The 71,417-nt window shown below is 46.1% G+C and overlaps 2 protein-coding genes across 14 annotated transcripts in view; both read left to right on the top strand.

Moving 5' to 3' along the window:
• Positions 1-11,776: 11,776 nt before the first annotated feature.
• Positions 11,777-48,327, top strand: Cnga3 (cyclic nucleotide gated channel subunit alpha 3). 2 transcript variants are annotated; one of them, XM_075980431.1, is made up of 7 exons: positions 11,777-11,874; positions 23,211-23,324; positions 26,480-26,653; positions 31,449-31,454; positions 34,060-34,167; positions 37,302-37,408; positions 40,095-48,327. In XM_075980431.1, the coding sequence occupies exons 1-7, from the start codon at positions 11,777-11,779 to the stop codon at positions 41,492-41,494; spliced, it is 2,007 nt and encodes a 668-aa protein (XP_075836546.1). In that variant the 3' UTR covers positions 41,495-48,327. The 2 variants fall into 2 exon arrangements, with proteins under 2 accessions (XP_075836546.1, XP_075836545.1); XM_075980430.1 differs by lacking the exon at positions 31,449-31,454.
• A 15,182-nt stretch (positions 48,328-63,509) lies between these two features.
• Positions 63,510-71,417, top strand: part of Inpp4a (inositol polyphosphate-4-phosphatase type I A) — a 102,466-nt gene continuing 94,558 nt past the window's right edge. For 6 of the 12 annotated variants that reach the window (XM_075980429.1, XM_075980428.1, XM_075980424.1 and 3 more), the window contains exon 1: positions 63,510-63,752. The gene's annotated coding sequence lies outside the window, so the exon portion shown is untranslated. The remainder of the gene's footprint in view (positions 63,753-71,417) is intronic. The other 6 variants (XM_075980426.1, XM_075980423.1, XM_075980418.1 and 3 more) reach the window with 1 other exon arrangement.

Raw genomic sequence — 71,417 nt, 5'->3', positions numbered from 1 at the left:
CTTCCCGCAGGAGTTGAAAGACAATAGCCAGATTCCAGCACCTTGCTCTGAACTACCCCCAGCGTGCTGCCCACCTGAAACCCTCACTACCCCCACCCCACAAAGCCTCGAGGTTGAGATGGGTCAGTCTTTTTCTCTATACCACTCCCCTCATTGCACACCCTGGCACTGGGGACAGAGAATGGCTTTCCCTCTGGCTTCACTTCATTGTACCCTGATGACTCCTGACTACAAAGCAAAGTTCAGTGGGAGAAACAGAATTAAATTAATTAAGCAGGCACAGTCCCTGCCCTGCGGGACTTCTTTGTACTGTGAGAGACGAGGCGTACAGCACCTGTGAGTGGCCTGTTTTCTGAACTGGAGTGGACATAATAGCATATGGACATAATAACCCTGAGGTTAAAGAGATGCTGAGGGTTCTTCCTGGCAGAAGGCCTCTCAGGAAAGGTCACCTTGAGACTAACTGCAAGTTTAAGTTGAAGAAGAGCAAAGGATTCTCTTGGGCAGAAGTGCCAGCAGGAACAAAGGTGTGTAAGTGACCAGGGCACAGCAGGCCTGGACATACAAAGCCACAGCATGGCAGTGGCTTAGCCTGCGGCTCATGCAGCACTGATGCTCTGAGGCACTGGGATCCTGCACCATGGGCTCCTAAGGGATAGAAATGATTAGAGCTATTTTACAGAAAGACTGTAGTTACTCTTAGAGATTCATTCATTCATTCATTCATTCATTCATCTTTCCCATACTCATTGAGAATCTTCCTATCTTAAGAACCAGACTCTAGTTCAGTGGTTCTCAACCTGTGGGTTGTGACCCCTTTGTCAAACCTCTATCTTCAAAAAAAATATTTACATTGTATTCATAACAGTAGCAAAATTACAGTTCTGAAGTAGCAAGGAAAATAATTTTATAGTTGGGGTCACCATAACATAATATTAAAGGGTTGCAGCATTAGGAAGGTTGAGAACCCCTGCTCTAGATGGATTTCATGAGAGAAATATTAAGAGTAGGAGGTATTCCAACAATCTCAGAGAGAGGGGCAGGAGCCTGTGCCAAGGTGGCTAAGAAGCTGCCTCTATTTGGTTCTCAACTATATGGTTGCTGCCTGGATGAGCCCTTAGAAAGTAACTGGTTCTCAGGCCATTTCTGAATTAGTGGATGGTGAAGAAGACAGAACGTATCTCTGGTTAGTCTGTGGTAACTGAATGGACTTGGGAATGCTGCATCTGAGGCTGTAAGGAAGAACAAGAATGAAGGCTCATAGCCATCGCTGAATGGCCAGCTGACTCTGAGTATCACCCAAGTAGCAACCAAAACACAGCTTGAGAGCATGCCTCAAGCCATGACAACAGAGAGTGTGCCCCCAGGAAATCTTCTTAGGTAAGCTCCACTCTTCACGGTGCCCATGCGTACCCTGGGTGGCAGTGAACTCCCACGGCCTCCTCTGCCATCTGCAGGGCTTGCATCTTTCACCTTGAACTACAATACTACCGTGGAGGGGTTAGCCAGCCACAGAAACCTCCTATAGTTGCCTGGCAAAGTCGTTGTTGGAGTTAAACCCCTCCACTGTAGTATTGTGCTTCTCACCCATGTCCTAGCTCTGCCTCAGGCTGACTTGGAACAAGTTATTTAACCATTCTGCATCTCAACTTCTGCAAATCTTAATACTTTCATTTGGCTGTTGGGGGAGGGGAGGCTGTTCTTTCCTTCTCACACGTGAGTCCTGGAAGTCAAACTCAGGACGTCAGACTTGGCAGCAATCATCTTTACCCACTGAGCCATCTCCCTGTCATGGAGTGGATGCTTTGTAACAGTTTCTGAACTCGTTAGATAGAACAATGAGTATTTCCAACCATGGTAAAGTATTGCTTTCATCATCGTGTTCCAAAGGTTAATTAGCAACAAATATCTTCTGCAGTTGCATGGTGATGTCATCGTTAGAGAAGGAGTTCCTGGCCTGGCCTCACTAGCACAGGGTACGGGGCAGGAAGGAGAGTAGTTCTCAAGAGGGCAGCAATGGGATGGCTGCAGGGATGCGGGCTTCCTGGCTCTAGTAAGGGCTGGGGACCACTTTCATCCTCTTGTAATGCCAAGCCAAACAGCTGGCTCTTATTACAAAGCCTTGTGGGTAGACTTGGACCTGAAGAATCCAGGGCCCTGGTAGCTCCACTCACCCCTGGAGAAGATCAAGGCACTTCCTAAGCATAAGACAGGCCCCTGCTAACAACTGTAATTGGCAATCATGTTCTCGGTTCAGAACATTCTCTTTCATCTCCAGTCTCTTCCTGTTCCTGGAAACAGTGTTCAGTTTTCTTCTCGGGCAGGAATTAAAGATTTGCAGCTGGTGTCTGGGAGCCTCTTGCTTGTGTTATGAAAATGTGTAGAGTTTAGAAGAGGAACAACCCCACTCACCACCTCTTCCTCGGAAAACAACTGAGCTCTCCCAATTCTGCTAATAGCACACTCCCTCCATCTTCTTTCAGGGGCATCTTGGCTCCGGATGTCTCTACACTCTACAGAGACATCCCCTCACCTTCCACTTCAGCCCCCAACATACCCCAGTACACCTCGCTACATGTTATCTAAGACCTGAGATGTTGTTGGGGACCCTGTGAGCAGGAAGAGCACGTTGTGATAGTGACTGGCCCCAGAAACTGCCCTTGGGTCTTGATAGTCTGGGATTAAACCCTGAAGTCTCACCGGCATGTTATTGCTGACTAATGAGATAGTCCTGCTGTCTGAATTCTTTGCCTCAGATCACTGATCTGCAAAGTAAATAGCACTGATACTACTTAATAGGGTTATTGGTAGGATTAAATTAGTCAATTCAAATAAAAGTTTATAGTGCCATGCCTAACATAATCCTCAAATTGGCTTGGTGGTGGTAGTGGTGGAGGTGATGGTGGAGGTGGTGGTGGAGGTGGAGGTGGTGGTGGTGGTGGAGGTGGAGGTGGAGGTGAAGGTGGTGGAGATGGAGGTGGTGGTGGTGGGGAGGAGGTGGTGGTGGTGGAGGTGGAGGTGGTGGTGGTGGTGGGGAGGAGGTGGAGGTGGTGGTGGTGGAGGTGGAGGTGGTGGTGGTGGTGGGGAGGAGGTGGAGGTGGTGGAGGTGGAAGTGGTGGTGGAGGTGGTGGAGGTGGTGGAGGTGAAGGTGGTAGAGATGGAGGTGGAAGTGGTGGAGGTGGTAGTGGTGGTGGGAGAGGTGGCAGTGGCAGCAATGGTGATGATGAATGTGTTATTTTGGCACATGTCCCTTTAATCATGTTCCTATTTTGTTTTGTATATTGTATTTATATTGTGTTCTGCCAGTTAAACCAAGCAGATATTGTGAATTCTGCATTTTAGGGTATTTTAATTTTAGGTTGAACATTCAACATTTACATACTGTTCACATCTACACAGATTACCCACTTAAAGTATTGAATTTTTAGTACATTGGCAGTTTTAGAACCATCACAATATAATTTTAGGACTTTTAAACAGTACCCCCTCCAAGACACCATATACCTATTAACATCGCTCTTCTTTCTAACCTCCCTACTCTAACCCTAGGCTGTCAATCTTCTTTCTGTCTTCACGGACTTATATGTTCTGTGAGTTTCCATGAAATCACAGTCTTCCATGACTGGCTTTTTCCACTCAGCATAATGTCTATCCATGTTAAAGCATGTACCAGAATTTTATTCTTTTTCATTGGCAGGTGAGTATGCCTACAATATTATGTGATATTGTTGGTCCAGTTGTCAGTGGATTGACATTTAGACAAATCTACAGATAAGAGATATCTTTCCATTTATTTATATCTCCTTAGCTTTTCTTTCATGTAAAGCCACTTAAATTCTCAAACGTGGTTTGTCTTGGGAAGATTTTGGGGTTTTCCTTCTATAATAGGCCTTGGATTGTTTGAATGTATATAATCTGTGGAACTGGATAGGGCAATGTCTGTCCCACAACAGGCTCACAAGTCTCAGAGTGAGTCAGGACCAGGTAACTGAGGACGTTTCTCCTACCCCAAAGTATTCAGGTAGAAAGGAAGAATAAAACGACTATTAAAAGCAAGATTTAGAGAAAGCTCCAGACAGGGGACACCATGAGAATTATTGGCTGTTTGGAGTGTGTTTGGACAAAGTGAGCCTGTCTAGTCACCTGTTTCCAAATGAGATGGAAATTTCCAGGGTGAATCACTCACAGGATTGTGTGAGGACCCAATAAATTAATATCCACTTGGAGTTATCAGAGACCAGAACCTGACAGAGAGCAAGTGTCCAGGACACGGGAGATGGTTCTGTGGTAAGTAGCACCCTTGGGGTCCCTGCCACTTCTCCACTTAGCCTATATACTTTTTATTGACTTTTATACATATGTGCAGGGGATTTGGAGCAGTGTTTAGGTAAAATGGAGGAGTTCCTTAAGGCTTTGGTTAATAGTAAAGGAAAAGTTCAAGATTATGGGCATGGTTGTGACTCATATCGATGCCTGGCCTAATCACATATCCAGGCCAACAACAAAGACAAAGATGAATTCCGTGGTATCAGATTCTCAGTCAAGTCCTTGAAGGTGCCCAACCTGATGGCTAACAGGTGGCCGGTGTTAGTGAGATTGTGTTGTTTGGAGGAACCCTACCAGGTCCTTAGGGCAGGGTTAGGGTTTTCTTCCCTATCCACAAGGCATTCCATTCTCCCCTACCCCCATTTCAACACTTCTAGCACTATGCCCTTCCCACTGTTTTACACATTTGTTCTACACACTTGCATGCACACACTCATCACTGAATTTTGTCATCTCAGAATAGAGACCTTCACCTTCATAGTCCTTAGGGATAGGTCAAGTTCCTAGTTTCTGGGACATACTAGCAAGAAGTCAATAAAAGGGTTGGAGTAGGGACCAGGAAAGAAAACAGGCCATATTTAGTCATATTATAAAGAAAATATAAGTGATCTGAAATTGTGTGTTTTTAGTACTCTGGTCAAGTTGTAGAACACACACATGCACTTGGGAGAAGGCTCACAAACCATTTCTAGGCTCCTACCTATGACTATACTTCAAGGTCACCTTCAAAGCTAGCGGGATGCATCTTTTTTTCTGTTTTGGAAAATAACATTATGTTTGCATGTTGCTAAATCCCTTATTGTGTGGATGGCAAACAAAAGAAGTCCCCATGTGGACTTCAGAGCCAGCCAGAACCAAATCTCCCTTTTCTCCATGGCAACATCAGCATCTCTACTACCTCATGGGGCTCTGAGGACTAGCAGCTGCAGACATGGCAGCCATAGCCCCTGGGGCCTCTCCAGGATGGCAATTTCTATTTCAGCAGAGCCTCAGGGCCACTGGCCTCTCTTGTAGAACTCCTTGAAAGTTTCAGATTTAGGAGATGGGACAATATCACTCTCTTGATACTATGTTACTTGATAATACACTAGGACTGAAGAACTGGTAGATAAAGAGGAAGAAAGGAGCCCCTATGCTACCCTCCTTCTGTGAAATGTACACAGATCAAGAAGCTAAAATGTTAGTATCTTTCTCTTTTAAGAACATCTCAGCTCATTGAGGAAGAATGGTAAAGAATCGTGGCCTAGCAACCTCTAAGGAGTTGATGAGTGCTTAGTGCCCATCAACCGGAGGCAACCATCAGGTTCAACAGGGCTTCTGAATGCAGTCCCCAACCCACCCTCCTTGTGAAGTCACCTTACCAAAACAATAAAACTGGATTCCGAATCTGAACACCCCTCAGTGGGAGTACCAGCAGGCAAGGTGTGGCTTAGAGTTGGAACTGGCAAGAATCTGTAGCAAAGGTGCATCAGTCATTCAGAATATAAGGACTTTTATTTAAATTCTGATACTTTTTACCTTTTTATAAAGATGATCATTTATGACACTTAAGAACCAATAAGAAGCCGGGCGGTGGTGGCGCACGCCTTTAATCCCAGCACTCGGGAGGCAGAGGCAGGCGGATCTCTGTGAGTTCGAGACCAGCTTGGTCTACAAGAGCTAGTTCCAGGACAGGCTCCAAAACCACAGAGAAACCCTGTCTCGAAAAAACAAAAAAACAAAAAAAACAAAAAAAAAAACCAATAAGAGCAAAATCTTATGAGTTGTATTTCCCCATAATTATATATATCTCCATCCATCCCTAAAGATAAACCTAAAAGAGAAATTAGGTTTACCTGGGTCTCTTAATAACACACTTTATATATGTTTAAATATCTATCTTAGTGGTGATAATCCCCTCCCCCAAAGTCAAAACAACCCAACATGTAGGTGGTCTATTGGGGAGTGATTGAAGGAAGGGCAGTAGGGGCCTTGGACAAAGACAAAAGAGAGGAGCAGAAAGCCAAGGCAATGTACATCACCAAACAGATCACAGCTCAATCAGCAGGGCCTCTCCAAAGAGCCTACAGAGTGTTCTTCAGAATCCTCTTCCTGAGAGATGGAAGACTACACACCCTCTGAGCCCTGATCCAATTAATCAAGTGTTGCCCAAGGGGAATAAAGTCTGTTAAGTGCCACTGGGTTTGTGCATATGCCAGAATAGCTGAAGTGTTTTAAGGAGGTGTTCCTCGAGGGAAGAAAATGGAAGGTGAATAGCCCACAGCACAGCTGAGGTATTACCAGGCTACCCAGCATGATCTAGTTACCATAGCAACAGTGAACCTGAAAGATGGGCAGGAAAGATGTGATGTAGAGGATCATGGATGCCTATTGTTCAGGCCCAGTTAGACCATTGTGAAGTTAGAAATGCCTCAGCTCCCTACTTTGACAAATACTCTTTCATCTTGAGACTAAGCTTCAGACTGTGACAGGAGGGTGACATCTGATTCTTAGCCTCATCCATGACCAGCCCTGGGTCACAAAGGTCCTTAAACACATGCATGTGGGCACTCTGCCCAAACTTCCACACTCTATTCCCTCATCCCTCTGAGACAACTGCCCTTGGCCACAGGTGGACCCTAAAGAAGTACACATTAGCGCCATGCCCAGTAAGACCATAGTCCTACCGTGCTTTCTTTTGCTCTGATATAACATTCTGACCAAAAGCAACTTGAGGCAGAAAGGGTTTATTTGACTTTTATGTCTAGGTCATAGTCCAATACTGAGAGAAGTCAGAGCAGGAACTCAAGTAGGAAAATGGATGCAGGAACAAAAGCAGAACCTATGGAAGAGTGCTGTTTCCTGGCTAGTTCTGGGCATCCATAACAGTCTGGATCAGAGTTTTAGGCAATCATAACAGTCGGGGTCAGAGTTCTAGGTACCCATAACAGTCTTGATCAGAGTTCTAGGCACCTATGACAGTCTAGATCAGGGTTCTAGACATTCATAACAGTCTAGATCAGAGTTCTATGCATCCATAACAGTCTGGATCAGAGTTCTAGGCACCCATGACAGTCTAGATCAGAGTTCTAGACATTCATAACAGTCTGGATCAGAGTTCTAGGTGGGTATGGCCCCTTGACATCTGGGGTGAGGTGTGGTCTGAGGAGGGACAACTGTGGCTTAGAGCAGGGGTCCCTGCTGCTCAGACCTAAGAACTACACTATTCTTTGCTGCTGTAAACTTTACACTGTGGCGTTCTGGAGTCAGTTGGCTCTGCAGCAGATCCTGGGCAGCCTGGCATAAGCAACTAATCTTATGCATCTGCTCGGTGCTGGGTTTCTTTGTTTGTAAAACAGGAAGGGGAAACTGTTTGGAAACTCCAGTAAGAAAGTGTCCATAGCATCTTCCCACGACTTCACGGACAGAAAGCAGGCCTGTGAGCAGACAAAGTGCTACCTCCTCATGGGTACCGAACAGGGTTTGTGCCTAGAAAGGAGGGTACAGCTGAGGGGCAGAGGGGAGGAGCACAGGCTTGAGACAGTGTCCTTTATTTGATGCATTTGCTGGCACCAAAAAGACAAAGGAGAGTCACTTGGCTGTTTTTCTTTTGAGTCCCACAAACTGATTTAAAGCTTGCTGTGGCCCCCACTGGGCTGTAAACTCCTTCCACAGAGAACAGAGAACATCTGGAGTTTATCATTTAGTATTCTCTGATAAATCCCAGCTGCTGGAGTGTCCTCTGACACCATCGTAGGTGCTCAGTTAAACATGTAGAAGGGACAATTTAAAGTGAGTTTATTGTTTGCAACCAGCCTCATACGTTGGCCGTGACATTTCCTCAGGTATGGTAGTCTGAATGAGAAATGTCTCCCAAAGTCACTCCTTTGAACACTTGGTCCCCAGCTGGTGGTGATGTCTGGGAAAGATTAGATGGTACAGCCTTACTAGAGGAAACCACCAAGGCTTTGAGATTAAGAGCCTTGAACTGAGTCCAGCTCGCTCCCTGCTTTGAGCTTTGCATTTGCAGATGTAAGCTCTCAGTTTCCAGTTCCTGCTGCCCTGCCTGCCACCCGCTGCCCTGCCTGCCACTCGCTGTCCTGCTTCCTCGCCATGATGGACTCTTACCCCTCTAGAACCCTAAGCCCAAATAAACTCTTTATTCTATACGTTGCCCTAGCCACAGCGTCTTCCAACAACACCAGAAAAGTGATGGCTATACCAGGTATCTCCAGCTGGAATCATTCTTTTCTTAAGCCTGTTTCCTCCCCTCGCTCCCCGCTCCCCGCTCCCCACTTCCCGCTCCACTCCGGACTGGAGTTCACAGTCCTGCTCCGGAAGCCTGCTGTCATGACGTCATCCTCCCTCCCTCTTCACTAGTTCTCCACACTGCCGCTGCGTCCTGGTGATTCTACCCATTCCCTGGTTTTTAGCCAATTCATTATCGAGGACAGGTGGTTGTTTAGCTCAGCCTACTGTTCTCTCTCCTCCTGAGTTTCTGAAGCAGATTTTAGCTGCTCTCCTCGCTCCCGCTCGGGTCCCTAAGAATACCTCTCGCCCCGTGCAGCCAGAGTGACCTTTATACCTCTGTCACATCCTCGCTGGACTTCAGAGTTAAGCCCAAGTTCCTTGGCACCACCTGTGAAGCCCCGTTGTACCAGCTGCCTCTCTGAATCACGGGTTCTTGAAAAATCTGTCTTGATTAGATTTTGTCAACCTGACACAAGCGAGAGCTATCTGGGAAGAGGACTCTCAATTGAGAAAATGCCTCCAATCAGATTGGCCTGTGGTCAAGCCTGTGATTGATGATTGATGTGGGTGGTGCTACCCCTCAGTAGGTGGTGTCGGAATGTATAAGAAAACAAACCAAGCAAGCCAGGAAGAGCAAGCCAGTGAGCACAGCTCCTTCATGGTCTCTACATCAGCTCCTGACTCCAGGTTCCTGACTTGAGTTCCCACCTTGACTACAAGCTGGAGGTGAAATAAACCCTGTCCTCCCCAAGTTTCCTTTGGTCATGGTCTTTTATCACAGAAGAGAAAGAGAGGGAGAGAGAGAGAGAGAGAGAGAGAGAAGAAAGGAAGAAAGAAAGAAAGCTAACCAAAACAACAGACTTTGTCTTACCTTTCTTTAGAAATTATTAAATTTAAAATTGCAGGTTGAAAGTATGAACACCAGAGATCAGTCAGGCCCCAGCTGAGCCAGGGCTGCCCTAAGTAGTTGAGTGTTCTGACCTTGGCTCTAGGGCCACAGCTGCTTTGCGCAGTGTCTCGGGCAATTGGAATTGACCTTCCTTTGGAAATAGAATTTATTTAGTCCCATGAGTCACTGGGATATTTCTAGAAATTGCCATCTTTCCCTGAAGTGACCTCTACTGACATTGGATACGCTTGGGCTATGGGGCTCCTCCAGAGAGCCTGTGCTGGCCTGTCTTGGTGACCCCAACCTCAGGGGACTGTCTGGAAGCTGGATGACTTCTCCAGTAGTTATAAACATGGCCTCGTGGCAGCTGTGCCCTCATATCAGCTTCCTTGTCTCCCCGACTGTAGGGACAGGCTCCACTGCTGGCCGCAAGAAAGTGTGCGCCCGCCACTTGTGGCTGGTGAACAGGCCGCAGTGTGGGCTTTATCTATTATTTTGACTGGACATGCTCCCTCACCTCTCTGAGACAGTTTGGCCATCTATCAGCGGGGATAAAGGTTACAGAAAGCTCACTGTGAATGTTAAAGGAAATGTGTCTTGCATTTGACACCAATTTTTTTTTTTTTAAGTCTCACCGTGTAGCGTTGGCTGGCCTGGAACTTACTATATAAATCAGGCTGGCCTTGAGCTCCCAGCAGTCTGAGCTCTGCCTCTGTCTCCCGAGTGCTGAGGGGACAGGTTTGCACCACCACACTGTGCTGCGGCATGACCTTTTGTAAGGGTCTTATGAATATCAAATATTGTTATTTTCTTTCACGTGCTAAGTCCAGAATCAGTCTTCTCGGTGCTAGTGTTCAGATTCAGGACCCCACATCTGCTGGCTGTGAGAACGTTGGTTTCATAACAAGAGGCTCAGAGTGGCAATAGTGAAGCCGTTTGTTTTGCAACCTCTCCAAACCAGACATTAGTGATTGAGCACAGAGAGGATCGTTTCTCGTAGCTCTGACTCAGGCCCTGCCCTCCCTTTTCCCATTGGCTGAGCAATCAGGAGCGAGCACTCCTCAGCACCATCTGGGTCTTTTCTTTCCCTCCGCTGATTATATTCATCATTTTTTTTCTCAACAAAAACCATATGTGGTTTTTTTATCTCTGTTTTATAACCCATTTCCTTTAGAGCTGACAAGGTACATGATTGTTATGTCTGCAGATTGTCAAGAAAGCTTGACTCTTAGTGATGTTCTAGTCTCAGCTTCTGACAAGAGTCGGGTGGGGTAGCTAGATCGGCAGGCTCCCAGTGTCTGTAATTCAATGACTAAGGCATTTTATTTTGAAACTAAACCCTCCAGTTTTGTTACTTACACAAGGCTAATGCAGTCTACCGCTGAGCTGAACAACCACCTTTTAAATGTATATTGAGAGCCAGGCGGTGGTGGCGCACACCTTTAATCTCAGCACTTGGGAGGCAGAGGCAGGCAGATCTCTGTGAGTTCGAGGCCAGCCTGGTCTACAAGAGCTAGTTCCAGGACAGAAAAAAAAAAGGGTATATTGAGGCTGGAGAGATAACTAAGTGATTAAGATAGCTTGCTGCTTTTGCAAGGGACCCAGGTTTGGTTCACAGCACCCATATAGTGGCTCAAAGCTTAGCTCCAGTTCCTGGGAACCTGACGCTATCTTCTGGCATCCATGGACACTGAGCACACACATGATGTGCAGACATACATGAGACAAAACATTCATGCATATAAAAATGAAAACAAATCTTTTAAAAAGTAGAGTGCTTTAAGAACTATAAAAATGAAAATAAAAATTTGTAGCCCAGGCTGACCCCCCAAATCATGACCCTCCTGCCTCTGCCTATGTAGCTGGTTGTTTTCCTGCACATGCCACCATGATCCACGACACTTTGCTATGAAACTGAACTCAGGGGAGCTGCTGAAATTCGTACCAAAGGACAAGATGAACATGGGGAAATGAGAAAAGGTAGAGCCAAAGGGGATGGCGCGTTGTCCTGAAGAATCCCAAGTGCTTAGGCTTCTTCGCGTCAGAAACCACCCAGCTATTTACTCATTCACATATTCATTAGCTACTCGTTTAGCACTGAACTCGGAGCAGCTCTTCAGCCTGTCGGGATGTGTAGAAGATAGGAGGTGGAGGGGCGGGAGAGGCACATGTGTCTGAGCCCTCCTGAGGACGCCACACAGTATCTCTACCGTCCTCAGCATTTGCTCTCCTTTGTCTAGCAGAAGTTGCGTTGTGGGTGTCCTAATGATGTATCTGCTTTGTGTTCACATTTTAGCAGCCACCTTGGGGCTGAATGTGACCAGCGTGAAGATGGCCAAGGTCAACACCCAGTGCTCCCAGCCCTCCCCGACCCGCTGTTCAGTCAAGACCACAGACAGAGATCTCGAATCACAGAATAGCCTCGGCAGGTAAGATGGGCTTTTTGTTTCGTGTGAGTTCATGCATTGTTCCCACTGCTGAGATTAGGGAGAAGAGTGGCTTAGTGTTAGCCAGCCACGGGCTGGCGCCCAGGGCATTCACAGTTCATTGTACTGGCTTAGTTTCCTCTCCTGTTCTTGGGATCAAACGCTCTGACCAAAGCCACTTAAGGGAGAAAAGGTTTGTTGTGGCTCATGGTCCAAGGGTACAGTCCATCACAGTGGGGAAGCCAGGGCAGCGGGACCTTGAAGCAGCAGGTCGCATCCCATCCACGGTGCAATGACTGATGCTGCCCAGCTGGCTGATGCTGCCCAGCTGGCCTTCTCCACTCTACCCCAGATCCCAGCCAGGAATGGGGCCACCCACAGGGGGCATGTCTTCCCCTCAGTTAACACAAGGTACTCTCTTCTGCATATACTCAGAGGCCCGTCTCCCAGAGGATTCTAGATCCTGTCAGGGTGACAGTCATCACATAAATCCTCACAGTCCCAATTTATTCTTATTTTAGAATAGTCCCTTATTTAAATGTTTGACTTCCAAGTTTAGAATGAAATGGAAGATGAGGCTCAGATGGCTACATTACAGAAGGAAGGGGTTAGTTCAGTCTGGTAAAGTGCTTGCCTTACAAGCATGAAGATCTCAGTCTCGGCCTGGCATACGCTTGTAATCCCAGGTCTGGGGAGGCAGACACAGGAGAGCCCTGGGGGTTTACTGCCTTACTGGTAGCTCTAGGCCAGTGAGAGACAAGAGGTGGACATTGTTCCTAAAGATGATACCCTAAGTTGTCCTCCAGATTCTACACACATGTGCACTCAAGCACGCAAGCACGTCCATGCGCATATGCACACAAGTGCATGCTATGCCCAGATCCGCACTGCAAAAATGTTATTCCCAAATCTGTGAAGTCCCCCAAAAACCAACAAGGAGAACGCATCCCGTATGTAAAAGCAAAGAGCCTTTATTTTATGCAAGTTTGCAAACTCGGTCTCTCCACATGTCCAACATATTGGAATAAACATAGAGTCCCGAGCTCAGTTAGAGTTGGGTTTGTATAGTAGTAAAGGTGGGGGTGAGGGGTTTCTGAGGTTCAGGACCCCTGATTGGCTAACATTTGTCCAAGGGTATCCTGGTGAGTGTGTGCTGGCAGGTGGTCCTAGCTATCTACAGCAGTTGGACCGTTAGGCATTTCCTTTGGATAGTCTGTTCTTGGGTGGTGCTCAGGTAATTTTTGTTTATGGTCCTTTCTGCAACCGGGTATTGCTTCAGAGTAAACTGCTGAGACTCAGGCCTCTGTTAAACTTATTGATGGCTGAGTCCTACACTGGGTTGGAAGTAAAGAACTTCCTTTGGGTGATCTGTTCCTATTTAGCTTATCACGACTGGCTCCTATAGTGCGTGTGCACACATGCACACACACACACACACACACACACAGTATGTGTTAAAAAAAAGTTTGGTTACTTTGAGAAGGTGAGCAAATGAAGACCCAAGAGACACCAAGTGTAATTCTGTCATAAATATGTAGTATCCAGGCTACCACACAAACCCAGGGATATATGAACAGAGTACTGGACTGTCGTTCTGTCTCAAGCACAGGGAGACCCTATAGGTCAGATGGCCTGACCCTCATCTCTAAAGCAAGGTCAGGAAGTAGGCAGTGACCTGGGCCTTTGTGGGGACTGAGTATCCACTTCCCAGCCAAGCTGTCAGGCACATCGGTGACATTCAGACATAGTGGCCGTATGAACACCGAGTAAATTCTGGAGAGACCTTCATGCCTCGGTGTTTGTATTTGGAAAGTCAAACAGCATTTCCCCCTCAGTTCTGGGGTCTAAGAACACAGGAGAAAACCTATTGGGTGACTGCTAGATTTATTAATCTCTTATTTTATTTTATGATTATTGGGGTGCATACAGTGCACAGGTGGAGGTCAGAGGACAACTTTCAGGAGTTGGCTCTCTCCTCCCACCATGGGGGTTCCAGGAATCAACCTCAGCTTTCCAGATTTGCATGACAAATGCCTTCACCCTCCAGGGGCATCTCTCCAGCCCGTAGCTCTTTAAGTTCTTGCTGAGAAGATTGAGTTGAACCATGGAAAACTTTCTCAGACTTGCCATTTTGTCCTACCATGATAGAATTGCTTAACCTATATAAAACTAGAAATTTCTCCCTGCTCTTGAAATGCCTGGTAACTGATGGCTCCAAACAGCCGTGATGGTCCCTCACTCCCCCTCCCCCATCCATCGTTTCTTCTCACTTGGCAAGCCTCCCTTCCTTTTTTCAGATGCATGCTTGCTCTTTTCTTTGTCTAGACTCTTAGTTCTCAGGTCCAGAGCGAACTCCTAACAAATGCAATGGTTGGCATTGGTAGGCAACTTAGCAGGTTTGTCACCTAGGAGACAAACTTCTGAGCATGTCCTTTGGGGGGGGGGAGCTTCCAGATTAGGTTAACTGGGGTGCACAAGAGAGGATATGTATAGATTTTATGATAATTCTACAATCTTACGTAATGAACTCGGGCGTCTGAAGATGAGGGTATTGTCTGGAGTGGGGATCCTGGGGTATCTCCTAAGGACGGCTATGTATCGATCAGTCATCATCGAATGTATTTACTTCTTGGGCTCAGATGTCTGTGTGTCAGGTTGTCTCAAAGTGTCATCTCCGTTCCAGGATGAGGGTGTAGCCCAGTTGGTTGAATTCTTGCTTAGCTAGCATACACGAAGCCCCAGATTTGGTTCCCAGCATCACATAAACCCAGCCACGGTGGCACAGCCCCTGAGAGGTGGAGGCAGGAATTGAAGAGCATCCTTTACTGCAATAGAGAGTTCGAGGCCAGCCTGGGTCTATGAGATTCTATTTCAAACCAGTCAAGCAGGGAGATCCGTTGCATGGGCTGGGTCCCAGACCAAAGGGGAATGCTGGTGGGACATCAGTATTCGTCTCTCTCTCTGCCTCCTGGCTGTTGATGCTGTATAACCAGCTGCCTCATGATGGGCCATACCCTCAACTGAGAGCCCAGATAAACCCTCCCTCCTTATGCCGCTTTTCTCAGATGCTTTGCACAGCAGTGGGGAAAGTAACTAACACAAAAAGTGATGTCAGCAACTTCCAAATACCCATCCCTCTTATTCCAAACCTACATCCTTCTAAGACACCAGGAAGGGAAGGAATGTTTCAAATCCCAGGAGCCCAATGTTACTGCTGGGCCCTGTGCTGTAGCTTTTGGTGCTGCAGCTCTTTAACCTATACTTCTAAACCTGGCATAGATGTTCCCTACAGGGACAATTTATTAGCTGATACTGGTGTCCCACCCCTGGGGACCAATTCCTATGGCTTGAGTCATTGCTTCTTATCTCCAAGAAAGATGAACACTATTAGAGCATGCCTACTGCTAAGGCTTTTGCATGCAAAAACAGCTTCTTTCTCATGATCAGCTAAGAAAGGCCCTTGAGAGGTCTTCCACGTCAGGTTTGGGTGTGTAGGAGAAAGAGAGCTGCAGCACAGGGCCCAGCACTAGCGTTAGGCTCCTGGGACTTTGGGTTCAGTGGAAGAACACAGAGATTGTCAGAGACAAATAGAACTCACCCCACTGCCTCTTTTGCCTACAGTGGGTCTTGACAAGAGCTTCTCGTGGAGCTTCCAGGTTCTCTGGGCAGAGAGCACAGCCACGGGGTCTCCATCTGTTTCTTTTCCCTGAGATAAACCGCAGAGACAGGCAGACCCATTGGAGATAGCTAGCTGCAGCATTAACCCAAATGTTTGCTTAACCAGAAACTACTGTGGCCCTTATACTGACTCTGCATTGACCTACCATTGCTTCTGACTTGTGGGGCCATGAGAGCTCTTGAGGATCTTCTGCCAAATGCCATCAAACAAAGCCATGCCAACTCCCTGCCATGGGTGTCTGGCTCCTAGCAGTCTGGCTGCAGCCTGTCTCTATATTCTGAGCAGGCAAGTGTCATATACAATCTGATGGTGTTAGCATCATGGTTAAGGGATCTGGACTGATGCCCTTTGAAAAATATCACTTGCCATCCTAGATTTGGGTCTTGACTATCACCCAAAGGCCCACGTGTTAATGGTTTATTCTAAGGGTGGCACTGCTTGGAGGAGGCAGAGCCTTTAAGAGGTAGACTTTGTGCTAGGACCTAAAGTCTTTGGATGCATAGCTCCAAAGGAAGTTGTGGGATTCGGGCCCTCTATTTTTGGCTCCACTGTGTATGACGGACTGCCATCATATAGTCATTGGCCAGTCATTGGTCCAAAGCAACAGAGCTGGTCTATTGTGGACTACAGTCTCCAAAAGTGTGAACCAAAATGTACCTGTTTTGCTTATAAGTTGATTATCTCAAGTATTTCCTTATGACAGAAAGATGGGTCACCCGCCCCCTTTCCCTCCTGTCCCACTTTCCATGGTCAACATGATTCAGGTCAGACAGCCCGAATCTAAACACTGGCTCTGCAGTTGCTTAGCTCTGGTAAGTTGTCCAAATGCGCCAAGCCTCCGTTTCCTCATCCAGGGAAGGAGTCAGTCTAGTGTTGACTTTCTGACTTGTGGTGAGGTTAAAACTGCCAGTGAACACAATGCTCTTGGCATGGTCCTTGATGCATATGGCGAAGTAGTCTGTTATTTTCTTGGTTACATTTAGGATTCACCCTTCCTTCTGGTGAGTCCTCTCTGGTCTCTCACATGAGAAGTCATCTCTTGTCCTCAGATCTCTCGGGTGGCCAAGCATATGAAGTAGTCCTTTCCTGCCTGTGCCCTGGTAGTGCTTCCTCAGCCTGGCTACTCACTGAGTCTCATTGAGGCCCCTTGTGTCCTCTCCAACCATCCATACAATGAATGCTTGGCAATAGTTGACTACAAGTCCCAGGGGGCCATACAGAGCTTTCTACAGAACAACCAGGAAGAATGCATCCTTTGGGAGAGAGAGAGGCTCTCTCTTATATAAGCAGTCGGCTCAAAGAAGAGAAAGATCTAGGATACCAAAGAGGACACCAAGACAGAGGTGGTTCCTTAAGGCTCTAGGATATATTTAATGCCATGAACAGAAAAACAAATAGACAGCAGCTTGGCAGGGGTTCTGGAGAAAGGAAACCAGGGCCCATGTAGCCAAGGCATCAGTCTCTTGTACCTTTCGGAGGATGGGGGAGATTTCGCAGTTCAAGCTTGCTGTCTGATTCCCAGGCAGGAGACGGAGAAGGGGGTTGGGAGCAGGATGTGTGTCCACCAATACCCACTTGTATTGACTGAGTTTTCTGTCCTGCCCAGTTCCTGCAGTTGTTAAGTCCCAAATAAATCACACAGAGATTTACATTAATCATTAACTGATTGGCCCATTAGCTCAGGCTTCTTATTAACTCTTATAACTTAGCCATTATTCTTATCTGTGTTAGCCACATGGTTCAGTACCTTTTTCAGCAGCGTAGTTACATCTTGCTTCTTCTGTGTCTGGACAAGACTGCAGAGCTAGCTTCCTTCTTCCCAGAATTCTCCTGTTCTCATTGACCCACCTCTACTTCCTGTCTGGTTGTCCCACCTATACTTCCTGCCTGGCCACTGGCCAATCAGGGTTTATTTAAAACATAATTTACAGAATATAGACAATTATCCCATACTACACTTGGATGTAAACTCACTTCCCAGGTGAGAGATTCCCCACACAGGGATGCCTGTTATCTGGAGACTCGTGGGGTCTTGGCAAGCACCTGTTAGAGAGGAAGAAGAGTACCCGGAGAGGCCGTGGTCTGAGCAGCCATGTGTTCTAACATTGCATAGATACAGGAAATTCCAGAATGTTCCCTGTGATCAGCAAGGAGAACCCAGCATGTGTTCAGGATAAAAATAAAGCTGCCTAGGGGACTGAGGCACAGTCTATATTAATCCAGGGCTTCTCAACCCAATCTAGCATTTATTTATTCTCCGTGTAAGATTGGACAAATGGGGCTGGGAAGGTGCTTCAGCGGCTAAGAGCACTGGCTGTTCTTCCAGAGGAACAGGGTTCAATTCCCAGCTCCCACATGGTGACTCACAATGATCTGTAACTCCAGACCCAGAGTGTCTGATGCCCTCTTCTGGCCTGTCAGGCACCAGGCACATGTGTGGTGCACGGACACACACACAGGGAAAGCACCCATGTGTATAGGGTTTTTAAAGCAGATTTTAAAAGGACTCTGGCATATAACAAAACGTCATGAGTCTAAACACAATAATTTTAGGGGAGAAATTGTGTTTAGATGGATCACATCATCGCATTCAAATCCCAGTCCTTTGGGGGAGCTTTCGGAGTAAATAATTGAGACTTTGTGGACTGAAATAGAAGGCATTGTTTGTTCCCAATCAGAGAATGGGCCTTCTAGCCCTCGTGTGCCACCAGTCCTTCCCGAAATGCCCCTGGGAAGACAGAACTCCAATGCTTTGTCTCTGGAGACAGCCCTGCCCGCAGATCTCTCACCACATTGGGGGCCCGGTTTTTCCTTTCTCTTTATTAAGTTATCAAAGTTAATTTCCCAAGGGAACATCATAAGAAAGGATGAAAATGCTTCCTTCAAATGAAAAAAAATACATCTTGAAAGTACCAGAAATAAAAATGTCTCAACCTTAGCATGGTGGCACATGCCTACAGCCTCAGAATTGGAAACCAGAGAAGGGCAAACATAAGTTCAAGGCCAACCTTGCCAACATGAGAAAACATGACTCCCAAAAGCCTTGAACTTTTCTTTTCTACTTAGTTGTTTGACTCAATTATCTAGGAGCCATCCAGCAAATTTTTTTAAGATATTGCACTAGCAAAAGACTTCAGAGTGTGCTACAGAGAATTACAATGAGGTCTGAGGGCACCCCAAATCCCGAACCGTTTCCTGGTGTAGCTATTTTGAGCGAGCTTTGGGGCACAGAGGTCTGTGTCTTACAGAAAAGAGGCTTTCTTCATGCTGCTGTCTGTGCAGAGCCCAAAGCAATTATCACCAAAGAAAACCATTTTCACTTCTCAAGGACCAAAGACTTAAAAACGCACTGCCTTCCAGTCCCTGGTCACATGTGCCTAGTAGCACTGGAGTCATTCGGAGTCCTCAGGGCTTGAGAAGAAGAAGAATGTCATGTTCTCTAGCCTTGTGCCAGAAGGTCGTGTGTGTTTGCTCTCCTGTCCCCATGTTACCTGAGTAAGACAAGATGTTACACAGAGCGTAAAGTCAGTTACTAGCTCTGATATTTATGGCACCTCTGCCCTCACTCAGTGGCAAGTGACATCGGAAAACTTCCCAACACTGGCTTCCCTCTACACACCACTTTGGAGATCGAGTGTCACAGTTGGAAGCATCTCTCATGTTTTAAAAATCATTTCAGTGTTTCGTACTGGTTGTCATTGTCCTTGTTGACTTCAGAGAGCCTCTCACACCAGGAGAAGGAAGAGACTGACACCTGGTACCAGCAGTCAGAGGGGAACTGATCTCCTCAGAACAGATTTACAGGTGGTCAACAATTCAGCAGGCCACCTTGGTGGAGACACTGGAGCCCAGGCAAAGATGGGATAACCACAGTCAGGACCATGTCATGACCAAAATGTCTTACCTTTGTATGCATCTGGCCTTCTATGTAAACTTCACTTTAGGATCCCAAAGATGGACTTGGGGAGTAATTTGGAGCTCTTTATCCCTCTTCCCAATGTGGCAATATTAAATAAATCTTTCTCTGCTATTAAATTGTCTCTTTAAATAGTAATTAGCTTATTTAGGGCAGGTGGCTGAGGTTGGCTTGTCGGAGATGCCAGGGTCTAGCCTGACCCTATTAAGGTCCAGTAAGCATTTGTGCTTGGAAGACAGCATCACACCTGAAGTTGTTGCCAGAGTTGCTGTCAGGCTGTTCCCTGGCAGCCCTCTGTCTGCTGCCACTCAGTTTCTTGGAAGGTTCTACATCTCCATCATTTCACTAACTACCTTGTTTATCCTCGTCAGTAACTGTGTCTTCCTGGGGGCTCAAATTCACCTCGGATTCTCAGTTCCTCCTTTCTTTGTCCATCTCTCTTCGATGTGCTTGCTAAGATAAGGTTCTCTGAGAAGTAATGACCATCACGCAGTTGACAGTGAGGATATCTTCCTGGAAGTCTGTTGTCAGCGAATGTCACAGTGGTGTGGCCATAGGCTGTGTGTTGTTAGTTGGTGGGAATTCCTCAGTCCATTGTAATCTGATAAGACCGCCGTGGTATGTATACGTTCCCTTGTTGAGCTGAGCATCTTTGGAGGGTGTGGGCTAAAATTAGATGTGCTATACAAATGTTCCCAGATATTTCCCAAGGTTAGAGGCCAATGCAAGACATAGTCAGGAGCAGAATTTCATGAAGCAAGGCAGGAGACACAATAGGAAGAAAAGCCCTCTTTGGATCCCCTGCATTCATATCGTAGAAGGTCCTCCTCACCCTTTGGGGATTACGTGCGCCCATCAGGGCTGGACTATTGGAGCAATACTTAAATCAGCAGGGGGTTGCACATTTTTCTTTCTTTATGAAGATCAGAACACTTAAGTTATGAGAGGGTGAGTGACCAGCCCTCAGGTTACCCACCGGACAGGTGCTGGAATAAGAAATTAAATCCAGCCTCCTGACCATCCCGCCACCTACCCTGAACGCAGCAGTGAGACAGTCTGTACCCAGCGTCTCACTGCTTTGCCTTGCCCACCTCACATAGCATGATTTTAGTTCCTTCGCTAAATATGCCAGGAGGTCTGGTACTAGACAATGAACAGATGAGAGACTGAGTAGAAATACTGGCTGGGCCGCATGGAGCCTAGCGCTGGTAGAGCGGATAGTAAGTCAGAACACTTCTGTCCTTCGAGCTGCCTCTGGATCTTCCAGACACACACGCTCTGACAGAGCTCTCAGCATTAGCCGCTACCCACCTTCCAGGGCATGCTAACTTTTCAGATTCTAAGACTCGAGAAAGATAAGCTTTGCCCCTGACGGTACCTCCTAAAACTGACCAAGGCACCGTGGGATCTACCTCTTGCCTTAACTGTCTACAGAATGTCAGGAGGGCAACCTCAGCAGGTGCAGTACAGCAGGGCCCCTGGCAGTGCCTCTTCTGGGTACACTGGGAAGTCATGAGTTGACTCTCAAGGGTACAAAGGGACTCTCATATCCAGCGGTTTGAAAATCGAGCCCTACCTGTGGAAGGCAGCCAGGCGAGTCAGAGCCATGTCTCTGACAGCATGCTGCAGGAATTCACCCTCAGCCATGTTCTATTCAACTTTGTTTGCATTTACATTGTCAGTTGAAACACACGGGGCAGATCCACGGGTGTGATGAGGGCAGCCCTTGAAACAAGGTGGAAGGACATCCGAATTGCCCCTTTGCCATTTGGCATTGTGACCCCAGGGAAGTTATGTAAGCCCTCCGGACTTTCATTTCCCCTCTCTCTCTCCCAGCATCATTGCACAGATACGTGGTAAACTGGTTGCATCTGATACACTATAAGCTGTCAATCAACGGTGTGCGGTTTGTTGTATTTGCAATCATGTTGGGAGATGACACAAGAATGAGTCCTTCGTACCCCAAAGATCCCAAACATCACATAAACATCACATGAGTCAGATAGATGGGGAGGCCTGATATTCAACTCTTAAAAAAAAAATCAGTCACACATATGCAACTTAAGGACATTAGAGTTACCAGCCACTTGCTTTGTAAGGCTTTGGGACTTGGCTTATAGCTACCAACAACATACAAACACATACTTCCTTGGGCTGGCCCCAAGGTGCTCTTTGTTTCGCTGCATGGCCAAGCTAGACTTCAGGAACGTGGTCATATTGAGTTGGCTGTTATGAGGGAAGACTTGAACTTGAGGAAGAATGAATGGGATCTGTGACCTGAACAGCCAGACACTGTACAGGTCCCCATCACTGAAGATGGCCAACACCATAGGCTGTCTACCTCCATGTGGTTCCAGCTTAAAAGTGACCTTGCTGGGAGGAAGCTGGGAGAAGGGGCTGTGTGCTGGCCATTTGGCTATCCAAAGACATCCTAGATCAGACATAGCATAGAAATGAGCCCTCACCCCACTCCACCTGCACACACCCCATCACTGTGGGGGGCTTGCTGCTAGAGGGGACTCAGCACCTGGCATCCGAGGACTCTAATCTCTCACCGCAGGGAGTGACGCTTTCCCTAGACTTAATGTTTGCCTCTTCAACCACCTTGTTAAGAAAGCCGATTAGTCTGGAATAGGCCACGTGATAGAATTAATTTGCCTTGCTGGGTTTCCTCCAAGAGTCACGGAGTGAAGTGCAGATCCCTGGGGAGGGGATGGGGGGGGGGGACTGCCTGGCTGACTTTTAATCAGGCTGGTCAGATTCAGCCTTAGGAGGTTTTTAAAAAGAAAGAGAAACACTCCCGGGCACACTCTTGGTCTTAGTCGAGGTAGTTGTCAGATACCAGGCTCCACTACCAGCATGGTCACCTGCCCTATGGACACACGGGCTGTCCTCCCTGCATGCACGGCTGGAGAGGCTCCCCTTTACTGCGTTGCTGGGGACAGGGACAGGGTTTGGCAAAGGGTGAGTGAATTTGCTCTTGACAACACTGCTCAAATTGTTTTAACTCTGCTTGGAGGGGGAGGCCAAATCCATGCAAGGGTCCAGAGTTGTAGGAAGGCTACCAGACAAGTGTGGAACTATCAAGAAAATGCATCTGCAGCACACAGAGTAGGAAGGGAGGCTTCTAGAAGGAGGTGGACCAGATGCAGAAGTCTGTGATATGTCGGAAGTAAAAATCTTTGTTCCAGAAGCATTGCATGGAAACATCGGCTATGGTCCAAGATGGCAGGCACTGGGACTTCTCCTGACCCCAATCTCTGTTGGAGACCATGCTGGCACCTGTTACTTGTCCCCTCAGCCTTCACTTAACTCATATACAGTAACTGATCAAAATCTCTCCTTGGTCAGAATTGCTGTAAAGAAAGTGCCTCTTAGAGCTGACAATATGGCTCAGTGGGTAAAGGTGCTTGCTGCCAAGGCTGAGAACCTGAGTTCAAATCCCCGGGACACACATGTGGAAGGACAGGACATGCTCCCACAAGTTGTCCCCCTGATTTTCACACTTGCGTGGTAGGTACATGCACACGCACACATACACACCAAATCAATAAATGTAAAAGAAAGGATCATTTTCATCTCAGGGGGCCAGATTTGTGATAGGCAGAAGTAGGGGATCTTTGGTTTGAGAATCTGCAACGGTGTCTTTCCTCCTGCTGCAGGCATCCGCCCATCTCACTCCTGACTCTCTGGGAGATGGATGAGCTGGAAATCAATTAGCATGCTGTATATTTGATTTGCTAGGTCTCACTCACCATGTGAGGAGACATCTTCCACACTGCAGCCAGGGATCGCCATGGAGACCCAGGGACTGGCTGGATCTGCACGGAGCTTATTCACGAGCCAGGGGCCAGCCAGGTAAAGGATCCTGCGCAATCTTTACTTTGGGAAAAGAGAGAGTGAGGAGGAAAGAATGTGGAGATGCCTTGGAAGGTGTATTAGATATGGTTGAAGATTTGCAGAACAGGCAAGGATCTGAGCACCCGAAAATCTATCAGTAACTTACTTCTATCCTCTTGAGCCAGATGTTCCGAGCTCAGACAAGCCAAAGAAAAATAGCTTTAGTTTGGAAATTACTTCAATAAAAATAGTATTGGGTGCTTCTCAGCCCTGGAAGGACTCAGAACAAGTCCAAAAGAGGCCGTGTAAGAGTGGGTCACCGTGAGAGGACCCTAGACGGACACAGTGATGTGCTGAGGATGGTGTTTTCTGAAGTACCTCTGGAAGGTTTCTAGGTTCCTCAGTACATCTAGACTCTGTAGCATGCATCCTTGCAAAAGCGCTGGGCAGATTAGCAAATCTCTAAGCACTACCTCCCCTTGGAGACATCTGTACCTGGCTTTAACAGCAGTAGCACATAAGGAAAGTCATCCTGCCCTTCCGAGCCTTATCTGAAAAACGCTTCTAACAACGCTGGCTCTGTGGAGCTGTACCATTCCTGGAAGCTACCCATGGCTCCATGGATGCTGGGTTCATTACTTTCCAGCCATTTTCTTAAGCCAACACCACAGTTTTACAGCTGTGCATCTATAGTGTTAGTTAAGCCAATTACCAAGTAAATAGATATTTATTCATTTCTCTTATTTATTTATCTATTTATTCATTGTATTCTTAATTGTAGAAAATGTTATGCTACTCTGGGGGTAGGGGTGCATGGGAGAAAGAGAGAGAGAGAGAGTCTTTCTCCGTTGCTGTCCACCTTAAATCTCTTACTGAATTTGAAGGTCACTGGCCAGCCACTGCTCTCCAGAGCTCCTCCCGTCGTCTCTGTCCCTCAGTGCTGAGATAACAGACACCTGCTATCCCGGCTGGGATCCGAAATCGGGGTCCTTGAGCTTGCACGGCCAGAACTTTATTTACTAAGCCTTCTCCTCAGTCCCTCTATCATGGTTTTTAAGGAGCTAGCTGTAGCTGGGTATTGAAATGGTTTCCAGTGTTGTGTATTAATAAAACAAGTGTCCGGCTGCAGAGAAGAAAAGCGTCTTCAAGTCAGTGTAAATGAAAAGGACCTCAGGTATACAGGACAGAGCACTATTTCAGGACAGCCATGTGGTCTGGGGTGAAGATGGAGCCAGGAGGCAGAGGAGGGGGCTGGGAGGGAGCTGTCATCTGCTTCCTTGTCCTGTAGATTTTCACGGACTTTGTGCCTCCTTCTCCACGTCTCACTCATTTCTGGCTCTCTTGGATCACACGTCATCAGGCACAGGGCTGAAAACGACCTTGAGTCAAACGCCCAGCTCCAGCGCCTTGGAGCTGTTGGTTGTTCAGCAGCAGGGGCAATGCACTGTGGGCCCATTGTCTGATCCTGCTGGCTGGAGCTGGAGGGAGTGGGGGGAATGACCTTCCTTCTATTCCCTTAGCAGAGGATAGGCAGAGACAATGTCCAGAGCTGAGAGCAGCTCCCACAAGGCCCCTCAAAATATGTCTATGCAAACCAATCCCAGCATCGTGTGAGGGATGCTTTCTTGCTTCAATATTGCAAGCGTATAATTAGGGTCAAGGTACTTAGCATTTCATGACTTGATAGCAAGTTGCTTAGGGCTGATTGTATTAGAAACACCATCTGTGGAAGTCTCTATAGATATGATGTGGAGGAAACCAGAGGATGCAAAAGCAGAGAAACAGAGGCAGAGGGAAGGAGGGCTTGAGAAAAGGCTCAATGTTAGGAATACCAGCTGCTCTTACAAAGTACCCAGGTTCAGTTCCCAGCACTCACATGGGCTGTCTCATAACACCCTTATATAGTGTGCACATAAGCAGGTGCACGCGTGTGCACACATACACACACACACACACACCACACAAATGCTAAGAATTAAAATCTAAAAGCAGAGAAATGAGGTTGAGTATATCTTCTCCTTCTCTAGTGGAAACACAGGAGGTGGGAGGCAAGGCAGGGGCAGGCTTCTCAAAGAATGTTCCAGCTATAAGCTCTGGAGACATGGGCTGTGGTCTCAGGGACTGACCCCATAGCCTGCTCCTAGCAGGGTCTCATATTAGGATAGGGATTAGACATGTTGGGAAGGTACTTCTGCACCAGCCTGAATGCAGTACTGGAGCTTACAAGAAAAAATTAATAGATTTGTGAGGGGGTGGACTCACAGTCTATATAGATGCTTGTTCCTTTACTCTTTGCTCTAAATTCAACCTTATTTGAGGATTATATTCATTATATCGTCCGTTGTCTGAGCGAATACCTGACAAGAAGCCACTTAAGGGAAGAGGGTTTATTATGACTTACAGTTCCATCACAACGAGAGTGGCGTGGTGTTGGGGGAGCTGAACACTGTATAAGCAGTTGGGAAGCAGAAAACAAAGGGACATGGGGCTGGGCATAAAACATCAATGCCTGCCTCCAGTAAGACTTTCTCTAACCTGACTCTACTTGCTAACAGTTGCCCAATCTTACCAAACAGTGTTACCAGCTGGAGACCAAGTGCTCAAGCACATGAAGCTATGGGGGGGGGGGGCATTTCACATTTAAACCCCAAGGATTGTATGCTTTCACTCTTCCTATGCCTAGCAATATTGTTCAAAGGTTTCATTTTTTAACTTTATGTGTATGAGCATCTTGCCTGGCATGTATGTCCTGTGCCCATAGAATTCAGATGAGGGCATCAGATTCCTTAGAACTGGAATCACAAATGTTGTCAGCTGTTTGGAACCAAACCTGGGTCTGCTTCAAGAGCAGCAAGGGCCCTTAACTGATGAACTTTCCAGTTCTCATTTAGCAACCCTAACAAGAGATCTGCTTTGGGCAAAAGGAATAATGAGTAGAAATGTTTGCTGCTGCCCCGCTGGAGGGAGCGTGGCTGTGGGAGAGCTGAAAGGGCAAAGTCGTAATAAAGAGACAGCATCATTTATCAATGAGGCTCTGCCCTGGGCTGGAGAGGGAATGGGAGAAGGGGAGGAAAGGGCATAGGAGAGACAGAAGCCTGAGCCACAGGCCCCCAGCCTCACCTCCACTGCTCACCTCTGCTTCTCTAGTCGCTGTCTGTCCTTTCCCCTACCAGGGTGTCACGCCTCATCATCTCACTTCGGACGTGGGCTGCCAGGCACTTACATCATGAAGATCAGAGACCTGATGCCTTCTTGGATCGATTCCATGGAACTGAGCTCAACGAGGTGTCCAGCAGGGAAAGCAATGCCCAGCCCAACCCAGGTGGACAGGAACCACCAGACAGAGGGTAAGAAACAGAAAAAGGAAGAGGTTATCTGCACACCAACTGCACACACACCAGCTACACACCACCTGCACACCAACTACACACCACCTGCACACCAGCTGCACACCACCTGCACACCAGCTGTACACCACCTGCACACCAGCTGCATGCCACCTGCACACCAAATGTACACCACCTGCACACCAGCTAAGACAGCAAAGAAGCACATGGGTCCAGCTTGATGCCCTCAATCCCTGTGAGTCACTTCTTGAAGAAAGCATGTGTCCTTCAGGGAATACTACATGCACTCACATTCCCCATCCAGAGTTCAAGAAGCCCCTGAACCAGAGTTCCCAGCCACCCTGCATAAAGCGACTTTTTTTGCTGCTACTGCTGAATCAGGAAAACTTCTCTTAAAGGAGCTATAGTATGCTGCCAGCAAACAAAGCCCATTAGAAAAAAAAAATGAGACTAAACTTTGCTTTTTAGTGTCTAGAATTCCTTTGCAAGTCCTCTCAGGTTTTACATGGATTTAGTTGGCCACGTGGGTGCCAATTTGTTGAAATGAATTCGCTTGTTGGTTCCCACTGCTCAGTCCCAAAATAATCACACAGAAACTATATTATTTAAATCACTGCTTGGCCCATTAGCTCTAGCTTCTTAATTACTAACTCTTACATTTTAGCTTAAACCATTTCTAGTAGTCTGTGTATCACCACATGCCTGTGGCTGACTGGGTAAAGTTCCATCTGACTCTGGCAGGACTGCATGGCTTCTCCCTGACTCCACCTTCCTTTCTCCCAGCATTCAGCTTAGTTTATTCCCTGCCTACCTATATTCTGCCCTGTGCAGGCCCACAGCTGTCCTTTATTAACCAATGGTACTCACAGCACACAGGGGGAATCCCACATCACACCAGCACTGCATGTACACTGTACACACATATACATGCAGGCAAAATACCAGCACACATAAATAAAGACAAAGGAAACAAAAAGATGAATGGTGTGTGGTACTTGAGAAATGACACTGAGGTTGTCTTCTGACTCTTTCTCACACCCACACATCACACAAGTATTCAGGGATTTTTCTTTTCAATGGATACTGCAGTAAAGCCAGATTCAGTCTTATGTGCTGAAGAAACTGAAGAAAAGTATCTTCAGTGTTCTATTGTTATAAAGAGACATCGTGACCAAGGCAACTCTTATAAAAGAAAGCATTTAGCCAGGTGGTGGCACATGCCTTTAATCCCAGTGTATGGGAGTCAGAGACAAGCGGATCTCTGTGAATTAGAGGCCAGCCTGGTCTACAAGAGCTAGTTCCAGGACAGGCTCCAAAGCTACAGAGAAACCCTGCCTCGAAAAACAAACAAAAAAGCATTTAATTGGGGGTTTGGCTGCAGGCTCAGAGGATAAGTCTATTGCCATCATGTCAGGGGGCATGATGGCAGGGAACATGGTAGCAGGCAGGTGTGGTGCTGGAGAGGTAGTTGAGAGCTACATCCTGATCTATAGCCAGAAAGAGAGACTGTGGGCCTGGCGTGTGCTTTTAAAACCTCAAAGCCCACACCTAGTGACATACTTCCTCCAATTTCTTCCAACAAGGCCACACCTCCTAATCTTACTAATCCTAGCATGAGTTCAGCTTTCTGGTGCCCAAGCGTTCAAATATATGAGCTCATGAGGGCCATTCTTACTCAAACCATCGCAAAAGGTGTCGAGGTCCCCAGCTGAGATTAAAGGACTCACTGGAGAGGCGTGTTCACGTGTGAGGGTCCACACAGGCTGCAGCTACAAACCCTTGTGGTTCCTGGGTACTGGCTAGGACAGGAACAGAACAGCCATTGAAGATGGAGGGTAGGGAGACAGAGAAACAGAAGAGATGACAAACAGGTCGGGAAGAGGAGATCTGAGGGATGGGGACGTTTTTGGGGGGAAGGGCAGGGTCTCATACTCTGCCCTTCACATTTGAGCCTCAAGCTCTATATTGTTGAGGATGACCTTGATTTTTCTGATCCTCCTGCCTCCACCTGGACAGCGCTGGGGTTTCCAGTATGCATGGCCACACTGGGTTTTTGCAGTGCTAACGCTCAAACCAAGGGCTTTGTGTATGCTCAAGCAAGCTCTCTCTAAACCGAGCTCCACCCCAGCCCAGAAAAGAATTACTAGCCTTTTGTTTGTTTCTGAGCAGGATGGTGATCTGGGCACAACAACAGGCCCAGAAAAGTACACAGTGGGACCACTACCCTCTGCACTTGCTTGCTTCTCAGGTGAAGGAAGTCTGGAACTTTCTATAACTAGCTGGGCTGGCTCAATTTGTTTTGAGTAAACAAAGACTTCCTTAAATAATCTGATTAAATTATCCTCTTGCAACCTTAGGCAAATGGAGATGGATGTTGTACTCAATACATAACCCCAGTGTGACCAAAGAAGTGGAGGACTGGGTGAGAACCACTTAGGGCTAGACCAGTGCTACCTGGCCACTCACAGAAGGCCCAGGGTGGCAGATGAATGTGATGATTCATGGGGGAGCTTCATAGAGGGGGAGGGGCTTTGAATTTTGGGGGACCAAGTCCCAACTGCAAAGCAAAACATCTAGTGAGATACTTCCTCTGTGTGGACCTGTCATTATGGAAGTAGGGGTATACTTTTTTTGTGTGGGTCTATCATTGTAGAAGTAGGCCCACTGTCCCCCAGGGTATTCTCTCCACCATCTCCCAGGAGTTGCAAGGCACGGAGGACTTTTCAGATGAGGAGAACAACCCAGAAGCAAGAAACCAAGGCCACATCTTAAACGGGGAGAGGAAGTCTCTGGCAAAGATAGCCAGAATAGCATAGAAAAAGCCCACTTAGTCAGGCTGAGGCATCACCGGCCACTGACCCCCGTTGGGGTCTCCTATGAGCAATCTACAGAGAACACTGGAAGGCAAGAGACCTTTTTAAGGCTCTATGAGGCCCCTTGACTTTCTTACCTCTTGTGTCAAAAGCTTCTCCTGGCAGCAGTCACTTGAGAATAACACCTGTAGAATGCCACAACAGGGAGTATCTAATATGTGACAAACCAGTCCCTACCTTCTACCATATTCCTGGGGAGATCACAGATGGGGCCATAGGGTTGGGAGCAGAGGGGACATAAGCCTAAGCATGGAGATGTGTTTGCCATCGGTCAACTTTCTGGTCTGTTGATTAGAAGAAAGAAGTTACTGTGACTAGATTTTCAAGAAACTGCACTCTGGAGAGCCACATCTGGTCTGTGCAGACAAGAACAGCAAGCAGCTGCTCCTTGGGTAGTGTGTGCCCTTCCCCCACCCACGATGCACAAGGTTCCAGACTCCGTTCACCTGAGAAGCATGGAAGTACATGCAGAGGTCCTACTGAGTCCTGTATTGATAAGGGCTCTCCACCCTGCTCAGGGCTGAATAGAAGGAAACTGAGTAGAATTAAAGACTCAGAAACTGGATGGGATTCAAACCATTAATCCTTGTTACCAAGAAGCCTGGATTTAACCAAATGCTTTTCCTCTCTTGCCGCAAACGTTTTCCCAGACCTAAGTATACACACACACACACACGCGCGCGCACACACACACACACACACACACACAATCACTTTGTCCCTGACAATAACCATACCCTATGAGCAAAAAGTTGTGAAAAGAAAGGCTGGAGAGAAGTGGGTAGGGTTCCTGGAATAGTCGCCTCAGGCAAAATGGACCTGAGTCATTGAAACCATTCCCATTGGCCTAACCCATGGCCAGAAATGATGCTAACACTTGTAACGGCTCACAGGCGGGATAAGTACCCAAGCCCCAGCCAAGCATACTATACTGGCTTTCAATTTCTCTAATCCCAGGAGCCACCCCACCCACCACCACCACCCCACCCCTGCATAGAACCCCACTTTGCCTCTCCCTTCTACTCCTGCTCACCACCTTCTCCAAACACTAGAAACCCATTCGAGCATCCTTCCTTTTGTGGAAACCCAGGGCAGAGGGGCAGAAGGGACAAGTCTGGATGATCTCTCTATGGAGCTCTTCCTACTTGTTCTTCGTCTCCCTCATCTAGAAAAGCAAAGGCTTTCAGGGGATGAGTCCTCTCAGCTTTGATACCCTCTATCACTACATATTCAAGGGTGGAGATTTGGAATGCCTCTGCGGAGCAGTGGGTGGTCTCCTCGGCTAGAAGCAGGCATTTTCCATGCTACAACTGCAAGGTCCTGGGAACCAGGGAAATGCCTCTGTTTTAAGACCGACCTGAGCTAATTTGAGGGAACCATCAGAGTGACCTAAGGAGAAAATGTCCTCCCTCAAAGGGTGACCAGCCTCTTGAATGGGTGACCTGCTGTGACTAGGTTCTGCCACAGATCCTGAGCTGGCAGATGAGTTTGGTGTGTGAGCATCAGAATGCCACACACGAGCCCTGGGGCTGTGTGAGTGGGAGTGAGATTGCCCACGAGTGACAGCGGGCATGCATGGGCCCACCGGTCTGCAGCTTCTGCCTCTTAGGAATGTCCTCACTGAAGATGTAGGCGAGCCATCAGCATCAGAAACAAATACCGATTGCTTGACTTGCCATTGACAAAGGGCCAGAGCTTGGCACTTACTTTCTTCCCACTCCGTTCTTTGAGAACTTAAATTCCTTCAGACCACAGATGACAGCTTCCTCCGGACCTCTTGATTCCTGTCTCTTTCCCATTTCTAGAATTGTCATTTGGTCCCTAAACATGGTATAACTTCTCCCTTTCAGATCAAACTGCTCTCAGTTCAAACCAGCAGTATTCTGCGAGTCTATATCTTTATGGCCTTTGGGGGGGGGCAGTGATGGGTAGATCTAGGGGTTCAGTTTGTTGGTGCTGGGCTAGGTCCTCAACCATGGGGTAGCAGGGATTTTGAAAAGTTAAAGCCTATAATTCAAAGCCTGACCAAAACAAGCCGAGGCGCTATGCAGCATCAAGTGGGCCCAATAAGCTTGTGGGCAGTGCCCTCTGCTGGTGACACTCGTTAAGACGCCCCAGGCCGACAAAACACTCCGGTAGATAAAGGGGACAGAGCTGCTTGTCTTCTGTGCTTCTTGGTTAACAGATTGAAGAACTCTTTGTTCCTATCCACTATCAAAAGATAAGATCATTTTTTAATATCTCAATTCTGTTTCATCCACAATTCTATAATCAGGTCGCCCCCAAATCAAACAGAATCTCAGAGCTGTAGCGTGTAACAGGCAGTATTTATGGCCAGGGATGAGGTACAGCGGCAACTGGGTTGGCTGGAGCTTGGCACTTTGTCCTGTTGGTGTTCGGTGGCCATGTGTAATTTGCTAGATGAAGCTTCCTATGACGCCGGCTCTGAAGTCAGTTATAGAACTCCTTTGTGAAGCCATCCTTGGGCTTAAGCTGAATTTAAAACCTGTATCTATTGACAAAACTTTGAAGGGTTAGGCTCACATTGAGGATGGAAATATTGCTATAAACCAAGAAATGGCACATCTGGTCCTGCTGAGGTGGCTTTTCCTTTTTTATCTTTCTTTTTCTTTTCTTTTCCTTTCTTTCTTTCTTTCTTTCTTTTTTTGTTTGTTTTTCAAGACAGGGTTTCTCTGTGTAGCTTTGGAGCCTGTCCCGGAACTCACTCTGTAGACCAGGCTAGCCTCTAACTCACAGAGATCCACCTGTCTCTGCATCCCAAGTGCTGGGATTAACAATGTATGCCACCACTGCCTGGCCCTTCTTCCTCTTCTTAATAACCTAGGCTCATCAGCCTAGGGATGGTGCCACCCACAGTGGGCCGGCTCTCCCACCCACAGATGTGGCCACAGGCCAGCTTGATCTGGGCAGTCCCTCAATCCTGCCTTTTTTATACACCAGGCCCAGCAGCTTAGGGATGGTGCTGCCCACAGTGGGCTGTGGACACATCAATCATCAGTCGAGATAGTTTCTCATAGATGTGGCAGCAGGTCTGCACACCCCAATTCAGACTCCCTCAAATGGCTCTGGGCTATCAAGTTGACAGGAACCGGAACTAGGACAGCAGATTCCAAGGGTTTGAACATCAGACACTACTTTTCTTCTTCCTTCTCTACCTCCTCCTCTTCCTTGCATGTGTACACGTATGTCTGTGTCTGTGTGGGTGCACACATTTGTACATGTGGAAACCTGAAATTGAGCTTTCTCCACCATTTGCCACCGTATTTTCTGAAGTAGGGTCTCTCACTGAACCCAGAGCTCATGAATTCTAAACCACCTCGCTCCAGGCTTGCCCTGTCTCTACCTCCCGTGTGCTGGGATTACAGGCAGTCACCATGTCTTCCCAACTGTGCCGTGGGTTCTAAGTATCCAAACTCTGGTCTTTATGCTTGTGCAGCAAGCACTTTGCCCAGCCAGCCAGCTCCACAGCCCAGCACAGTATCGTAAAGCTAGGAGTCGCCATGTGTTACAGCCAGCAAGAACATGGGAACTGAAGACCTACAGGGGCAGGGAACCAAGTCCTGACAACCCTAAAAACAAGCAGCAGGAAACCTGGCTCCACTAAAACATCCAGAAAAGATCACAGCTCTGTTTGACTTGTCTCTGGTGAGACCCATTCTTGACTTTCTATATGCAACTCTGCAAGATAACTGATTCATCTTTTAAATCATGGGTTCTGATAGCAGTGTATACAAAACAAATTCACCTATGATTTAAAACTCCTTAATGTCTGCTTGTTTATAATCCATTGCTTCAAAATGTCTCAGACTTTTCAGGCCTCAGACTGGACGTAACTAACTTTCGGGGGCCGGTGGAAGTGGATGATAAATTGTAAAACATTAGCCTGAGCCTCTAATTTCTCAATGGAGAGGTTTACCTCAGACCTCTAGAGTAATAGACAGTCATAATGAAATCAGTAGCTCCATCTTATCACAGATGCAGGGAGAGTTAGAGCAGGCTCCAGGGCACTCCAGGACTCCCAACTTCAGTCTTGCAGAACTGCCTCAGAGATACTGGGTGCTAACACACACACTTCCAGCTTCAGTTATGCAGAAGGCATGGGTGGTCCCAGAAACTGGCGTTGCCACAAAAAGCTTGGCCAATATTCCGTTGATCCCTCGCCAGCACTCCACCACAGTGCCACACTGACTTTTCATTCCCAGATGAAGGACAAGAAGGATGCCGCAGGGCATATGGAAACAAACATCACCATCAAGATTTTATGGTCAGTTCTGGAGGTTGAGCCCAGAGGAAGAGACCTCCAAGTCCAGCCTGGCTCCCAGCCTGTCTTCCCCACAGAGGTATCCATATGACCCTACTCCTGGAACTGAGAAGATCCTGTTGTGACCCCCCCCCCCACACACACACACTTCTTCAGAGTCAACCTAAAATTGCTCTCAGGTTTCTGAGTTAATTAAGACCTTTATATCCTAAAGGCTTCCCACACATAGTGCTGTATGTCTGTGTTCCCAGAAGGAAGAAGGATGCCATTGTGGTGGACCCTTCTAGCAACATCTACTATCGCTGGCTGACTGTCATCGCCCTGCCGGTCTTCTATAACTGGTGTCTACTTGTGTGCAGGTAAGAGCAGCAGCATTATTTTAGGTGGCCAGGGTGGACGGACAGGAGGGGAGAAGGCAGCCGAGCCTAAGAGATGGAGGGCTGAGTCTCACCTGAGAGCGTTTCTCTCCTCTGAGCCACCGTACAGCTCTGGCACCTTAAGTCGCTGGTCCTCGACCTTCCTAATGCTGTGACCCTTTAGTATGGTTTCTCATGTTATGGTGACCCCCAACCATAAAGTTATTTTGTTGATACTTCATAAGTGTAATTTTGCTATCGCTATGAATTGTAGCGTAAATACATCTGATATGTGACCCTCTGGCGTCTCGACCCACAAGTTGAGAACCACCGTCTTCGCTTCTCCATCAGCGGAAACTGGTCACTTCCCAGAGGACCCTGAAGGGGCTCTAAACCACGGGTGGGAAGGGACCCGAGCTTGAGGTGATGTTGAGGGTTCTGGCACTCTGTCATCTACATTCAGGTTGTATGAGGAAGGGGTAGGGGCTAGTCGCTGTTCTGACGGGATTAGGGAAGCATTTTGAGTGAACTTGCTGTTGAATAAGTGGAGGCACAGTGGGAGCTCTGCTCGCTGAGGCTGAATTCTGGGCTTCTGGTTTCCTAAGCAGGCTGCCGTGGTGGAATGAGCAGATGTGGGCTTTGGGGGTGCTCCTAGGTTAGAGGGGGCTGTTGCTCTTCTGGAGAAGATCAGAGGCATTCAAGATTTCCCTGGGTGAGCTGGTGAGAAAAGGAAAGAACATGGCAGGACCCTTGCTAGCAAGTGGGGTTGGTGTAGCCTGGCTCTGGGGGTGCAGAAATGGGAGCCACAGGGCTGAGCTGTAACTTTCTTGTAAGCATTCTTTCCTGGGAAGCTGCTGCTGTGGGTACAGGGGTAGGATGCCCGGGCATTGGCAGGGGATTTCCTAAGGAAGCCTACAGGGTGTACCAGCAGGGAGAGCCATGTAGGCCTTCAGAGCATTCTTAAAATACATTTCCAGGTAAGGAAAATGGATGAAGGGGCTCCCTCCCTGAGCTAGTCTATAGGGTGCAGGCTGCTGAGTGGACCCCAGACTCTACTACTCCTATCTGAAGGTAAGGAAGGGGATTAAAGGTCCTTGCTAGCAGGACTCCATGGTAAGGATACAGGGTTTATCGCTCCTCCTAGAAAAGGCACAGGGCTTAGGGATGTCTCTAAGTAAGCCTACAGGGAAGTCATGCAGTGGCGGGTCTCTGTGCTTGTGAAAGCAAGCTGGACAGGGGACAGAGGATCTCCTGAACCAATCAGGACATGGCTCTTTGAGTGAGACTGCACCTTCTGATTTACCGTGATGGAGGAAAGAGTGCTTTTCTCTGAATAGACAGTAGGCCCTGGGATGTTCCTGGGAAAGCCTGCAAGGCAGACACGGCTGCTCTGGGACACTGTGCAGTGGCTTTTGGGACATTCCTGATCATGTTCCTCAACTGGGTACAGAGGAGTCCTATGCTACCTGCAGCTTGTCAGCTTTCCATTGATATGACCAAAGACCCAAGGTAAACAATGTGAAAAAAAGGAAAATTATTTCAGCTCAGAGTGTCAGAGAGTTCAGACAATGGTTCCTTAGTGTCATTGTTCTGGGCCACTGACAAAAACAAAACAAGACCTCATGACCAGGAAGTAAAAATAGAAAAAGGGACCAGGCAGAGTCCCAATATTCCTTTTAAGGCAAACCCTCTTAACCTAAGTTCCACTGGGCACTACCAACTAAAGGTTCCACTACCTCCCAGTCAGGCTACAGCCTGGTGGCCAAGCCTTTAGCACACGAGCCTTTGGGGAACACCCAAAGCCGTACACCATATAAGTGGAAGCTTGGGGATTCTGTCTTCAAGGGAAAGAACATGCGAGGTGGGGTGGGGGGCTTCATGACAAATGGGCAAGGTGGCAACACTGCTCTCAACGAGTGCTCTAGGATATGGGAACACAGGTGTCAGCCAATGTTCTTTCCAGTCTTCATCCAGAAGACGTGAAGAACATCCTCATGTTCTTGGAGGTAAGAAGGAAAACTTGGGGTGCTCTCTATGTGAGAAGCAGCAAACACCAAGGGGTAAAGGGTAGAAAAATCTCCTGGCTTATTTAAGTTGGAATCTGAGTCTAGAAAGGACAGGTTCTTGATCCCTTTGCCTAATATCAATCCCAGTTGTTTGTTTGATTAATTGGGTGGGTGGTTGATTGGTTGGTTGGTTGCTTGGTTGGTTGTGTAGGTAGTTGTTTGTTTGGATGGTTGGATGGTAGATTGGCTAGAGTGTTTGTTTGCTTTGAGTTCTACCATCAACCTTCACACTACACATCTAACTCCCCAGCTCTTCTTCCTAGGAGGCCAGTGACTATGAGAGAACATAGCTTCCCAGGGCCTGGAGTGATACCACTGCATTGTCATGAAACAGATTTTTCCTGTATACACACACACACGCACACACCCATCTACTAACTCCAGAAAGGGAGCCCATGACAGGTCAAAGTAATGATGGCACAAAAGCCCAACTTGGTGAACCAATGAGTTTTACTGGAGTTACTTACAGGAACAGAAATGATAGTTTCATCACCAACGCCCACCCCAGCATGGGAGACAGCTCATGAAAACGGGGAACCGGGAGCACACTGCACAGCCTGCCGACAGCACAGCAGGACACAGAGTGTCCTTTCCCAGTGGATCTGGTGATCTGAGCCTCTTCAAGGCAGCTCAGCCAGTCTCTGCTTCTTCTAAAAGGTTTCATTGATCTCTGCCTCATTTTCCCTGCAGCTTGGCTGGTCTGAGAGTGATTCTCAGTGGTCTTTATTGTTTTTGTTTATATACTCTTTGAGGAGAGAGGTTCTGGTGAATGTGGTCAGTTTTAAGGACCTCCTGAAGCTCCTCGGAGTTGTTTCTTCCCTCTCTTAATGAGCTTCCTTGCAGTGTTTCGCCTTCCTAGAACACTGGTTGCTTTGCCTCTATAAAAATCCTATAGTAAGAGATTCCTCCCAAAACATACCATTCTAACGTCTGTGGGAGCTGCTACATTACCTGTGTAACACCTCAAGAACTGCTACTGGATACAGTGTATCTATTCGCATCACAGGGAGGGGAGGGGTCTGGGCTCTGACACTCAGCCATCTCGTCCCATCTCCCTCTTGGATTCTTCAGAGCCTGTTTCGATGAGCTTCAGTCGGAGCACCTGATGCTGTGGCTGGTCCTGGACTACTCTGCAGATGTCCTTTATGCTATAGACTTGCTGGTTCGAGCCCGGACAGGTGAGTGTGCCCCAAGCCCAAAGACTAAACTAGGCCAAGTCATAGACCCTCAGTAGGGGGACCATCGGGTACTCAGGAAGATCCACAGTAGTGGCCTGGATGTTGCCTAGCTTTGAGCACAGTGTGCTTTGGAGATCTGGAGCCCTACCAAACAGTGGAGGTGCTGGTATCCTGATGCTCAGTATGCTAAATCCTTCAACGAGACCTGAACAGGGGTTAAAACACCTGGGATTTGGGATCTGTTGTCCCAGTGTTCAATGAGCAAATCAAGCTGTCTCTCTGGACCTCATTTTTTTACTTGTGACATAAGGCTAAGGCTGCCATCTCAAAAGACCCTGTTAGTACTACCTGTGTGAGGTGGCACTCAGTTCAGTCTGGGCATTCCTCGCCTCAGAAACATGGAAGATCCAGGAAAAGTGTTCCATCTGTCTCAGAGGAGATTTACAATTTATTTATGTTATTATTTTTAAAGATTTTATGTTATTTTCATTTAAGTGATGTTTGTGCCTGCCTGAGTGGGTTTGTGCATGTGAGTGTAGTGCCTATGGAGGCCAGAAGAGGGCATCAGACCCTCCACAGAGCTGGAGTTACAGGCATTTGTGAGCTACTAGACACAGATCCTGGGAACTGAATTCAGGTCCTCTGAAAGAGCAGCTCTTAATTTCTGAATCATCTCTCTAGCACCTCAAAAATTTTTTAACATGTAAAGGTCTGAAATTCAAAACAGGGCCTAGGAAGATGATGGGTTCTTCCAAACAGACTCTGGTTGAGGTTAAGACCCACCTATACATGAGAATTGGGTCTGCCCAGCTTCCAGGGATCTTTTTCTAATGTGCACAAAAGCTTCACTTTGTAGAGGCCCTTCTCTTTGCGTCTTTGAGATTTTGGAAATAACACCCACACTCCCGTGCTCAAGGGAAACACACAAAATTGTGGCAACAAACCAGAATGCACGAATCCTCTCAGCTCACCTTGCTTTCTCATTAGAACCCCTACATAAAACAAGTAACAAGGTTGGCGTCACCTTACTGATGCAGAAACTGAGGCATTCTGTCCATGTTCACACTGCAGCCAGGCCATCTGGCAATCCCTGCTTCTGTCCACACTGGTACCCAGCATCTTCACTTAGAATACCTCCAACACCACTTGAGGTTGACATGGATGACCTCTGCCACAGTGACATTAACACATATAGTATATATACACAGTTGTCTGTGAGTGGCCGCAGAGACTCTGCCCTTTGTCTTACACAAATTTCAGTGGAACCGCATGCCCTCACTCAGAAATCAACCCCACCCCTTCTTGTACTTGGACGCTGTCTGTGGCAAAGCCAGATTCAGCAGGAAGTAAGGGAGAGAGAGGTCAAGAAACTAGGTGGCCATGATCATAGTCCAAGAGGAAAAAATCTTCAGACTTGAGAGAATTGTAAAAGGGCGAGGAGTAGAAGAGCCAGGATGCTCCCCAAAGCATTCCATAAATACAGGCATAAGAGCCAAGAGATCTCTCCATCCTGCACCTGGAGATCCAGCCGACTAAGTAGAAAACACTTGACAGCCGGGCAGTGGGGGTGTACGCCTTTAATCCCAGCACCCGGGAGGCAGAGGCAGGCGGATCTTTGTGAGTTCGAGGCCAGCCTGGTCTACAAGAGCTAGTTCCAGGACAGGCTCCAAAGCTACAGAGAAACCCTGTCTTGGGGAGGGAAAAAAGAAGAAGAAGAAGAAGAAAAGAAAACACTTGATAAAAATTTCTGTGCTGAACATTTAGAGGTTTTATTCTTCTTGTCATTATCCCCACACGGCACAACATGACTTTGTAGCATTTATGCTGTATGTATTGGGTACTGTGAAAAACCTGGAGAAAATTTAAAATATTCAAGAGGATATGCTTGCGTAATATGCAAATATGGCATCGTTCTATGGAAGGTGCTTAAGCATCTAAAGATTTTGGTTTCCTTGGGAGGAAAGAGGTTAAGGGAATCCTGGAACCAATCCCCTGGAGATCCAGAAGGACAATTATTTAACAAGAATGCCTTGAGAAACGGGGAGCCGGAACTTGTACGGGTCAGCAGCAGTGATACCTTGAACTTGTGAAAGTGCCTTATGGCCTGACCTCTGGGGGACAAGCCCTGAAATATTTCACTGGGCATCATTACTGGTGAGACCAGTTTGGTAGACTTTTATCTTAGTTTTTAAGGTTTGATGATTAATAGTTTCAAGTATACACACACACAAAAAAAAAAAAAAACCCAGAGAGAATAGCATTAGGAATGCTCACGTTCCCTAACCCAATCTCAATTAGGCACACTCTCTAATATCTGTTTGTCTTTTAAAACTTAATCTTCATTCTTTGCTGTCATCTAATATCCAGTCTATCTTCAAAGTTATTCAATCAATTTATAACTTTTACACCTGAATAGAGAACTGGGAATATAGATTAGTTATAGAACCCTAGTTGTAGAACAAGGCCTGGGCTCAGTTCCCAGCAGAGAAAAAAAAATTAAACAGAAGAGATTAGAACATTATAGAAAACATACCAGAGTGAGTTCCACCATTAGCATGTTATGTCTGATATTGTTTCTGCCACATGCACATCACTGTCTCTTGTGTAACCATGACGGGAAGTACCTTTCTGTAGTCAGTTTAAGCCTCTTGGATGCCCAAGTGACTTCCCTCGTCTCCATCCTTAGGTTTTCTTGAGCAAGGCTTAATGGTCACCGATACGAAGAGGCTGTGGAAACATTATACAAAGACCTTGCACTTCAAGCTGGACATCCTGTCTCTCATCCCCACAGATCTGGCTTATTTAAAGTTGGGAGTAAACTGCCCAGAACTGAGGTTCAACCGTCTACTGAAGTTCTCTCGACTCTTTGAATTCTTTGACCGCACAGAGACAAGGACCAACTACCCCAATGTGTTCAGGATAGGGAACCTGGTCCTGTACATCCTCATCATCATCCACTGGAATGCCTGCATCTACTTTGCCATTTCCAAGTTCATTGGTTTTGGGACAGACTCCTGGGTCTATCCAAACATCTCCAAGCCAGAGTACGGGCGTCTCTCCAGGAAGTACATTTACAGCCTCTACTGGTCCACTTTGACCCTGACCACCATTGGTGAGACCCCACCCCCTGTGAAAGATGAGGAGTATCTCTTTGTGGTCATAGACTTCCTGGTGGGTGTTCTGATCTTTGCCACTATAGTCGGCAATGTGGGCTCCATGATTTCCAACATGAATGCTTCGAGGGCAGAGTTCCAGGCTAAGATTGACTCCATCAAGCAGTACATGCAGTTCCGGAAGGTAACCAAGGACTTGGAGACTCGGGTTATCAGGTGGTTTGACTATCTGTGGGCTAACAGGAAGACGGTGGATGAAAAGGAGGTGCTCAAGAATCTCCCGGACAAGCTGAAGGCTGAGATCGCCATCAACGTGCACCTGGACACCCTGAAGAAAGTCCGAATCTTCCAGGACTGTGAGGCAGGGCTGTTGGTGGAGCTGGTGCTGAAGCTTCGCCCTACCGTGTTCAGCCCTGGGGACTACATATGCAAAAAGGGGGACATCGGAAAGGAGATGTATATCATCAAGGAGGGCAAGCTGGCTGTGGTGGCCGATGACGGCGTCACCCAGTTTGTGGTCCTCAGTGATGGCAGTTACTTTGGGGAGATCAGCATCTTAAACATCAAGGGGAGCAAGTCAGGAAACCGCAGGACGGCCAACATCAGGAGCATCGGCTACTCAGACCTGTTCTGCCTCTCCAAGGACGATCTGATGGAGGCCCTCACCGAGTACCCAGATGCTAAGAAGGCCCTGGAGGAAAAGGGCCGGCAGATTCTGATGAAGGACAACCTAATTGATGAGGACCTGGCCAAGACCAGGGAAGATCCCAGAGACATTGAGGAGAAGGTGGAGTACCTGGAGTCATCCTTGGATGCCCTGCAGACCAGGTTTGCACGACTCCTGGCTGAGTACAACGCCTCGCAGATGAAAGTGAAACAGCGCCTCAGCCAGCTGGAGAGCCAGATGAATGGGAGGGGTCATGGCTTCTCACCCTCTGGGGAGACTTCTGGGGATATGGCAAAGACAGAGTGAGAAGTGCAGGCGGCTGTCTGCCTCCCGCCTCCCAGGGTCAACTTGTCAGTGAGACACTATCTGCTGCCCGTTTGGCACAGGGCTGGACATCCTTCACAAGTGATGTGACTGCGGGAGACAGCCTTGCTGTCCTCGTCTAGGAAATGGGGGCCATGGGTGTCGGCTCCATAGAGTTCCAGATTATCGTGAGGTCTACGTGATACATGTCAAGGAGTGGGGAAAAGCGTGGTGTGCTCCCAATCAAGTGTATATAGTATGTGTACAGGATGTGTGTGTACGTGCAGTTGTCTGTAGAGGTCAGACAAGAGTGCTGGATCCCCTGGACTGGAGTTACATACCGCTTAATATGGGCGCTGGGATCCTGTCTTAGTTCAGGTTACTATTGCTGTGATGAAACACCTTAACCAAAAGCAAGCTGGGGAGGGAAAGGTTTATTTAGCTTACACACTCATATTGCAGTCCATTGCTGAAGAAACTCAAATGAGTTCTTGAGAGCAAGAACCAAACAGGGCAGGAAGCTGGAGGCAGGAACTGATGCTGCCGTGGCTGGGTGCTGCTTACTGGCTTGCTCTTCACAGCTCGCTAATCCTGCTTTCATATAGAACCCAGGACTGCCAGCCTAGGAGTGGTTCCACCTACAATGGGGTGGGCCCCCCCTACATCCACCACTAACTAAGAACATGTAAAGAAAATGCATTCCAGGCTTGCTTACAGCTGGATCTTATGGACGAATTTTCTCAGCTGAGCCTCCCTCCTCTCAGATGACTCGAGCTTGTGTCAAGTTGAGATAAAAACCATCCAGCACAGACCCAAATGTGCAGCCCTTTCCATATTTGGTGGAGTGAAGGGCTTGCTGTGTTTCTCAGTCCAGCCTTCAACTCCCGTGCCAGAGCGATATTCACACACCAGCCTCCCAAAGAGCAGGGACCAAAGGCACACTTGCCCTGTTTCCGGCCCAATTGTTTTTTGTGAAATCCAGGAGGAGATGATTAAGCCACAGCCTAGCTTTCTTACACATGGACGTTTATGTAATCTCCCCTCCCACTCCTGCTCCATCTGGTTGTGGAAACACGAAAAGGGTCTGGGGATATCGGTCGGTAATGAAGCCTTTCCCTAGTGTGTGCAACAGCTCTGGCTTCACACCCTAGTGCCCCCCCCCCAAAACAAACACACAGAACCGAGAAGACAATAGGAAGCCATACACACAAGCTTGTACCTTAAGTTCAACTTTACACTGGACAGTTTGGGCTGCGTGCCTAAGCCTGGCATCTCCCCCCATACGTGTGCTTCCTGGGACCCTGGAAATGCCGGCTTTGTCAAATCACAGCATCGTGAGACGGAGAGCCCTTCAAGTCAGAGTAGCAAATCTAGACTCCCTGCCTTCCGGTTACTGTGCCTTCTGTCCATTTAATGGGATGGGGTGTCTTGTTTCTTCTCATTGGTCAATGGGTTGAAAGTCATCTTCCTGTCTTCCTAGAAGACAAACCTTGAGTAAGGGCTTCTCCCGGACACCAGTGGTATAGTAATTGGGAATTTCCTAGAAGCAGGCAAGCATAAGGGTTTGGGCAATATCAAAAAAAGACTGATCCTAGGAGTCTAACGTGGAGGTTAGATCCAGCTGTCACTACAAGAGTAGCCTGTTACTACTGGAGCCACATAACTCTCTGTAGCTACCCGTTCCAGCTCAAAGTGGAGAGCCATGTTTAAGTGAGACTTTCAGGTGGAAAGGTGGGTACAGTGGCCGAAGGTTTAAGAGCAGATAACCAGGGCTGGATGGCTCAGTGGTTAAGAGCACGTGCTGTTCTTCCAGAGGACGTGGGTTTGATTCTTGGCACTCAACTGGTGGATTACAATAATCTATAGCTCTAGTTCCTGGGCATCCAGTGCCCTCTTCTAGTTTCCATAGACACTAGGCACACGTATGGTCTGCAGGTATACATACATACAGGCGAAACACCCATGCTCATAAAATAAATATTTTTAAGCTGAAAACTGAAACTTAAATGCTGAGACCCATGGACAAATGCCCTTGGGACCTGCACTTGTACCCTGAAGAAGCTTCAAGTCCCCCATGGAATTGCATCCTCAGGCAAAAGCTCTTAGCTAGCTAGCTCTTAGCTCTTGAAACACTGCAAGAGCTGTTTTTTAACTAGCAACCAGAACTCCGTTCACAGTTTTGCCCTTGGGCTCTGCAACTGTGAGTCAGGTTTGCAGTGTTCCATCTTTCAATGCATGATGGAAGTTCTTTCTTCCCTTCCCATCTTTATCTCTCCTTTTGCTTTCCTCCCTTCCTCTCCATCCTTCTCTTGCTCTCCCTTTCCCTCTTACTCCTTTCTATCAAACAATACTCTCCTGACTCTTGCTCTGAGACAATGTTGAAGCCAAATGCTATAATCTATAAATGGGTCCTGATGTCGTTCATACAAAAGCTACTCTCTGTTCAATTATGCATTTTGGGTCTCTTCTTATGGGTCACATGACCATTTCTTGTGGGTCCTCTGCTGTTTAATGTTTTTAGATGGTTAGAAGATCTATTAAAGAGCATAGATTCCACTTCATATCATCAGCAAAATGTAATCAGCAATGTTTTATATTTTATAAAATTGAATATTTATAACAATGAATATATTTTAACAGCCTTAGCTATCAATTATGCACACATCCATATTTATATAGGAAAGATAAAAACCTGAATTAAAATCTGTGAACAACTCCTGCTTCAACTCTTGTTGTAAGGGAAGAGTCAGCACCAGGATGCCTTCCTAGGGTGATGACTTCTCTAGAAAGATCGGGTGATGATGAATGGGAGGTAGGACAGACACAGCCAGTAGCGAAGAAACAACATCCTGGGAACACAGAGACATGCGCAGATGCTTACAGTATCCTTGGTTCTAAAAGCAACAAAACAGAACTGAACTATCAGAATGCAAGAACAAAGGAAAACTATATGACACACTAGGTGCTCTACCAAAGAGAATTTATCCGAGGGCGTTGGCAGCACGACAGACTGAAACAACGCAGATGGAGGGTTAATGTTAGTACACGAAGGAGCTATCCACCCCGGGTCTGGAGCTGAAAGAAGAAAGATGCTCAGAGAGGTTGCCCCAGCAACTAGAACTCACACCTTCACGGGTGAGTTACTGTTGGCTACAACTGACAATCCAGGAACGTAGAGACATCAGTAAATTTGGGCAATATTTAAGAAGTGGCATTGCTCGACAGAAGAAAGAGGTTTGAGAGTCTCAAAATGAAGCTAGAAGTGGCTGCCTCCGCCAGATGAAGATGGGGCACTGCCTCTGAGCCTGGCGGTCCTTAGGCTGTATGACCAGAGAATCGTGCAGATGAGCGGAAAAAAGTCTCCTCTCCCCTCCCTCTGCCTTCCAGGCTCCCCCAGCTGCCTCTTAGAGAAAGTTCTAGAAGAATGAGGACAGTGAGAAGAACTTTGAATTTGACTGACAGTATCTTCCACATATGGTCCCACCCCTCAAGCACCTGGAACATGCTCAGGAAAGAGTCCTAAGTAAATAATTCAGCAGTTAACCTGACTATTCACATAAATCATATACACAAATGTTTATAGTCACTTTATTCATAAACACACGTGCACGTGCGCACACTCACACACACTCGTACACACAAACCCGGATGCAGCCATGTTGTCACTCAACATGGGCAGAAAAGCATATCCATGCAATCCAATACTGCTCTGCATAAAAATGAACAAGCCGCTGTAACTATTCATGTGAAAACATTTTGCTGACATGGCATTCTAGAAAAAGTAAAACTTAAAGATGAAAAGGATCTCAGTGGATGTCAGGAGCTGGGAGAGGCTGGGTAGGCGGTTACAAAGGAGGAATTCCTACTGTGACTTTTTTTTTTAATGGTACTGGTGTTGTAGACGCATGACCTTATACCTTTGCCTGAACTCACATAACTATACATCATAAAGAGCCAACTGTAATCCCAGCACGAGGGAGATGGAGTCAAGGAAAACAGACATTCTAGGCCAACCTCGGCTACATATAGAATTTGAGAGTAGTCTGAGCTACATGAAGCCTATCTCTAAGAAAAAAAGAGCAAACTTTTGTGAAAACAAACTTTTCAATATCAACAAGGAGGGAGGGGCATGCCAGGAAGGAAAGAAGGATCTAACAAGTGAACCTATCTGTATTCCAAGCACAGGGCATAGTCTCATTGAAGATAAAGGGCAAAATGACAGCTAAGTACCCTTTAAAACTGTAAAACAAGGCCAAAGACAGAAGAGAGTGGCGTGAGCACACACTATAATTGTACATTATTTAACATGGTGGTACAGGTGAATAATTCTGAAATTGCATGTGTAATGTGTGGGTGAGTGGGTAGATGGATGGATGGAGGTTGGTAAAAATAAAAGACAAGCTTACCATGGAGAAAAAGGATTCAAATAAGTAAGGGGATGTTTAGTTTCATTTCTGTTGCTGAGATAAAATGCTCTGACAAAAATATTACTTAAAAAAGAAGGATTTATTTCAGTTCATGATTTCAGATTACACGCAAGACAGAAACTTCAACAGCTAACCACATCCCATCCACAATCAAGAGCAGAGAGAAATGGGTGCATACATATTTCCTTGCTTGCTTGTTCCCGGTTTGACCTCTCCACTCTTACACAGTTCAGATAGCCTGCCTAGGGATTGATGCCACCCGTGGTGGGCTGGATCTTCACACATCAGTCAGTCCCCTACAACCCAGTGTAGGACTGCTGAGAAGCATCCAGCTTCATGGGCTGAGACGCTAACAGGTTCCCAGCCTCTGTAGCATGCAGACAGCCACTGTTAGACTGGTCAGCACCTAATACGCCTCTCGTGTGTGTGTTTACACATGCATGTATATGTTAGTATATTATATATTCTATCAGTTAATTCCTCTAGAGAATCTTGCCTAAAATACTTTTGCTCCATAAAAGTTGCTGAAGTTGTTTGGCTTCCCTAGTTGGCTGCTAGTAGTCACAATGCCCTAATGATTCGTAAGTCACATTCATGAAGACGGCGCCGGTGCCAGAGCGAATGGACCGCAACCCTGGGTGATGAGTGCAGCATGAGTTTCCTCCCCTGCCACATCCCGCAGTGAGGATGCTCCTGGCAGGCGTGGATCTGGGCACTGCTTTTGGTTTTGTCTTCCCCTTGATATCAGAGCTCTGCAGCCGCTAGACAGAGCCTGGGGATTGGGAAAGTACTTTTGCGGCACCATCATCTGTCCTAATGAGATAGTCACCCTCCTATTTGTGAACTTTATCATATCTGGTTTCAGGGTGGAGACACAGGGGGATGAATGGGAAAAGGGAAATGGGAACTCTAGCCTTCGACTAAGCAGCTGTTTCCCAGGACAAGTACACTCAGAATAGACAGTCGTCCATGCAAAAGCAAAACTAAATATAGAAATCTTCAGGACTAATATTTAACACACCCTTCTGGTATTCAAACTTTCTCTCCAATTTGACACTGCTTCATGGTACAATGGAATCAGTCATATTTTTCTGATTTCTAACCCATACTAAGGAAGGGTCGTCTCTTAGAAAAGTTTTCTATGTAGGGGGAATATTAGGTGCCATCAAGCTTACCCCAGGGACTGTTTAGATTGCTCAGTGCTTCAAGTCTATAATGTCATTAGAAGCATAGACGATGTTCCCTCCAATTTGTCAGACTGTTCACTCTCTGGCTGGGAGCCAGAGGAAAACTTACCCTTTCTTTAGTGACCATGTGTGTTCAGGGATACCATATGACTGCACTGGCTGGACACGTACACCAAAGCACGCCTTTGAAAGAGGCATTCTTGCTTTCTCAGATTGTTTGGTTGTGTTGCTTATGCCAATAATCCAGCAGATGGCAGTAGTGGGTCCTCTGCTAATCTAAGCAGTTTTTCACGAAAATTGTCCTCAAAAAAATTCACTTTAAAAGTCTTATCTGGATGGTGTGGCTGTGTGTTACTCCCTTTCCCACAGCCATGAAGACAGGGGTTCTTCTTCAAAATATTTATCTGTTTTTATTTTATGTATATGGGTGTTTTGCGTGCATGAATGTATGTGCCTGATACCCACAGACACCAGAAGAGGGTGCTAGATCCCCTGAAATGGAAATGACAGACACCAGAGACCCACCATCTGGGTGCTGGGAATTGAACCTAGGGCCCCTGCAAGAGCAACAAATGCTGTTAATTGCTAAATTATCTCTCCAGCCCCAAGACGTGGGTTATTAATCAGATGTCACTGTTCAACTCCCCCAGACTGCTGCAGCGAATCTTCAAAATAATATTCTCCATTTCTGAGCCCTTTAGCATGTATTTAACTTTGCCAGTACTAGTAGCTAGTGGATGGCTTAATGTCTCAAAATCAGAAGTAGTTTGAAACTCCTTAAGATATGCAATATTGTAAGAAAAGATACTCAAGCTATCATTTCCATAGACAAAGGAATGAGACATACAAGCCTTAAACTCATCAAAGAATTTCATTTTCCAAAGTCAAAGTAGTTGTTTTTCCACAAATTTGCATATTTTGTGCATATATCTTGACAGTCCTAACTGTGACTAGAAATTCAAAACATCACTTTCATATTGGACACTTTGGTGTCCTCATTTGAAAGAATAGCTTTGTTCTTTGTCGTTTGTCCTGAGAAATACATATTGCTGGTTTGGGAGAGAGTACAGAGGCAGGAGGATGGTAAGTTTGAGATTAGTCTTGGGTAATTAGTAAGACCTTGACTCAATAAAAAAAAAAAAAGAAAAATCAAAGAAAAAATAGCAAAGGTAAGGGAAAGGAAAGGGATAAGACATTAACAAGTAGTATCTGCCCTGCTGCTGGGGGCCTGGCTGCCACTGTGTTGAACTGCTGAGATGCCCACTTCAGCTGCAGAGCAGTGAACAGACTCTCCTGTGCTGTCCAGAGAAATGATGGTTCTGTATTCCAGGGCTCCTGGATGCAGCCAACCTTAGACAGGAAATATCAGGAGAAAACTTTGTTTAATCCCACTTAGTTGGATCTGTAGGGGGAATGAGCAAAGCTGTTGTTCCCAGAAGTTCCATCAGTAATGTATCCTGGGTCCAGGCTCTGAGACTCTTGTGGGCTGGTAATGTCACAGCCAGTAGGTGACCCCAGGACTGCTGTGTCTGTCTCTGGTGCAGAGCAAGGGATCTCAGGTCAGCCAGTTCCCAAGGCTCCTGTGGTTATGCTTCCTGCTTGGGATCCAGCTAGGAGAAAAGAGAGGGGGGAGGGAGGAAAGGAGGGTGGAGTGGGGTGAAGTGGGGTACGGTGGGGTGGGTGCTGTCCACCGGTGACCCACACCTGTATTTAGCACTCTGGAGGCTGAGGCAGGAAGAGCACCACAAGTTGGAGGCCAGGTTAGGTCGCACAGAGGTTTATTTCTTATAGTTAGTTCTGGGGGCTGAGAAGTCCAAGTCCAGGTCATTGACTCTGGTGGCCAATGATCCTATGACTAAGACTTCCCAGAACCAGTGTCCCCAACATTAACAATGTGTGCATGCTGGAAGGAAACAGCACCTGGGAGTGGCTAGCTTTAAGTGTTTACCGCCAACGCCTCTGAGATTGTCCTGTAGACAGCACCACACTAAGGACACTAATCACCTGGAATCCCTTTCCAGACACTTTAAAAAGAAAATCAAACAAACAGAAATCCCACTAGCAGCTACAGTCACCCTGACAACCCAGCCCGCCTTCCACACAGCTCTCGAACTCCCTGGGTGCTGGTTATGCTGTACAGTGACATCTCCTGCTGTCTTGCCTAGCCTGGCCTCAAATTCACGGCTGCTGAAGTTGTCCTCAAAATCTCAGTAAGCTTCTAGCTCAGCCTCCTGAGTACTGAAACTACAGACATAAGCCATCACGCTTGACTCATTCATTCAGGTTTTTGGCCATCAGCTGGGGGAGGGGCATTTTATTGATTTCTATTGTTCTAATTAGATATGCCTTATATAATATAGAACTATGTCCTTGTAATTAATTTTTGTTCCCACAAGCCACTCAGTTATTCATATAAAATGTTATCAAGACTGGGTGTGTTCTTAGATTTGATTTGCCAGTATTTTATTGAGTATTTTTCCGTCCATGTTCATGAGTGAGATTGGTCTGTAATTCTCTTTTTTAGTAACGTCTTCATGTGGTTTGGGTATCAGGGTAATTGTAGCCTTATAAAAAGAGTTTGGCATTGTTCCTTCTATTTCTATTGTGTGGAACAATTTGAGGAGTATTGATATTAGTTCTTCTTTGAAAATCTTGTAGAATTCTAAGCTGAAACCATCTGGTCCTGGGCTTTTTTGGTTGGGAGACTTTTGATGACTGTTTCTACTTCTTTATCATTTATAGATCTACTTAATTTGCTTATCGTGACTTAATTTTGATAAGTGATATTTATCCAGAAAGTTGTCCATTTCCTTTAAGTTTTTGAATTTTGTGGAGTACAGGTTTTTGAAATGGTTCTATTTCCTCCGTGTCTGTTGTTATGTCCCCCTTTTCATTTCTGATTTGATTTGGATATTCTCTCTCTGCCTTTTGGTTTGTTTGGATAAATTTTGTCTGTTTTGCTGATTTTCTTGAAGAACCAACTTTTTTCTCATTGATTCTTTGTATTGTGTTCTTTGTTTCTATTTTGTTGATTTCAGCTCTCAATTTGATTATTTCCTGCCATCTAGTTCTCCTGGGTGTGTTCACTTATTTTTGTTCTAAAGTTTTCAAATGTTCTGTTAATCCACTAGTATGGGATTTTTCCAGCTAACAACTACTACGTAAGGGCTGACAAGATCATTCCACACCTAAAGATACCTGACTCCAAGCCTGACCATCTGTGTTCAAGTCTCTAGGACGTACACTGTGAGAGGAAAGAACTGACTTCTGAAGTTGTCCCCGACCCTTACATGTGTGCTGCAGCACACCATACACAAGACAGACACACAACATAAATAAAATGCAATTTTGGGGGCTGGAGAGGTGACTCAGGGGGTAAGAGCGTTGGCTACTCTGCCAGAGGTCCTGAGTTCAATTTCCAGAAACCACGAGGTGGCTCACAGCCATTGATAATGAGATCTGGTGCCCTCTTCTGGTGTGCAGGTCAGAACATGCAGACAGACACTGTATACATAATAAATAAACAAATCTTAAAAAAATAAAATGCAATCTTTAAAAGGGTGGGAAAGGAAGGGTTTGTTTAGCACACAGTTTGAGGGTGCAGTCCATCACGGTGGGAAGGCATGGCTGCAGGAGCAGAGATTAGCTACTTACACCTGGAATCAGGAAGCAAAGTTCATGCCCAGATAAATTCCTCCTTTTTATTCCATCCAGTGTCGCCCAAATTGAGGTTAATGTCCCCACCTTAGTCACCCAATCTAGCTAATCCCCCACGGTCAAGCCCAGAAGTTTCTTTCCATGGTGATTCTATGTCCCACAGAAGTTTACAATCAAGATTAACTATTCTTGCACTCATGTGCCTAGAAGCCGAAAGTCCAAGTCAGAGCCACCAGAATACCCGGATAAGCCTACATCCTGGCTCATGGCGCCTGTGCGTATAGTAACCATGAAGCTTACTGGCTACTCACTTTTGTCTATCATGCTTTAGATGTCAAGGATAAAGGTTTCCTTTTTAAATGAGGTATCTGTGGTGAAAGTGTAGGATATGAAAACATCAATCTCTTTTGAAGGCCCTTTGAAATAATCTTGAGTCCTTTTCAATAAGGCAGTGGTTGTTAGATATACACTGTCTTAGGAAAATCTTTTCACTGTTAAAGGTAGCATTTGCTCTATATGTTCACATAACTCTCAAGTTCCCAGGAACATTTTCTAAGACAGTGACAAATGATATGTAATAAGCCATCTGTGACATTCACCCAGGGCTTCTGGTACAGTCGCTGCAGAATGAAAATGCTGTTCATCAGGTCTTCCTGGACAAAGGGGACATTGGTGAACTCTGGACCCAGATACCTGAGTCCTAATAACACTAATAACGTGGTTCGAGTCTTCTACCTACTTCTTACAGCTATGCACAATTCACACTGGTCATACAACCCAGCCTTCGCAGATTTGGTGGCAATCTGGACTCTCCAGTGGCTGAAGCACAGCCCACATCTTTCCTAGACTTGCCAGATAAGAGAAACCTGTGAGTGTGTGTTTGTGTGTGTTTGTGTGTGTGTGTGTGTGTGTGTGTGTGTGTGTGTGTGTGAGAGAGAGAGAGAGAGAGAGAGAGAGAGAGAGAGAGAGAGAGAGAGAGAGAGGAGGGAGGGAGGGAGGGAGGGAGGGAGAGGGAGGGAGGAAGGGAGAGAGAGAGGGAGAGAGGGAGGGAGAGAGGGAGAGAGAGAGAGAGAGAGAGAGAGAGAGAGAGAGAGAGAGATGCAATTAGCATAAAAAGAGTGACAGTCAGGAGGAGGTTTGTAGAGAATATCTGCCAGTATTTTGAATGTTAGTAAGAGGTCTGGCTGTGCTGCGCATATATTCCTACCTGAAGCCTCCCCTGTGGAGGGAACACGGTGGAAAGACAGATCTGAGGAGGCAGAGTGGGAGAACTGCTTCCCACACAGACAGTGCCGGAGGCTGGCATCAAGGCATTGTTTGTTCTTTTTAGTAATTAAGTCGGGGTGGCAAAGTAAACATTCTGGTTGATATTATTATACAATTTAAAATGCAATGACTGGGAGTGGATTGGTGCTTCCAGGAGCTGTCTCACATCAGCAGAATTCTAAGTTATTAAAACATTTAAATGTCATATTCTCTAAGTATTTTAAAATGTTTGATGATTACCTATCTTGAGGAATACATCTTTGTGTATCTAAAAAACGTAACTAACATAAGTATGACAAATATGGGTTACTATTAACCTGTAATTATTAATAAGCTACATAGTTTAAAGACTAAAACTTCAAATTATAAAAATAAACAATCTATAAACATATACAATATAAGGACAATGATTTTGTAATTGTGACAATATTCAAAAATATCTTAATCAGAGGTAGAAATGTATACTGCAATATGACAAAAATATCCTTAATTTCCATCAATGTACAAAATATCCTAAGCAAAAGTAGGAACACAATACAATGTAACAAATACAATTTTACATTTGTAATAATATATAAAAATATTTTAAAGAGAAGTAGAAACATATATACAATATGACAAATATAATTTTACATTTGTAACAATAAACAAAATATTTTAAACAGAAGTAGAAACATATATATGATAAATATAATTTTGAATTTGTATCAATATACAAATTATCTTAAATAGGAATAGAAAAATAATTGTACATTTGTATCAATCTACAAGAATCCATACCAATGTAAATTATCTAAAACTGATAGCTGCTATTGCCATTTTAGTTTATAAGCAGATACAATAATCTGCTGTATTGTCCTACACCATCTATCCCCCTCTTTTCTGTTCCCAATGAGAGTTCTGAGTCTAATCTTTATTGCTCTGCCCCTACTCTGTAACAGCTAATAACTAACACCTTAAAATTATACATAGCCCTGAAAAAAAAACTCAAAATCATCCACACCAACTTTTCTTCTCCTCCCTATCTATGTGAAGCTGGCCCTCACTACCCCTCAGCCATCCCTGCAGTTAGGCACCTTGGATCACCATCCCCGGTCAATTGACCATAAGCGGAAGCAGTTGCAGGTCTTTGAGTTTGGGGATACATGCTATTCTCCATTTTGATGGATGGGCTTATGAGTCTGGTACTGAAGAGCTAGAACCTCTGAGCCCTTGCTATAGTACTCAAAGATGTGTGTGATTGGGGGGCCGGCAAGATGGAAAAGTCTCTTGCTGCCAAGCCCAAGGTCAATTCTCAGGACCCACGTGGTGGAAGGAGAGAACCATTCCCCCAAAGTAGACCTCTCACCTCTACAGATGTTCTGTGACACTTGTGGCCTCCCATGAACACACACACACAAACGGAGAAATACAATAAATAAGCAAATAAATGAACAAATGTAATGAAAAAGGAAGGTATGTAATGTGGGTAGAAAAATAAACCTTCATTTTGGGATGTCAGTCATACTTGCTGTATAACTTTTTATTTGATATCTTTTAGGTTGTTATTATAAAAAATGTTAAGAGTCATTGCAGGAGATAGGCATGTTTATTGCCTCGATTACGGTACTGTCATTTATAGACACATGCATATATGCAAATGCATCAAATCGTATCCATTAAACACATGCAGTTTTTGACTGTCAGTTTTGCCTCAAAAAAAGCTATTTTAAAAATCTGCCTTTTTGCATGAAGAAAAGCACATCCTGTGCCAATGAATAAGGGATGTATTTATAGTTGAACAGTGTCATTTGCAAACCTGCTCCCTAGTTGAGTGTGGTGGCTCATACCTGCGATCTCAGCACTTGGGACGTTAAGGCAGGAGCGTTGGTTTAAGGCCATCCTTGGCTACATAGCAAATTTGAGGCCAACCTGGGCTACATGAAACCATACCTCATAAACAAAACAAAAACCAAACTTGCTTTCTGGACTCCAGTGCTCCTGAGGGCACTGCCCTTGTCCTTCGGCATCCATGGTATACTCTGCATATTTCATGACATCCGGAGTCCAGAGGTCTCTGCCATTGTGGTATATGGGACAGCCAAGGGTGAGCTTAGGTGGGGAGAGAGATGCGGGATGAGGAGGGAGCTTTAATTATTCTCATTTTCAGTTGGAAAACGGTTTAGTTTTGTTGGTGGCATATGCCCTCAGTCAAATGAGGACTCCGGAGCCCATATCTGTCACCACTGTGCTAAATTATGCTCAGTAGAGTTGGATCCGCTTCATAAATCTAAACAGAACACATCCAAATGCTTCCCTTGCAAATTTACGATGATTCTACTGAAAACTTAAAAAAAAATGTGGGTTGCAATTCATCCTCGAGTTGTGGAATCAATCAAATTACAAAGCTTGACGGGAACACAATAGAAAATCACAGCCTGCGTTGGCACCGCTCTAGAAGTCTCATGGCGACTGTGTTTGTTATACACACATGCCCACATATGTGTGATCAATATATTAACTGCATTGGAGCTGGAGAGATGGGCCAGTGGTTAAGAGCGCTTGCTGCTTTTGCAGAGGACCTCAGTCCTGTTGCCAGCACCCATAACACAGCTTACAATCATCTGTCACACCATTTCTAGAGGATTCTGTGTCCTCTCCTCACTTCAGAGAGTACCAGGCACACACATGGTACAAAGATGTATGTGCAGGTAAACACTCATACATTAAAAAACATTTAAATGTGTTAACAGCAGCTTCTGCTCCATATTGTAGCCAATAGAGACTAAAAATATCTCAAGTAGTGTTTGTCTTTAAGTGTTTGTGAAGTTAGCAAGAATGAAAAATGTTATGGGTGGGGCTGGGTTGTGGCTCAGTTGGTAGAGTACTCTCTTCTCAAGCACAAAACCCTGGGTGCAATTCGCAGCATCCATAACTCATGCATGTAAGCAGAAGGATCAGGAGTTCAAGGTCATCCTGGACTACAAAGCAAGTTCCTGGCCAGCTTGGAATATAGGAGACTCTACCTAAACAAACAAACAAAAATAAAAACCAAAAACCTTACATTTGAAGGAGAGTCAGAATGGCCCACTGTTCTTGATTGCAAAGCGTGTGTTGAATGAAGCCACTTTATTTTCGAGCACCAGTGTTAGCATGCTCCCTGGAAGCAGGATCTGCTTCTGTGTTCCAGCTCCTAAGGCCGTGGCATCTCTCCAGCACACCTGGATCAGCCCAGAGGAAATGAGAATATCAAGGACAGACATCTTTCTTTCTAAGTAACCCGTCAAAGGACTGCTGGGGGGCAGAGCCACAGAGACTAAGAAGTGTCCCATCAGAGCCTTCCTGCCCTGTTCCCTCCACACTCAGGGACCCCTCTCTGCCAACCTCATTCCACTCCTACCTAACTTCAGCCTTTTTCAGACTGGAGGTTCTGTCTTACTTGAGAAGAGAATAAATTATGATACACCCTCTGAAAGGAAAGCAAAACAGAGTGGACCAAAAAGGAAGTAAAATTTAATGCTGAACAAGCAATTAAGCGTTCATGTGACACCTTCTGCTTCCCAGGCGTTAGCACACATGGGACTCATCTGGGGAATGTATGAGCAAGACAGTGTGTCAGGAGGATCAGGTAGGGCCAGACATCCTACATCTCTAGCAGATTTCCTGATGACAGTGACCTGCTGGTCCCAGAGCACATCTGGAGTAGATCTTTAGTACTGAGGTTGTTACACAGCTGGATCATGAAACTCTGATGGCATGCACAAAGCTTGCTCTAGTCATGTTGTTTCTTACATACATCATGTCCATTTACATAGTTACCCCATCGACATAGGCTTATATAGTTTCATTTTGTTGTTTTATTTTTAAATTACAAACATTTCATTTTATGTACACGAGTGTTTTTCCTGCATGATTGTATATATGTATGTATTTATGTATGTATGTGTATCAAGTGCCTGCCTGTTGCCCTAGGGAGTCAAAAGAGGGTGTCATATCCCCTGGAACTGGGGTAATGGATGGTTGTGAGCCATGTGGGTTTTGAGAACTAAACTTGGACCCTCTGCAAGAGCAATAAGTGCTCCTAACTGCTAAGCCACCTCTCTAGCCTCTGTGGCATTTTAGAAAGAAGCAAAACATCATAAACTGAGTTTACATTATGTGTGTGTGGGGGGGGGGGGGGTTAGTTCCCAGTGTCCTTTCATTTCAGTTTATATAGTTTCCATTGGTGTTTCTTGTTTTAATTTTTAAATTACATTATTCATTTATTTGTGTGTGTGTTTTTTGCATGTATGTGTGTGGACACATTGTAATGACAATTTCATGGAGGTCAGATGACAACTTGCAGGAGTCAGTTTTCTCTTTCTATCATGAGGATCCTGGAAAATTGGACTTAGGTCCTTAGACTTGATGGCAAATGACTTTACTCTCTTGCCTGAGGGTTTCTATTGCTGTGAAGAGACACCATGACCACAGCAACTCCCATAAAGCAAAAACATTTAATTGGGGTGGCTTACATTTTCAGAGGTTTAGTCCATTATCATCATGGTGTGAAATTGTAGCATGCAAGTAGACTTGGAAGAAGTAGCTGAGACTCCTACATCTTGACTCCCAGGCAATAGGAAGTGGTCTGAGACACTGTGTGGCTTGAACATATATGAGATCTCAAAGCCCGCCTCTACAGTGATGCACTTCCTCCAAGGCCATACCCACTCCAACAAAGCCATATCTCGTAATAGTGCCACTCCTTTGGGAGCTCTTTTCTTTTAAACCATCACACCACTGATCCATCTCAAAGGTCCCCTTTAAGTATTTCTTCTTCTTCTTCTTCTTCTTCTTCTTCTTCTTCTTCTTCTTCTTCTTCTTCTTCTTCTTCTTCTTCTTCTTCTTCTTCTTCTTCTTCTTCTCCTTCTTCTCCTTCTCCTTCTCCTTCTCCTTCTCCTCCTCCTCGTCCTCGTCCTCCTCCTCCTCTTCCTCCTCCTTCTCCTCCTCCTCCTCTCCCCCCTCCTCGTCCTCCTCGTCCTTGTCCTCCTTGTCCTCCTCGTCCTTGTCCTCGTCCTCGTCCTCCTCCTCCTCTTCTTCTTCTTCTTCTCCTCCTTCTTCTTCTCTCTCTCTATACATATACATGTGTGTGTATATATATATATATATATATATTTAAAAAACGATATATATACATCATTTTGAGACAGAGTTTTTCTGTATAGCCATGGCTATCTATCCTGGAACTCACTCTGTAGACCAGGATGATCTCAAACTCAGGGATCCACCTGCCTCTGCCTCTCTTTTGCTGGGATTAAAAGCATGCACCACCATTTACCGGCAAATAACCCTAAGTATTTCTTAGAAGGTGGGACTGCCAGAAATAAATTCAAGCATTAATCTCTCCCCTTTTCTGAAGGTTAGTTTTTCTAAAGGTAAAATTCTAGGTTTGAAGCCTTTTCCCTTCATTGCTTGGACTCTTTGTACTGAATAGTCTTATGTCAGCTTGATATGAGCTAAAGTCGTTTGAGAGGAGGAAACTTCACTTACAAAAATGCCTCCATAATATCCAGCTGCAAGACATTTTCTTAAATAGTGTTTAGTGGGGGAGAGCCCAGCCCACTGTAGGTGGTGCCATCCCTGGACTGATGGTCCTGGACTCTATAAGAAAGCAGGCTGAAGCCAGGCAGTGGTGGTGCACAGCTTTAATCCCAGCACCCGGGAGGCAGAGGCAGGCGGATCTCTGTGAGTTCAAGGCCAGCCTGGTCTACAGAGTGAGTTCCAGGACATGCTCCAAAGCTACAGAGAAACCCTGTCTTGTAAAACAAACCAATCAAACAAATAAATAAATAAGAAAGAAAGAAAAACAAAAAAGAAAAGAAAGCAGGCTGAGTAAGCCATGGGGAACAAGCCAGTAAGCAGCACCCCTCCATGGCTTCTTTAACAGCTACCTTCAGGTTCCTGCCCTGTTTGAGTTCTGCCTTGACTCCTTCAATGATGAACTATGATGTGGACGTGTAAGCCAAACAAACACTTTTCTCCCCAACTTACGTTTTGGTCATGGTGTTTCGTCACAGCAACAGTAACCCTGATAGGACAATGTTGCTGGCTGCTTATTGCTTCTTCTGATAAGACAGGGGCATCAGTTTTATTGAGAACCACTTACGTGTGATAATTTGCTTCTGCTTTCAAAGGTCTCTCCGTCTTTGGCCTTTGATAGTCCATAATGCTGTGTTAAGGCATGAATTCCCTTGAGGTCATTCTAGTTGAAATCTAGCAGACTTCTTGGATGCGGAGGTTAAAATTTTCTCATCACATTTGTGAGATTTTAGTGGTTATTTCTCAAAGTTATTTCCCAATCTCCTTGTCTTCTCTCCCCTATCTACAGATAGAATGATTAACAGTATCTGACCAAAGTTTCAAGCTCTTTCGATTTGGTTTTTCTCTATGGCTTTTCATATGTGTTCTTCAGACTGTGCAACATTGACTGGCCAACCCTCTCAATTGCTAGTTCTCTTTTTCTGGCTCAATTTCTGGTTGTATTTTTGGAATGGAATTTTCATTTCCATGATTACATCTTTAACTTACAGCATTAAAGTATAATCTCTACATATTAATGTTCTGTTTTGATGTGGTATTGTTCTTATATTTTTCTTTAGTTTTTGAGAAATGGTTTAATTTTTTTGACTATATTTATAACAGGCACATCTATGGGGCATATTAAAAACTAATGATTAATGTAGGAGGGTCCAGCATTGGCAGCTGTACCACCCCTGGGCAGGTAGTCTTTGACTGTACAAGACAATGAACCGAGTAAGGCAATACACACCATTCTTCCATGGCCTTTGCTCCAGTTCCTTCTTCTAGGTTCCTGCCTTGAGTTCCTGCTCTGACTTCTTTCAGTGAAGAACCATGATCAGACAATGTAAGCCAAATAAACCCTTTCCCCTCAAAATTCCTTTCCGCCGTGGTGTTTATCACAGCAACAGAAAGGCAAGTAGGGACAAATCCCCTCCCCAAGCCTCTGTAACCCTTACAGTCATCCTGTAACTACACATGTACAGTAGATACATTTGTTGCTACGTAATATGTGGCCCAAGAGTTAATACTGGTACTTAGACTAGAATGTAGGAGCAGGCTTTTGCCTCTGCTAGGACTAGGAAAGAAAACAGGACTGGATGGCAAATTGCTGCTGATGAAAACACCGTCCCTTGTGATTTTATTGTTATTCAGTAATTCTGATATTGTAGAAAAATGCAAACATGTTTGCCTCTTTCTAACAAAGCACACTCACAACAGCTGCATAGCCACACCCTCTTGTAATAAAATAAAAGCAAAACCGATAACAAGCAAGCAAACAAGACCCCACAAAAATCAAAACAAGAGACAGTCTACGTGAGTGTCTGGGGGCCATGTCACGTCCACGCCATCACGGGTCTTTGCTTGGTTAGCTTGTTGGCTCTCCGGTGATTAGAGACTTCCTCACCTTCCTGTGTTTAGAGCTGGGGCTCTGTGTGCGTGCTGGGCTTCAATCCTCAGGCAGACGCCGACATCTTCCTTAAGTGGCACATCCTGCTGTTCTAAGTCTCGAAGTTGGCTGAAGATGGAAAACTGGGGGCTGTTTCAAGTCTGTCCCGGGCCTGCGCTCAGTTGTGTTTATGGAAAAATCTTTTTAAGATTTCAGAAATATTTCTCATCTTTTCAACTCCTTCCTCCATGGACATCTCACTCCCCATGTATTTTCTTTTAGATTTTTTTCATTACTTTTATTATTTTTATGTGTATGGATGTTTTGCCTGCATGTGTATGTCTGCATGCTGCATGCATGCCTGGTGACTGTGGAGGCCAGAAGAGGTCATTGACTCCCCTGGAATCTGAGTTACAAATGGTTGTTCACTGTCCTGTGGGCGTTGGGAATTGAACCCTGATCCTCTGGAAGAGCAGCCTTTGTTCCTAATTGCTGAGTCATCTCCTTTTAAGGTTTAAAAATGATCATATTTTTTTTTTTTAGAATTTCATAACGCAGGACTGTGGTTTGATCAATCTCACCCCCAGTTTCCTTTCCCTCCAGTTCCTTCACTGCCCTTTCCCACCACCACCCCTACCTCCTCCTTTTCAGTTTTAGCTTCTGCTCAGCTCCAACCAGCTCCAGCAGCTGCAGTGCTAAATGCTTGCGGTGTTGTTGTTGTTGTTGTTTTAACCTGGCAAATAACTCCATTTTCTATGAGAATATTGTTAGTCATGTTATCTAAAGACAAGCCCTACCAGGATGTTATCAGACAAGTCAAATAGTGCTAAGTCTTAGGGAATGGGACTTTTTGAGGCGCCCAGGTCCTTTTGGTCCTTCCGGTCCTTCCGGTGGACGTTAGGGTGACTTTCCAAAGCCGTTAGGGCTTCAGAACCCATGGTGCTCTAGTCTACGTCCATTTTCTAACAAAACTACTTATACATATTGTTAAGTTGGGAGCGTAGGCCCCAGCCCCTTGTGTCTATCCCAGCCCCTAGACCTGAGGGTTATATTGGTCTGGGCTCCAAATCCCAGCAGGCAGGTCCTGACCCACTCCCACAGAGTATTTAAATGTAGTCTCAAAAGAGGAACACATGGTCTCTTTTTCTTCCTCCTGGTGGTCATTTACAGCCCCAGGGGCCACCCGAAAGTGCAGGACTCCCATTAAACCTGGATATTTCTTAATTTGGCTTGATTGGCAATTTGTGTTGGCAGAGAGCTCGCGTTAGAAAATATTCCTAACACATATAAGCATCATATTTACTGGTCTAAGAAAAAGCCTCATGTAGGATGGCTCTAGTCCTGTTAATGTTGCCCAGCCCTTAATTCTTTTATTAAAATCAGCTGTTTCTTGTACATAGATGTTAGTTTAAGTTGGTATGCTCCTCAGCACCCCGCTAAGGCTCGTTAGAAACAGCGTCTGAGGTGGGGCTTGGGAATGTACATTTCCAGTGTTTTTGTTTGTTTGTTTTATAATTTTAAGATGGTGTGTGTGTGTGTGTGTGTGCATGTCACAATGTGTACATGTGAGGGTAATGGAGCTCAGAGGACAATTTGTGAAGTTTGTTTCCCTCCTTCCACCCCTTGGGGTTTGAACTCAAGTCCTCGGGCTTGGTGGCAAGCGCCTCTATCTGCTGAGTGGTCTCACTGGACCCCTAGCAAAGTTGTGAGTGAAAGTTGAAGCTGTTTCTGGAGTCATTAGGATCAGAGCCTGAGCTCTGGTAGCCTGGTAGGCTAGTCTCGGCCATAAGTCCACAATAGGCCAATTCAACAAACAGTAGTGAAAAAACAGGACGTTTGTCCGGTGTGACTTCATGGGGAGGATGGCATAAAGATCCAATGGCGTCCTCTCCCATCCTTCCAAACCCCCAGCCCGTCTTCCCAGGTCCTAACCTGAGGATTCTGTTTAAATATAACACGAGTTCTGTGTAGCTAAGCAGACCCAGGCCAGGTCATTTATGCTCACCATCACTTCCTCGTCTCTGCTGCAGAGCGCTCTGGCAAGATGCGAGAGATGTGTGAAATCTCTTTCTGGGAGACAGGCTCCACTTCCGGCTGGCACCAGCTTCCCCAGTCTTTTCTTTCTCCCAGCGTGAGAGATTTCTGAGTCAATTCCAATCTCAGAATTGTCAGTAGTTTGGCAGTTAAGAGGAGGGTTGCTCCTGTCTGCTTGGAATAATTCCATTCCTATTGAGATGTTTACATTGCTGGCGTTTGGGGCCCCAATGTCGAGAACATTGAAAGGCATTGCGCCCAGGCTAAACCTTCTCTCATGGTGTCATGTGTAGGAATGCACATGGCTCTACATGTCCACAAATTCAGCTTCCTCTTTCCTTGCTAATTTTCTTTGTACCATGGATTGGGGGTATCTATCAACACAGTGAAAACATGACTGGTCTTTCAATATTCCTCAGAAGTGTGCAAGAGTCAGGGGCCAAATATTGGAGCTCTGATTATATTTGTTGCTGTCTTGAATGACTGTTGAAAGGAGACTGATATTTATTTATAAACTTGTGAATTAAAAAGTATTTAAGGCTATTATTGATTTGAAAACTCTTGTTAGCTTGATTATAAGTAGTGTGGCTGTACCGGCTAGTTTGTTATTGTTGACACAAGCTAGATTTGTCTAGGAAGAGGGAATCTCGATTGAGAAAATACCTCCATCAGAATGCTTTGTAGGCTCCTCCATGGGACATTTTTTAAAATTTATTTTCAATTAATTAATTAATACCAATCCCAGTTCCTCCTCCCTCCTCTCCTCCCGCTCCCCCTCCTCTCACCCAACCCCACCCCACCCTCTGCTCCTTGTGGGGCATTTTTCTTAATGATTGTGGGAGACCAAGGTCTATTGTGGGCCGTGTCACCCCTGGGCAAGTGGTCCTGAGTTGTCTAAGGAAGCAGACCGAGCACCCTAACAACTAGCCTTCGTCCATGGCTTTTGCTTTAGTTCCTACCTCCATGTGTTTGCCTTGAATTCCTGCCTTGACTTCCCTGTTGATGGACTTGTAACCTCTAAGCCAAATAAATCTTTTCCTCCCCACACTGTTTTCGGTTGGTGGCTTACCACAGCAATAGAGAGAGAAACTGGGACACTGGCCATGACATTTATTACCCAAGTGGGATGCTTTTGAGAGTGAAGGGAAGGGGGATTGCTATTAGAAGTTTTCCTGGGAGAGAGGTATAAACAGGGACTGTCTTGAAAGACCAGGCAAACCCAGTCACCTGAACTTTAGAAAATGAAATAGGAAGATAGGTTTCACTTTCGCATGCATGTTTGATTTACTCAGCTTTTGGTTGTAGGGTTAAGGTTCTGTCAATATTTTCTCCCATTCATATGAAGAAATAACAGAAGATAAGTATGTTGTTAATGAGTTACTTCTCAGAAGATAAAATTGGGTTTTGCAGTGGATTCCTGCGATCTCAGCATTGCATCAGCATTGGGAGGCAGTGGATCCCTCAACTACACAGTGAGTTGGTGACAAACCTGGGATACACGAGACCCTGTTTCAAAAAACAACAAACGAAACAAGCAACAAAGAAAAGTGATGTGTAAAAAAACTGAAAAGTTAATGTTTATGTTTAGCCCAGTAGTTTCCCTTCTTCAGACAAATTTCCCTTCTTCAGACAGAAACTTGTATCTCCTGAAAGTTTTCCACGGAAAAATAGAATTTTGAGCAAGAAGGGGAAGGACCGTAGTCTCTTGGGAGTCTATATAAATGCATATCTGTACACATGAACTAGATCAAGTATGGAAGGCCATTCAAATGATAGCAGCTTGGTTGATAACCACGCCCACCGAGTGATTGACTAGTTACACCTGTACTTCCGACTTCCAGCGCTTTTCTCCTAGTTACCTGTTCTCTCAGCAGAAACTAGGAAGGGAACAAAATTGCTCACTCCTGGGTGACGTCACAGAAGAGGGCGAGACCTTATGGGCGGTGCGATCTCCTGGGGGCGGAGTCAGCAAGGGAGGGGGGGAGGGCGCCGGTCAAGCGTGAAACGCGCATGCGCGGCGAGGGGGCGGAACCGGGGCGGGGCTGTGCGCTGTGTTCTGAGTGAAGGCTGTGGCAGGGTTCGGGCTGCGCGGAGACAGGGGGTTCGGGTCTTGGGTGTACGCCACCGGCCGGAGCAAGGCGGCCTGAACCTAAGTCCCGGCCAGTCTTCAGGACCCGGCAGCGACCGGTGGAGCCGAGGCCGGGGCACGCGGCCAGGAGGACGGAGGCTGGGACTGAGCGAGTGCCGGGGTCGGAACGCGCCAGGTAGGTGGGCCGAGCTGGGCCGAGCTGGGTCCGGTGGTGCGGGACTGAGCTCAGGGGTCCGGCGCCTGGGAGCTGGAGACACTGGGGACCCGACCGGACGGCGCCCGCGGTTGTCATGGCAGTAGTGCAGCCTAGCGGTTCGCTGGTTGCGTCTTTGGAGAGTGGTCCTAGACTTGCCGCCCCCTTGCCTTGGGCCTCTTGGGGAGCTGTGGGATGCTATACACCGCGCCTGCCGGATGCATCTCAGCTGGGTTCCGGGCTTCCAGCTCTGAAGGCCTCACGGGTATCTCAGGTGTCAAAACACCTGGTAAAAATAAACATGCATCTTGGTGGAGGACACCTACTGCATCCTCGCAACTCTTGAAGCGTTTTCTGTCCGCGCATCGTCCTGGATAGCATCTCCCCCACCTTTGCTTTTTTATGTATTTTATATCCGTCTGCTTTGCTCTTAAGCTAATTGAGGCCTGAGAGGTTTCCAGGGATCCGTGGTCGTCTTTTGCAAAGCCAGTCATGAGTGTGTAGGCCACTGAAACACTCAAAATGTCAGACACAAATTTATATCTTTGTGGGCGAAGGATGGGAGCATTGATGGGCCTTGGCTTCTCTTGCCCCTTGTCGCTTGCCCTCTGACATTACATAATGGTGGGTTCCTCCTGCCCGGAGTTGACAGCTCATGAAAATGTCTCTTTGGGTAAGAAGGAAGTATAGGCCGTTGTAAATCCCATCTTCTTGTCTTTCGCTTTGCCTTTGAATGTGTTTGGTGTTGAGAGGCTGCCCGAGAGTATAACGTGATTTGTCACCTGCCAGTTAGGGCATCTGAGCCAAGGGAATGGGGGAGGGTGGGGTGGCACCGAGGTTGGGATGTTGCAGTGATATTCAGCTTGACTCACTCCTGTGCCCTGTGTGGACAATGGGTACATCACAGGGGCCTGGGGACAGAGTGAGCTGATCTGGGTGTGAATTCTGAAGGTTCTGTCATTTCCCATCTCAGGTTCTCAATGTTCTCATCTCCAAAAGGTGAAAGCCGAACCTCACTTGCTGAGTTTGTTTTGAAGTCTAAATGTTAGTGTCAGGCAGAGAACAACTCTAGATTGTCCTACTTACTTATCCTTGTCGTCTTTGATTGAAGTCAGTAAATTTTGTCTTTGAATCTGGTCTGAGGCCCTTGTGTAGGCCTTTGACATAAGGTTTCTTTCTCCTGGAAAATTCAGTTCTTTGAAGGGAGCTGGTGCTCATCCGAGGAGTTCCGAGTGTTGGTTCTGTACAAGTGGTGGTGTCAGGAGATCACACTGCTGTTTCTTGGGTGGTGCTGCATGTGAACGGCATTGCCAGGCGGTGTTCCTTGTGTCTTGTCAACACGATGTAGGAATGAGCCAAAGTCACTAGGAGGGTCATCTTCAAGACCGAGCTTACAGGAATGGAGGAAAACCAGGGCTGTGTTTCTGCTGAGCTCGGTGAGAGTGCTTGCCGTTCTTCCTTAGCTACTCTGCCTGTCTAGTGACGGTTCATTTGTTGTCAGTCTCAGAGTCTGCGTGGGTAATCCCAGGCTCTCAAGCAGACCCAGCGTTTAGAGCATACATTATAGTTGACTCCGTTGTTTTGGAAACTAGGGACTTTGTAGTATTACCATTAAAATGAATATTAGTTGTTTAAAAAAATCACTTTAAGGGGATACACACAGAAGCTTTGCATAAATGATTAGAACGTGTGGGAGGCAGAGGCAGGCAGATCTCTGTGAGTTCAAGGCAGCCTGGTCTACAAGAGCTAGTTCCAGGACAGACTACAAAGCTACAGAGAAATCCTGTCTCCCAAACAAAACAAAAACAAAAAATGATAGAACATTGGAGAAATGGGGTGTGTGATAAAGAACTATTGGCCCTACGCAGCTGCCTACCTAGGAGAATTCTCAGGAATGCACCAGAAGGATAGGACTAGGAAAGCACTCCCATCCCCACTTTACTGTTTAGCCTCTCAAGAACTCAGTGAGGCAGAGTGGAGGGGGAAATTTTCCATCAAGGCTATTTTATTTTGGTTTGACTTTTTAATGCAAAACTCCTCCTTAGTTTCCATATTCAGAGAAGTTCTTAGAATCATCAGCTACACAATGGTGTCGGGAGGCTTTGACTTTCATGAAGAAGTAAACAGCACACATCTGTGGCAGAGAAAGCTGGATTATGTTCCTGCTTCTTTGGCAGACCTTGATTGATGAGCAGGAGACTGGGCCTGGAGCAGAGGCTCTGAGCAGAGCGTTGTTAGGGAGACCAGTATTAACCAGCCCCTTGCAGGCTTGCTTCACTTTGCCTGCCCCTCTGTGCCTGAAAGAAAAGACCATCATGAACCCAATCCTCAGAAACCCCTAGAGTGCTCCTTGCTCTCTTAACTAATTTTTCCTTTGTACTTTGATGTCCTTTCAGACTCACAGCAAAACGATAAGAATAAATGTAAGTGATTTTTCGGAAAATCTTTGTCCAGATTTTCCTAATGTTAGCGCTTTGCTGCTGCATCTCTGTGACCCTTCTCTCATTTTCATGCTTTAAACAAACAACAACTTAGTCGCATTTTGATGCCAAATACCCTGTACCTCTAAATATTTCCAGGTGGATTTCTTAAAAACATTTTATACATACAGCACTTAAAACTCAGGAAATGAACATTGACAGGGATGCTGCTATTTAATGCATAAGTCTTATTTAGATCTTAGAAATTGCTCCGACAATGTCCTTTATCCCAAAAGAAAACTCTGGCTTATTTGTTGCCTTCAGTTTTTTTTTTCTTTTCTTTTAAGCTACAGTCTATCTTAACTAGTGTTTCTTTGTATCTAATGTCATTGACATGCTCAAAGACTATTGACTGTTTCAGATAATGCCCCTCAGTTGGGGTTTCACACTATTTGGATTCGGGTTAGGTACTTCTTGCTACTTCTTGCAAGAGCAGCAGAGCTTGAAGCCTTGTTGGCTGGGCTCAGTGTGAGGCAGATCCTGCCCACTATCTCATTAAACTCTACACTAGACTGGTTAGCTTTGATATTTTGATTAGGATGGTGTGGGGCTCATTGAAAAGTTACATTTCCCCCTTTGTGGTTAATATGCATCTTGTAGGGATGCAGGACATGCTAACTCCTCAGTCTTTCCAGCCACAGAAAGAACCCACCGATGCCTCTTATCTGAATCTTATAGAGTTGACAGATGGGAGTTTTCTAATTTCTTGTTTCCTTCTACGTGTGTTAGAGAACCGAACTAAACTAAAGAGGATTTTCCCTAAAATACACTTCTCGATTTACATCCCTAGAACATGAAAATCTTGCTGTATACATTAATTAGGCTTTAGTCTGTTCCTGTCATTATTTCTGTGTGACTTTGTCCCAGATTTATCCTTTAGGGAGTCCCTTTCTTTGTACATGTTCTGATCATTCCTTAAGGACTTCTTTTCCATTCTGGTTCAAAATCTTTGAGACTCAATTTGTATTTTCCTTGCCCTAGCCTCAGAACCAGCCATTTTCAGAGCTTTGTTTCCTTCTTGGAGAGTGGCTTTAGACTCCAGAATGCCCAGGTTGTTGTGCAAGTGGAGGTGGTATCATTGCCTTTATGTATGTGTTTGTAACGTAGGAGATCAAACTCGGGGTTTCATGCATGCCAGAGAAGCCCTCTGCCACCAATCTCCATCACCAGTCCTTGTGCCATTGCCCGTAGACCTTTTCAGGGGACTGGAGTTCTTGTTAGAGTTGGCAAGATGGCTCAGCAGATAGAGGCACTTGCCCCATAGCCTGACAACCTGAGTTCTGTCCTTGGTGACTCAAATGAAAATGGAATGTTTAAATTGCTCATGTAAATGTAAATATAGTCATATTACATACCATATTGTCTGATTAGCTTTTTCAATTTCGTACTATATTCTGGAGTCTGTGTACTGACATGATGAGTTTACCCTTTTTTGGAGGTGGGGATCCATATTCCAGAGTAAGGGTGTGCTGTAATTTATCAAGCCATCTTATACTGGTGGGCATGTAGGTCCTTTCCAATTTTCTGCTGAAAAAAAAAAGCCAGTTACATATGGACCAGTCCCTTTAGCGCCATCTCTCAGTCTTGCAGGGCCCTGTTAGCATCAGTAGGACAAGGAATAATTGTGAATCAACAGTTTTGTCAGATTACACCCCCAAGTGGGCCTCATTAGCTCACACCCTTCCATCATTTGTTTCCCTGCAGCTTTGGCACCTTAATTTTGCCAATCTAATGGCCCAAAAGACGTTATGCTTTTATTATGTTTCTCAAATAGCCAAAATCATTGAATTCCTTTATATGTTGAACTTTTTAGTTTGAATTACCTGTTCATGTCCTTTGTCTGTGGTTTCTCATACTAGATTGGTCTTATGTTACTCGATAATGTTTCTGGCAATTTTAAGTAGGAATTGTTCCCCCAAGGAAAAGGAACCCAACCTTTTCTGACCACACCACATGCCAGACCTAGGCCATCTTTCCTCAGGCAGCTGCAAGCTGGTGTTGACAGAAACTGGGTGGGGTCAGAGCCAGGTGTTTCTGCCTCTGGCGCCTAAACCACTATATTTCCATGCAAGGACTGTAAGATTTGCTCCTAGAACTCAGCGAGTTTTGAACTGGACTTCCAGAAGTCCCCAAGTAGCCAGAAATCCTGACCTCCTGCCTTCGGCCTTTTTTGTTTGTTTGTTTTTAGACATGGTTTCTCTGTAGCCTGTCCTGGAATTCCCTCTGTAGACCAGTCTAACTTCAAACTCACAGAGATCTGCCTGTCCCTGCCTCCAAGAGTGCTGGGATTAAAGGTATATGCCACCACTGCCTGGCTGCATTCAGGCTTTTATTATATAGTATCATTCTTATTATAAGCCTCAGTGACCTAGCCCCCCCCCCCCCCATATAATTTACCATCCCCTGGTGGAGGCCTCAGAAATAGGAAGGTAAATTATATGTAGGGGGCTGGGTCACAGAGGCTCATAATATGAATGAGATGTCTGCTTCCTGTTAGAGTCAGGAATACAGAGGTGTCCTGATCTCCTGAAGGAGGAGTGAGGACTCTGGTGGAGGAAAATATCTGCCCCTTCCAGTCCCCTTCCCTTGCCTCTCTGCTCCCTCCTTCACATACCTGGAACTCCTTCTGACCTCATTTTCCCGCCACACCCCTCGTGAATGTGATTCGAGAGGTGCTGAGGTCTCCTGAAAATCCTCTGTGCACTTGCTGCTCTGCACCTCTGGCCGCAGCCACAGCATCTGGGATCAGCTGTTACAGAAGCCATTTGATTGAGTTAATTCTCTATAGGGTGTGCGACACTTTCTTTGCCTCTCCTGTGTTGCTTGCATTATAAGTGATTTGTTTTCTAACTCACTGACTCAGGTTTTTAAGACTGATGAGCCAGGTATGTAAATTCTGGACGTCTGAAGGAAGTATGTTTAGGCAAGTGGACATCTCTGGGAAGAGCGCCCCTTTGGGAAGGGAGGGGGTGCCCTGGATTGTAGGGTATCTGGCTGGCATGCTTTCAGCTGCCAAGTAAACACAGGAGAGTTCCTGCGTCAGCAGCTTACCAGTCTTGTCAGGGACCTAAATTCTTCTCTCCATCTACAGCCGGCACTGATGCTGTTGCCTCATGATTACAAGATGGTTGCTAGGGTTGGTGGGACTAAGTGGTTTGTTGCTTCTATCCATCAGGGACAGAGAAGGAAACAAACAAGCCAGCTCCTCAGTCATTATGCAGATCTCTCTGCTCTGCAGGGGCCCAGGGTAGTATGAGAGTGCTGTGTGCTGATTGGCTCAGACCAGTATTCCTCTAGGTGGGCCCAGATGGGCAGCAGCAGCAACACCTGAGAGCTTGTTGGAACTGCAGTGTGTCCGCCTCATCTGGCTAATAACTAATAAGCCCAGGATTGGGACACAGATATCCTGTTTCCTTATTTTAACCAAGACTACCCCGACTCTCCTGATGGAGATGGGACTGGCTTTGCGTGAAGGGACTGTCAACGTTGGGTGGTCAGCTCATGGTGTGAACTGACAAGTGTTTTAGGACTATGGGATCTTGACCCTTATGAATTCCCTCTGCTCTGTGCCCCAGCTTGCCCACCCAACTGTCGTGCCCGCATCTATGTCTTCTCTGTAGACTGAATACTAAAGGAAAGCAGTGTGGACTACATCCCAGCCCCAGGTTCTGGCTTTGACCAACAAGGATGAAGTCTGTTGGGCTGGCCCTGAAGATCTAGGCTCCCTCTTCTGACACACTGTTCCACAACATTTCTGTGTGTTCTAATATGTAAGTTTCACTGAACTCTGCTGCTGCTTGTGCAGTTTAAAAGAAAAAGGAGAGCAGTATGGCTAGCAGGAACTCAAGAAGTATTTGGGGAACCTGCCTGGAGTCAGCCCAGTGAGGACTTTCAGTGGTGGTTGGTAGCACTCTGGTTTCTCCTAATGTGACCTGCTGTGTGTCCCCTCTTCACCAACATGGCTCCCGCTTCATGTTTAGGTGAAGTAACAGCCACCACCAAGTACAGCTATGCTCAGGACGGCCCGTCCTTTCACACTTTCCCTGGAGCTAGCGAGCTGAGGTATGTCTAGTTTTCTTGACTTTCCAGTTTAATGTCTCATCCCAGTTCATAAAAGCAATGGGAAGAGCAGACTTATATCACACTCTAGGCCCCTGACACTGATACCGAGGAAGGAGATGGCCAGAGAGCCTGGAGGAGGGGAGACAGTGTGTCTCAAATGGTGGCCCTGTTGAAATCAACTTGAGGTGCTTTAAACTTTTTGTAAATAAAGTATCAAAAATTCAAGTGTTTTTTTTTTACAGGAAGGGTAAGCATTTTTAAATAAAATATTTAATTATTTGCATGTGATTTTAAGTATTGTAATAATATGAATATCTTTGCTGGGTTTGGTAAAGAGTTGTCAGATCTTAGGAGTGAGTGCAGGGGGAAGTACTTTGCAATGAAGATGGGACATGGCCCGTGTGCTTACATGGGCCTTCCTTAGGGATTGGGCCTGTGACCTTGGGGTCAGGCACAGAGCTGAGAATGTAGGGCAGTGGGGCTGGTGAGCTGGTGGAAGCAGCAGGGAGCACCGGCACTTTTAGTCTTGCTTTGAGCTGTGGTCTGTGGTAGCTGACCACCTAGGCAGTAGACCACCTAGGTTGTGAGCTTGTTCATCCAGCAGAAGTTTTAGAAAAATCTACTTATTTAGTATATGAGTGTGTATGTACACGCGTGCTATGGCACACACATGGAGGCTCACTTTTACAGCCCTGGTAAGTGTTTTCTCCACAATGCCCCATTTTAAAATGTGCTCCAAGGACTAGTTATGGTTGAGACAGAGGCAGGCAGGTGAACCTAGTCTGCTAGTGAGTTCTAAGCTAGCCAGGGCTGCATACTGTCTAAAAAAAAAAAGTGCTAATGGGGCTGACACCTGTCCCATCTCTGGGTACCACTGGGGACATACATGTTGAGAGAGGTGTGGAGAAGTGGGGACAGCCAGCAGAGTCCAGGGAGGGAAATGTGGGTGATGGGAGAAGGAAGCGTGGGGAGGGGAGCTGGGTCCACCAGCTTTTAGTAAAGCGGTTGCTGACCCAGCTATCGTCCAGGAACTCTGTTTAAGGCTTGTAAAGTCTGTATTGTGCGCCACGAAGTGTCAGGTGTTTTTACATTCCCCACATACTGC

The sequence above is a fragment of the Microtus pennsylvanicus genome, chromosome 7 (assembly GCF_037038515.1).
Source record: "Microtus pennsylvanicus isolate mMicPen1 chromosome 7, mMicPen1.hap1, whole genome shotgun sequence".
Lineage (NCBI taxonomy): Eukaryota > Metazoa > Chordata > Mammalia > Rodentia > Cricetidae > Microtus > Microtus pennsylvanicus.
The sequence above is the reverse complement of the archived record's forward strand: the minus strand, read 5'-3'. Positions and strand labels throughout refer to the sequence as shown.

Bases quoted from the DNA above. Each gene is read 5' to 3' on its own strand.
- Cnga3 (XM_075980431.1), top strand. From the start codon at position 11,777: ATGGCCAAGGTCAACACCCAGTGCTCCCAGCCCTCCCCGACCCGCTGT. The intron at 34,168-37,301 runs GTAAGAGCAGCA...TGGATTCTTCAG, and splicing joins TGGTGTCTACTTGTGTGCAG to AGCCTGTTTCGATGAGCTTC. The intron at 37,409-40,094 runs GTGAGTGTGCCC...CTCCATCCTTAG, and splicing joins GCTGGTTCGAGCCCGGACAG to GTTTTCTTGAGCAAGGCTTA.